Raw genomic sequence first — 72,089 nt, 5'->3', positions numbered from 1 at the left:
AACAGAGAATTGACTTTAGCATTAAAGTATAATCACATGTACTCTTACTGAGAACTCAAAGACCGAGAAATCAAGATAAATCAAAGACTGAGAAGTTGTAGACTCATACCGAGAAGCTGAGAAATCCAATATGAAAGCCAAGTAACCGAAGACCAAAAATGATACGTATATAGAGGGGAACCGAAGACGAGAAATGATACATATATGAAGGATTTCGTCCCATGCAAGAACATAAGGCTTTTTTTATTTCAACATATACACTACAAGAAAATCATTAAATGGAAACTAAATTTAGATACCAAAATAATTAGTTACTATTTGAGTAAATTAGATACCATTTTATAAACTAAAAAAGTTATTGGTATCTAAACTAGTTTCTACTAATAAAAATTTATAAAATAGTTTCTAAATTGTTATCTAACCCTTAACTACGAAGGTTTTAGTTACTTACTACTTTATATTCTAAATTAGTCTCTATTAATCTTTTAGAGACCAATTTAGAATCTAAAATATTAGTAATTAAAAATCTAGGTAACTAATTTAGATACCAATTTAGAAACTATCTTATAAATTTATATTAATAATAAAAACCACTTTAGATACTAATAAGTTTGTAGTCTCTAAATTAGTATCTAATTTAATTAATATAGTGACTAATTATTTTTGGTTTCTAAATTTGATTATTATTTATTGATTTTTTCTATATATTAATTATGAGGAATGGGTAGTAAGAGTGGATAGCCTTTGGATGATTTGAAGTGTGACAAAGGTGTGTTGAAATACATATTTAATCTTTGATTATACTTTATTTATGTTAAGAACATTAGTACAAAATGAACCAACTGAAAAGACCTTTGTACTATATGGAAAATATTGAACTCAGATGAAGGCATGTGACAAATTAATTAGATACAAAATTTTAAATTGATTGTAACTCAAAATATTGAACTCAGATGAAGCCATGTGACAAATTAATTAGATACAAAATTTTAAATTGATTGTAACTCAATTAAAGTCAATTGATTCCTTAAAAGTATGTTTTTATTTTTCATTTCTCACAAATTTTAATTATTTTTCACTACAAGAAAATCATGAAATAGAAACCAATTTCTAGAAACCAAAATAATTAGTTGCAATAATAACTAAATTAGAGACCATTTTAGAAACTAAAAAAAAATTTGGTTTCTAAATTAGTTTCTATTATTTTCTATTATTGTTAAATAGTTTCTAAATTGGTATCTAATTAGCAACCAAGGTTGTAGAGACCAAATTTAGAAACTAAATAATTGGTATCTAAAACTTTAGTTGCTAATTAGATACCAATTTAGAAACTATTTAACAATAATAGAAAATAATATAAACTAATTTAGAAACCAATTCTTTTTTAGTTTCTAAAATATCTCTATTTTAGTTCCTATTGTAACTAATTATTTTGGTATCTAAAAATTGGTTTCTATTTCATGATTTTCTTGTAGTGTTTTTTTAATGAATTATACATTGTAATTAAAAATTTATAGCAAAAAAATCTTAAATACATTCAAGTATTCTGTATTGAATTATATAGAAAACTAGAAAACAAACAGGAAAAGATTCTTTGAAAAAAATTGATTTTGGTTGGAAATATAATTTATCTCAATTTAAACGCTAAAAAATAAAAATATGTTTAAGTTCATAGGTTATGATTTATGATATTTAATATAATATAATTATATTTAATGCATAAAAATTATTATATTTATGTAAGTTTATATATGATTGTGATGATTTCATTAAAAAATAGTGAGTGACACTTAATCGGTTATAGTAATTTTCTTTTTCATTATTGCATGTTGTATGTTTATCATGTCAGCCATGTCAGCCATGAATGTTTAAGTATATTACTTTATTACATACGGTTAATAATATTAATATTATTAATAATATTAATATTAATAATATTAATATTATTAATAATATTAATATTATTAATATTAATAATATTAATATTAATATAATTTGTATTGCTCAGACACCATACGACCGAGTCAAATAACATTCCTGATATAATAAATGCGTGATGAAAGCAGGGGTAACTGACGTTGAATGAGTCAAAGACATACTTCGAAGTACATTCCCGTGATATTAGGAAGCCACTACGTACATGTCCTAAGGACCATTACACACGTCTTGGTGAACTGATTATCTGGCCCACACAAGTGGAGGCCCAAATCAACCTATAAATAAGACTTCTGAAGGGGGGAAGGTACATTTTTCATATCCTAAGAGAACAAACAAAACACTAGCACTGACTTGAGAGTTAGAATGCAATCGCAGGTACCCCGACCGGCGTAGCACACACAACGAAAGGCAGGACTTCGAAGCATTAGGAGATCATCGACACGACAACGAATTGTATACCAATGGATAAACATTATCTAAGACTTGTCATCCATACAAGTACATAATTTATATTACTAATGTTATTCATAATATAACTATTATTAATATCATTTATATTATTAATATTATTCATAATATAAATATTATTGATCATATTTTATATTATTAAATTATTAATTTTATAAATATTATTAATATAATTTATATTATTAATAATATTTATATTATTAATATTATTCATAATATAACTATTATTGATATTATTTATATTATAAATATTATTAATATTATTAAAATATTATTAATATTATTAAAATATTGTTAATATTATTATTATTTAATATAGTTAATAAATTTATTTATATTTAACACAATAATATTTTCTATTATATTTTTTAATTTTTTTATTGTTTAGACATGTTAATCATGGGTATTGTTAAAGTAATATTTCAGTAACTTAACACATTATTAAATAAATGTGATGAATTTATATATTAATGTTTTTCCATGTGTTTCATAACTATTTATTATTTAAATTTAATTTATACTCATTTATAATAAATTACAAGCAAGAATATGTTAGTAATTCATTATATAACACAGTTAATTTTAAATTTTTTACTCATATCAATTACATCTATTACAAAAATCTTTGCATATAGTAATTTTCGTGGATTTGAGGTAATGGAAAGAAAGAGAAAATAAAACATATACAAATTTTCCCTCCCATATTACTACTTGAATGAAAGCATTGTAAAAAATTGTATTGCTCACTGTATATTCTATCTTGATGTTTTTTTTTTATGAGTTATGAGATAAAAGAAACATAGTTTATATTTAGTTTGAATTTAAATAAAAATAATAAGATAAAAGTTTAATATAATAAAAATATGTGACACATACAAATATTTTATATAAATAAGTGCGCGCGCGCGCGCACACATATATATATATATATTAAAATAATGGTTTTCAATCTTATTTGAAACTGAAACAAACTAATTAATATAAAATAAATTTAAATTTATATAGAAGAATAAAATTCTATTAAATATTTAATTATTTTTTAAATTCATGTAATTTTATGAAGTATTATTAACAAAATAAGTTTAAATATTATTTTAAATTTTATAAATTAATTACTTTATAAAGAATATTTTACATTTTAATTCATGTTTATTGTTATTAAAATTAAATCAAAGATGTTATTGTAATTTATTGTTTTACTTAATTAGTTTTTTATCACATCAATCTAACTTACTATGTTTTTTTTCCAATTCAAATAACCTTATCTTTTATTCTATTTGTTTCCTTTCCTTCCTTTCCTACTTCAACTCAGAATAGCAAAACTATTCTTTTTAGTGATGTAGCTCCAAAAATAAAGCTATCAAAGTCATCAATTTAGGTTTTCAAAATTTATTTATTTATTTAGTAAATAATTTTGCACTGTTAAAATATACTAAGATAAACTTCCAGTAAAAATATAATCTCTTTGATACAATATTATTAATTCTAAAAATATCTCATTTTAATTTTGTTTCAGGCCTAAAACTAGGGTACTTTGTTAGAGAGTTTACATTTATTGATTTTTATGTCTTTAACTATTTCTATTTGTATTTATATCTGCGGAGAGATTCTCTCCGAGATTTGAACATTCCTAAATTTGGGAACTCTTTTTTTTATATAATTATTTATAATTTAAATAATTTTTTTAACCACATAAGAAGATGGTGTTTGACTAAGCAAATAAATGAGGCAACTACTTCATAATTTCTATCTTTAGTTTATGACAATTATTGTCTATTTTGTTTCCATATCATTAAGGAAAACTAAAAAGTATTTTATCCATATTAATAATAGTCCAGTTTTTCTTTTATTCCAAAAATGGTTTTCTTAAATTTTTAAGTTATTTTTCCAACGGTAACCTCTACAAATAATTAAAATCATAACCTCTACAAATAATTAAAAGTAAATAATTGAATAATCATTAGTGTATGAATGACATTTTACACCGGTTCTATGAGGGATTTTACACCAGTCTTGCCACCGATGTTAATGTGGACATTGTAAAATGTGAATTACATATAACACTGGTTGCTCAACCGGTGTTATATGTGGCCATTTATTACATCGGTTACTCGAGCCAACCAGTGTAATATAAGAGCTTAAATGTGTAACATAAGTTTTACTGACCCATTTATAAAATGAGCAAAATAAATCCAATTTTATGTTTGAATTCATCTTTGGATGTAAGGTTGACAATCAAGTTTTTTATTTCCCGACTTTTGGATGGATTGGGGCTCAAGGAAACTATAATTATCAAAAATTTTCCATGTTGATAATTATTTCATTTATATACCTACATGTTAATATAAATATGAGTGACATGATTCATGAAACATCATTCGAATAAATAGCATGTAATTATTAAGGGTATTTACTGTAAAAAATTATGTAAATTAATTTCTATAATGTGACTCACATGATATCGAGTTTGGGCTTTGGGCCTGAATGTGATTTAATAATAATAACAGAATTAAAGGTACATTGGTTAACGTAAGAAATATATATCTGATGATACCCAATGAAAAACCTACATGTGATGGAGATTGAGAACTAAAAGCAATAAGGTTCTGTCTTTGCAAATAAATGATGTTGTCTCACTATTAGCCATCAAGAAAGAGTGTGACAATAGCGTGATTGCAAAAAGATAGATTGAGATAAAGGAGGGAAAGAAACTGCTCACGTAGGATATCTCTTGGATCAAGGTAAGTGCCTATTCCTTCCTGATTGTATGAATGTGTATGAGAATCATGATATGAAAAGATCTGTATATGAACATGAATGTATGAGTTCATTATCATGTTTAATTTACATGTGGTATCACAGCCTCGTTGCTCATTTTTTGTGATTTTCCTATAATGTTTTTCCAAAATCAAAGAACCCTAATTTTAAATTGTACCGGTACTGGGCGAGGCCGGGACCCACCTGCCTGCCCGATGCCTAGTCAAACCTGACCGAGAGACCGAGAAGTCAAGATCTTCAGAAACCTGACTGAACGGCCGGCAGACCTAGACCTTTGTATATTTGGCCGACGGACGAGTGGGTGAGACCTTTGTATACTTGGCCGACAGACGAGACCTTTGTATACTTGGCCGACAGACGAGACCTTTGTGTACTTGGCCGACAGACGAGACCTTTGTGTACTTGGTCGACAGACGAGTGGCCGAGACCTTCGGAGACTTAACTGAGACGGTCGAAGACCACATTTATTTGGCTGATGGCCTACCCCCACCGTGAGAATTTGGCCGATGGCCGAACCCCATTACAATTAACGCTCAAACCGAGATCAGTAAAGCTAATCCATCATCAAGAATTAGGTAATGCAACCCTAAGCGGTATCCACCTCGATAAACGGGCCCAACAAGGTAGGCCCATTAGAATAATATAAATAGCACGCATTCCAAGGAGTAAGGTATGTCATTATTACTGTTCACCTACCTGAGAGCTAACCACCCGCTTTACTGACTTGAGCGTCGGAGTGCCTTCGCAGGTACCCCACCATCCGGTGTTCACCCGACGACCGAGTCCCGAGTGCCGAAGGATAAGCAGGAGGACGAGAAGAATCCCAGTTCATCACCTAGTCACCTTCCCGACCGAAGGAAGACGAAGAAGACTTCAATAGTTCTCTAGGTCCCATCTCCCTAGCAGGAACATAAATTATTCCCAATTTAAAAACCCTAGTTTTAAAATTAGGATTTATAGATGAAGGTTTCTATTCCCAAATAACAGAACCCTAATTGTCCTAAACCCAAAGCCACTAACAGTGTTAACACCCACTGAACCCATTAGCGGAACTGCAAGCCACCGCCGCGTTTTCCCCGTCGCCGCTCGTCCATCTCCGTCGCTGGTAATTCCTGCGTCATCTCCGTCGGTGGTTGGTCACGACCTGGTTCGACATCAAGGATTAAGATCGAAACCCAAGCGTGGCGGTTCGTGGTTGGAGCGGTGGTTAATGTGCCCTTTGGCAGTGTGACGACGTCGGCGTTATAGCCTGGTTCGACACAAACCACCAGCGTTGTTGGGCGGCGCGGTGGTTCACGCAGCGGCGTCGCGCGGTGGCATTGGGGTTGGAGAGGAAGAGCGACAGCATCGCGCGGTGGTTCATGCAAGCATTCGCGTAATGGCCGGCGGCGCGCGGTGGTCCGTGGCTGACAGCTGTCGCATGATGCGTGGTGGCCGTGGTGGCTGTGATTGATTTTTAGGGTTTTAGCAAGAGTGGAAGAGAAACTGTGATTGTGTTTCTGCACATTGAATTTCATTTAATTTAATTTACATTAAATTATAATATAATTTTTTAATTCAATATTCAAATAATGAAATCATATGGTTGATTCTGCGTGCCTTACTTAAAACAATTCCTACACCTTACGTTATTGTTATTATTATTATAATGTTAAATTAAAGTTTTAATGAAATTTTATTATGTTTTAATGTAATTTAATTTTATTATAGTAAAGTTTAATTAATTGATTGAAAGTGAGGGATGGAAAATTATTTTTTCCGCTTTATGTATTAATTTTTTAAAAATTAAAATTTTGGAATTATTTATGATAGATTTGTAATCACCTAAGTGATCAAATCTTTATGTTTTATTTAATTAAAAATTATTGATGAATTTTATTTCAATTAATGATATTATTTTTGGAATTATTTCTATGATAGATTTGTTAATCAACAAAGTGGTCAAATCTTTAAGTTTTATTTAATTCCAGATTACTGGTGAATTTTATTTCACTTACCTATAAAATGGATGCTAAATTATTTAAATATGGGTAAATGAAAATTCATTATAATAAGACACTTGTGGATCACCCAAAGGTTGATTAGTTGTCCTTATAATTAATGGATATGATTGTTGGTAGTGAGTATGTGTTATTAGTTTTGCTTGTATATCCAAAGATAACAAGTGTTTCTAGTTAATGCATATATCTTGTCAAATAATGTTATTATTATTAGCATCATTATGTTTTGTGTATTAATGTATCACCCAAAGGAGAACATTAGTATGCATGTTTTTGTTATCTGAATTTGTATTGTATGTTTAGTTTATAACTCAAAGTATTAATATTAAGTATGTGTGATTGCAGTATCTGTTCCTGTATCTTTACATTCGCATGCTACGTCTGTTCCAGTCTTTAATGGCTTAAATTTTTCTGACTTGAGTGAACAAGTCCAATTTCACTTAGGTGTATTGGATCTTTTTGGCTTTTCGAAGTGAGAAACCTGCTGCTATTATTGATTAAAGTAGCAAAGAGGAGAAAACTCATTATCGAGCCTGGGAAAAGTCAAACATACTTAGTCTGATGTTTATGCGAATGAGCATAGCCAATAATATTAAGTCCGCTCTTCCCAAACTGATAGTGCAAAAGAATTCATGGAATTTGTGGAAAAGTGCTCCTAAACTGCTGATAAGTCTCTTGCTGGGACATTAATGAGTACCTTAACCACCAGGAAGTTTGATGGTTCTAGTACTATGCATGAACATGTCATTGAAATGACTAATATTGCAGCAAGACTTAAGTCTCTGGGAATGGTAGTGGATGAGAATTTTCTCGTGCAGTTCGTCTTGAACTCATTACCGTTTGAGTATGGTCCTTTCCATATGAACTATAATACCGTGAAAGATAAATGGAATATGCATGAATTGCATAGCATGTTAGTTCAGGAAGAGACCAGACTTAAGAATCAAGGAAACCATTCCATTCATTATGTGAAGAATCAGGGAGCTGAAAAGAAAGTTTTCAAGAAACATGGAAAGGGTAAATGACCACTGAAGATAAATGAGTCATTTACTAAGCTTCACAAGAAAAATGACAAATGTCATTTCTGCAAGAAATCTGGACATTTCCAAAAGGATTGTTTGAAACGTCAAGCTTGGTTCGAAAAGAAAGGTAAGCATAATGCTTATTACGTATGTTTTGAATCAAACTTAACTGAAGTTCCACGTAATTCTTGGTGGATTGATTCTGGATGCACAACTCATGTTTCTAATATGATGCAAGGATTCCTTTCAACCCGAACCATAAAGCCAAATGAAAAGTTTGTCTTTATGGAAAATAGAGAGAAGGTTCCAGTGGAAGCGGTCGGAACTTATCGTTTAAACCACGACACTGGATTTTATTTAGACTTTATGGATACTTTTTTATGTACCTAATATATCTAGGAATTTAGTTTCATTGTCTAAACCTGATGTTGCCGGATACTCTTTTAAATTTGGGAATGGTTGTTTCAGTTTATATTAGTGTACCTGTTTGATTGGATCTGGTACTCTTTATGATGGATTATATAAATTGAATCTCGATAATCTATATGCTGAAACTCTTATGACCTTGCATCATAATGTTGACACTAAACGTAGTTTAGTGAATGAATGTTCTGCTTTCTTGTGGCACAAACGTTTGGGACATATTTCCAAAGAAAGGATTGAAAGATTAGTAAAGAATGAAATATTTCCAAGTTTGGATTTTACTGATTTGAATGTATGTAAGGATTGTATTAAAGGAAAACAAACAAAACACACAAAGAAGGGAGCCATAAGAAGTACTCAGCTTCTTGAAATTATACACACTGATATATGTGGACCTTTTGATGTAAATTCTTTCAATAAAGAAAGGTATTTTATCATCTTTATTGATGATTTTTCACGTTATGGTTATGTCTATTTATTGCCTGAAAAATATCAAAAAGTGAATGCCTTGGAAGTTTATGTAAATGAAGTGGAAAGACAATTAGACAGAAAGGTGAAAATTGTCAGGTCAGATAGAGGTGGTGAATATTATGGAAAGTATGATGAAAGTGGACAACACCCTGGTCCATTTGTTAAGTTCCTTGAGAAACGTGGTATTTGTGCTCAAACACAATGTCAGGTACACCACAACAAAATGGTGTTTCAGAAAGGCGTAATCGAACCTTAATGGATATGGTTATGAGCATGTTAAGTAATTCATCTGTACTCGTATCATTGTGGATGTATGCTTTAAAAACTATCATGTATCTGTTGAACATGGTTCCTAGTAAGGCAGTTCAAAAGACACTTTTTGAATTGTGGACAGAAAGGAAACCCAGTTGAGACACCTACATGTTTGGGGATGTCAGGAAGAAATTAGAATATACAATCCATAAGAAAAGAAATTGGATGCAAGAACAATCAGTGGATATTTCATTAGTTTTCCAGCAAAGTCAAAAGGGTATATGTTTTACTGTCCTACCCATAGCACAAGAATTGTTGAAACTGGTAATGCACGGTTCATTGAAAATGGTGAAACCAATGGGAGTGATGCTTCACGAAATGTGGAGATTAAGGAAGTTAGAGTACAAGTTCCTTTAATTAGTACCTCTACTTCAAGTATTGTTGTTCTTAATGTAGTTGAACCACTCAACGATGAAGAAGAACAATAAATTAATGATCATGAAGTTAACAATGGATTTGTAGTAGAACAACCACAAGAAATAGTATTAAGAAGATCTCAAAGAGAAAGAAAGTCTGCTATTTCGAATGATTATGTGGTTTATCTACAAGAGTCAGAAAATGACTTAGATATTGATTATGATCCAGTTTCATTTTCAGAAGCCATCAATGATGATAATTTTGATAAGTGGTTAGATGTCATGAAAGATGAGCTTAAATCAATGGCACAAAATGATGTATGAGACCTTATGGAATTTCCAGAAGGATGCAAGAGAGTTGGGTGTAAATGGGTCTTTAAGACTAAACGTGACTCTCATGGCAATATCGAACGTTATAAGGTCTGAATTGTTGCCAAAGGTTTTACTCAAAAGGATGACATTGATTATAAGGAAACTTTTTCACCTGTTTCTAAGAAAGATTCCTTTAGAATTATCATGGCATTAGTAGCTCATTATGATCTTGAGTTGCATCATATGGATGTTAAAACTTCCTTTTTGAATGGGAATTTAGAAGAGGATGTTTATATGGACCAACCTGATGAGAATCAAATAAAGGAGGTTTTTATTAATGGAGGAAGAGGACATCCACCCTCACATTTGAAGTTCTTCCTTCTAGTCTTCTCAAAATTAAAAGAAGACATAAAATAAAAATGAGGCCCAAGCCCAAGGCCAAGAAGGCCAAAGGCCAAAGAGCCCAAGTCCATCCCATGAGGGGCAAGGCCAAGCTTTGAAATATTCTTGTATAGTTTTAGGAGGTGTGGTTATTAAATAAAGGAGTGTGAAAATGTAAAATAAAGTCACATTGTCCATGTGACTTAGGAGAGTGGTGTAGGTGTTGTTTTTAGGAGGTGTCATAGTAGAAAAAGGTCACACCTCCCATGTGACTTGTTTTTTGTGGGAATTTCAAATGAGTTTTATTTGAAATTTCCCACCTATTTTTCAGCACCTCTAGGCTATAAATAAAGGTGCTTAGCTTGTACAATTTAGATTTGAATTTTGATTAGAGAAACTTTACTCAATTTTTTAGAGAGCAATTGGAGAGCTTTGTGCCTTCCTCACTTAGTCTTATCTTGAGAGTTCTATGGTTACCTCAAGTGGCAGCTTGAACACTCATCTTGGAGTCACCATCCTCTAAGTGGCGTGATCATCCAACCATTTCTCCATCTTCATGAGCTTTCTCTTCTCCTTCCTTTCTTCTCTTTTTACGTTCATGTCTTAGTTTGCTTCTTTTGATTTTCAGTTCGGCATTTTCAGTTCTTATGAGTTTTGCTTCGGTTCTTTTGCTTCTTTGTTGTTCTTCATTGTTTCTTCTTCATTCCTAGTCTTTTGTTCGGTGCAATTCTGTTTTTGTGCTATTTGTTCGGTGCCTTTGCCTTTTCTTCCATTTTGTTCGGTTCAATTTGACAACACATGGAACTTCCATATGAGTTTGGGTTTTGGTACTAGTTTTGGTGAGTTCTTGATTATAGAACATTGATCCAATTCTATCTTAAAGTGCCTATCTCATATCCAACTCAAGATGATTCCTAAGAATGTCAAGAATCATTCATATTGTGCTATTGGAATCATATCACAACCAGTGGGGTTCATTGAAGAAGGAAAGGAACAAATGGCGTGTAAACTTAAGAAGTCAATATACGGGCTTAAACAGGCTTCAAGACAATGGTATCTTAAGTTCAATGATACAATTGTGTCCTTTGGATTTAAGGAAAACATCGTTGATCGGTGTATATATCCGAAGGTCAGTGGGAGCAAGTTTATATTTTTGATTCGGTATGTTGATGAAATCTTGCTTGCAACTAATGATCTTGGTCTATTAAGTGAGATTAAGAACTTTCTCTCTAATAACTTTGACATGAAAGATATGGGTGAGGCATACTATGTGATAGGAATTGAAATATGTTGAACCAAGTGGTGTTCAAGCTTTGAAGAATCCAAATCCTTTGAAGGATGTTGAAGCCTCTGCTGTGCTTGATGTTGCTGTGCTGGTTTAGCTTAGTTCTAGGGTAGTTTGGATGTTGTAATCCACCCTTTGATTAAATCTAAAGCATAGGCATTCTCAATCTTTGTGAAAGTAAAATGTTTTCAAACTAAGTTAAAACAACCGATTGTTTTATCGAAACAACCAATTGTTTATACTTAGGTGTTTTGAGAAAAAGATTGAAAACTTTTTTTAAGATGGTTAAACTATTAAGAACCAAAACAATGGATTGATTCGAGGAAACAACCGATTGTTTGTTTTGGGACCATAACAGAAAAACTGTTTTATCTTTGACTGAGCTTTAAATGATTTAACTGCTTACGCTCCAGTCATTAAATGCTTTGACCAATCTTTAAATGCAATTTAAGAGTTTGTTAAGATTTGATAACAAACTACATCTTTGAATATATTCAGAAAAACAGTTTTTGACAATTAAATCTTTGACAAGTTTTTGCTAAGAGTTTTTTAGTTTTTCAAAGAGCTGAGATTGCTAAGAGTTTGTGATTGATCAAAGTGTATGGAATAGGATTCAGCTTGTATTGATTTCAAATTATCTTCTGTAACAAGTGTAATCCTTGTACTTTGTTAAACAAGTTTCGTTTCTGTGTTTGCTAAATATTGGTTGTGTGTTCTTGAGGGGATCAAGATCAGCAATCTTAGTGTTGGTGTGTTGGCCAAGAAGAGTGTGTGTCTTGAGGTGTTCAAGGTCATTCTCTTGGTTATTGTGTAAATGATCAAGGTGTGATTGCTTAGTGGATTTCCTCAGGGTTTCTGAGAAGACTGGATGTAGCTCTGGGTTTGGAGTGAACTAGTATAAACAACTGTGTACAATCTCTCTATCCCTATCTCTTTAAATTCAGTTTTGTTATTTGATAACTGGTATAAACAACCGATTGTTTCGGTAAAACAACCGATTGTTTTTCCAGTATTGTGCTTTTGCTTTATGTTTTGGAAAAACTGATTTCTTAATCAAGGTTTTCTTGAAGTATTTTCATTCTAAGCTTAAAAGATTCTGAAAATCTTTCTTAAACAATTCACCCCCCTCTCGTTTAAGGCCTTATATTCTAACAAAATATTTTGTGATAGATCACAAGGACTGTTAGGTTTGTCTCAGAAAGCATATATTAATAAAGTTTTAAAGAGATTCAAAATGGATAAATGTTCAACATCTCCTGTTCCTATACAGAAAGGAGACAAATTTAGTCTCATGCAATGTCCAAAGAATGATTTGGAACGGAAACAGATGGAGAATATTCCTTATGCATCGCTAAACCCTAAACCCTAAACCCTAAACCCTAAGGGAGTTTAATGTATGCTCAAACATGTACAATACCAGATATTAGCTTTGTAGTTAGTATGCTTGGTAGATATCAGAGTAATCCAGGATTGTATCATTGGAAAGCTGCAAAGAAAGTCTTAAAATACTTACAAGGAACGAAGGATCACATGCTTACTTATAAGAGATTTGATCATCTTGAGGTGATTGGATATACAAATTCATATTTTGTTGGCTATGTGGATACACGATAGTCTACATTTGGTTATGTGTATTGTACCGATCAGGTCATCGGGCGTGATGACGTGGACAAGAGAAAGGTGGGTGGTCAAGAAGTCAACATAGTCACCGTTTGTGGAAGTGGCGTTCTGCAGTGTACATGGTCGCCGTTTGTGGAAGTGGCGTTCTGCAGTGTACATGGTCGTCGTTTGTGGAAGTGGCGTTCTGTAATGTACATGGTCGCCGTTTTTGGAAGTGGCGTTTTGCAGTGTACATGGTCGCCGTTTGTGGAAGTGGCATTCTGCAGTGTACATAGTCGCCGTTTGTGGAAGTGGCATTTTGCAGTGTACATAGTCGATTGTCGCCAGGTTGGTGTTGTCGCCGTGTTAGATAGCGGAAGATCAGGTGGTCTGACATCGCTGCAGAAGCACATCGCTGGATTTCCCAGTAAACTCAGTTGAAGTTGTTGGGGGTTCAGGCGAGGAAGTTCAAGTGTGTAAGTTCAGTAAAGATGATTGTTATGTCAGCATGAGGCGTGAAGGTTAAATGAGTTGGAGTAAACAGCTTGCTCCTTGACGACGGGATTCCCATAGTGGACATTCGTCGATGGCGAGTTCCTCTCAGTTAGAACATGCATGGCGTGGCAGAGAGGAAGGTGGCACCTGCGACAAGCGATATCACAGAGATGGTGTACTTTGTTGCATCCGATACTCGCCTTGTCAGGTGGCGTTCCAGAGCGTGTTACGTGCTAGGTTGCACCTTGAATAGGAGACTTGGTTGCGTAACTGCATGCTACATAGAAATGGCCCTCAAGTTACCCCAACCCAGATGACGACACGTGTAGGGTTGGATGCTACCTGTTACCCCAACCCAGATGATGACACGTGTAGGGTTGGACGCTACATAGAAATGACGCTCAAGTTATCCTAGCTCAGATGATGACATGTGTAGGGCTGGGTACTACCTGCTACCCCAGCCCAGATGATGACACGTGCAGGGTTGGATGCGAGCCACACGTCCAAAGTGTAACTGCCTGGAGAGAGAAAAAACCTAGCTATAAAGGTAAACTTAACAGAATTTGCAGAGGTACGTTTTGATTACGGCTCGTTGTTTTGGGTTGAGTGCATTTTAGTACGGCTCTACAAAAGAATAGTTTTCTCTTAGTTTTGGGGTGTTCTTGTTACTGACTTGAGCGTCGGAGCGCCACCAACCGCAGAGGCGCCATCTTGTGTTTTCAGGTTCTCAGAGAGACTATCCGTGGTGTGGACTTGAAGCGCTCGTGGTGTTAAAGCTGGTGAAGGAAGATCGTGACGAGGCAACGTTCTTGCGTTTGGTCAACCGGCAGGAACATCTAGCGCCCACCGTGGGGCCGTATAAAAGGTGATTCCCAACCACAGTTTGAGTTTGTTGAAGCTTTGGTGTTTTCTGTTCGACTGCTTGTTTTCGTAGTCGATTTCCTAGAGTTTTCACCGTTCGTTTGGAGTTTCTTTGAGTTGCTGAGTTTGCTGAGAAAGGATGAGGACGACGCGATCCAGTTCAGTCGCGTCGTCAACCGAAGAGGACGCTGTGTCTATGACGCAGGTGATGGACATGGTGAGGACGCTGCAAGAGAACGTGGCTGCGTCGCGTTCTGAACAAAAAAGGATGCACGAGGCACTAGTGGCCTCACAAGCTAGGAATGAAGAGCTAAACAGAGTCAATGAAGAGTTGCGCAAAGCCCTTCAGGGGCAAGGGGAGCGCGCAACTGGGGGTAGACCCGCACCCCCGTCCCCACCGCGTAGCTTTCCCATGTCGTTTTCCCAGGAGATCATGGACATGGTGGTCCCTGCAAATGCGGTAGCGGTGAAAGCATCTTTTACCGGGGTGGAAGACCCAGAGGCTCATCTCATGGCGTTTCACACTCAGATGATGCTCTCAGGAGAGTCAGACGCGGTCTACTGCAAGGTGTTCATGAGCACTCTCATTGGAACAGCACTGGACTGGTTCGTCAGTTTACCTACTGGCCACATTACCACGTTCCAGTAGTTTTCCAAGATGTTCGTTGAGCAGTACATAGTGAACAAGGCACCGTCGTTGGTGTCTTACGACCTGTTCAACGTGAGGCAGTATCAAGGGGAGTCTCTGAAGGATTTTCTGAACAGATTCGAAAAAGTGTGAAGCAGTCAGTCATTGTTGCATCCACCATGGAGGCTGAATTTGTGGCATGCTTTGAGGCCACAATTCAGGCTAATTGATTGCGGAATTTTATATCAGGACTTGGAATTGTTGACAATATTTCCAAGCCGCTGAAAATTTATTGTGATAACTCCGCAACTGTCTTCTTTTCTAAAAACGACAAGTATTCCAAAGGTGTTAAACATATGGAATTGAAATACTTTTTTGTTAAAGAAGAAACTCATAAACATAAAGTGTCAATAGAACATATTAGCACTGATCTTATGATTGTTGACCCTTTAACAAAAGGGTTACCGCCCATGTTTATTGGTCATGTTGAAAATATGAGCATTATGTCTACTAGTGAATGATGAATGTTGTTATTAATTCTTATTTGACACTTTGAGCTCATTGATAAATAAAAGTTTTTGAAATTTTGTTTTCTACTTTATGTATATGCATGCATTATGTTGTGGAAAACAAATTATGTTGTTGTTGATGAAAATGACATTATGTTTGAACCCATTATGGATTTCTCATTATAAAGTCAGATTAAGGAGAAAGGATGATATAGTAGTACATGAAAGGAAATGTGTTGAATAGAATGACATGTAACCACCATGACTCTTATTATTTCTGTATCCTTGATTTTGATTTATGATAGAACCAATTTATGTAAGACCTTTTAAATGTGCATTATGGTTTATGTAATTATTAAATCATGAAAGTATTATAACTCATATGAGTCAAGTGGGAGAATGTAAGAAATTATGTAAACTAATTTCTATAATGTGACTCACATGCCATTAAGTTTGGGCTTTAGGCCAGAATGTGATTTAATAATAATAATAGAATTAAAGGTCCATTGGTTAACGTGAGAAATATATATCTGATGATACCTAATGAAAAACCTACATCTGATGGAGATTATGAACTAAAAGCAATAGGGTTCTGTCTCTGCAAATAAACGTTGTCTCACTATTAGCCATCAAGAAAGAGTGTGACAATAATGTGATTGCAAAGAGATAGATTGAGATAAAGGAGGGAAAGAAACTGCTCATGTAGGATCTCTCATGGATCAAGGTAAGTGCCTATTCCTTCCTGATTGTATAAATGTGTGTGAGAATCATGATATGAAAAGATCTGTATGTGAACATGAATGTATGTGTTTGTTATCATGTTTAATTTACATTTACATCATCCATAGTTGAATAACTGCGATGTTCAACAATTGATTATCCCGAATGATTTCAAAGAAATCTTGCATGGTTATGTACAATGGTATACCACTATTATCAACTCCAAATATTGTGGCATCCGAAGGAATCACACAAGAATCTTGAAACATTTGACTTGAAACCCTGACCAACAGTTGGATTGGGTTCACATTTGTTTGGACTTGTGGTTGGACTTGTGGTTAGACTTGAGGGCTTAAAGGAACACCAATTGGTGCATTCTATATCGTAGCAGAGTTTTGCAAAACATAATAACAAATATAAAGTATAAATCTAAAAACCACTTTAACACTAATATCCCTTAATGAAATATACCTGATAATTTTTTGAAACGGTCTTTATCATATGTGAAGGCCATACATTAAATGTTCCAAGTCTCTCTCCCACTGTATTAACCTCTGATGTGGGCATTAGAACTATAGCAGATGAATATCTAACATTTTCAACCACCACTCTAGAAAAATCACTCTGAATGAGCACAGTGTGGATAGTTGAACCTCTTGGATACACTCTATCAATGGCCACTACACGAGGAGGATTTCCATCAACAAATACCTTGCACTGATAGGATGATTCGATGTCATCGTCTTTAAAGTCCTCCACATCACAGCTACCTTTGGTGCTAGCTCGACCACGAGCATAAATTACATCCACTGGTTCAATTGGATTATATCTTTGCTAGAATTCAACTCTTAACTCTTGAGTAACCTGTTCTTTTATGCTCTTAGTCAGTTGTCCAATCAACCTCTTTGTCAATTGTGCAACTAATTGATCCAAAATATTGTCTAACACCAACACAAAAACCAGTCGTTCGAACATGCCCAGGGTGTTCTTCAGTGCCAATGGCCACGATCAAGATGTCATCTCGACCTTTGGGAACAAAACTTCCCTAGAAGCTTTGCTCTACTAGCTCATCCTATAAAAAATAATACAATGTGTTAATATAAGAATATGTAATGATAAGTTTGTAAGACTAAATATATGACATGTAATTATGAATTTACAATACGCTGAGAAATCTCTAATGATTTCTCATATGTCATCTAACCCCCTGGTTTAGTTCTAGCCAACTTCCATTTCTCATGTCGACTAGGAGGGGATGAAGGAGAGATAAGTTCAGCAGAACCAGATTCTTCCTGTTGTCTCTTTAATTTTTCTTCTACTATTCTTCTCTCTAGCAATCATAACCTCCCTGAGACAGTCTGTGGGGGGTATTTTTGTGCAATCATCTGAGCTTTCTTCCTCTTTCCCTGTAAGTACATCATACACATATAAATTATGAACTTCATGATAAGATAAAATAACATATACAATAAAATGTTCACCAACCTTCCATTTTGGATTCGTTCGACTCTAAACAAATTGAGACTATATCTTTTTATCTATAGAATATTTTCCACAAATAGACTTGTCCTTGTATTTACCATAGATGTAAGGGGTTATCATATTTGTCTTGAATTTGCCTACATTTTGTAGTTACTGGAGACATTATTTTGCTCTGAACCAAATTCAAAGTCTCAAACTCAAAATTTGTCTACAAATTATAATAAAAAAATCATTAAAATGTAAATTCAATTGACAAATTATTTAAAAACATTTAAATAAATAACTTACACTAATCCTCCCAGATGAGATTTCTACTTCTGATACGTGGTCCTAGTCAGGGGTTAAGATAAAGACCTTAGATCGAGCTAAGACTTCCAAATAACTTACAAATTGCGCCTGATTAGGGTCTGATTAGGCTCGTCTGAAGGTCTATTTGAACTGGAACCTTATGACTACCCATACGCCTACCACAAGATTTCTCAGTCGTTTAGGGTCTCGGGTCTTCCTTGATGACTCAGCCATGTGATCGACTAACAAAGAACAAAAACATGTTTAAGATATATATTTAATGGAATCATCTTTCAATGAATCACACATATGTGCTTGTTGGAAACTATCTTCTCCAATATCACAAATCATGTCCTCCATGCGATCTTCAAAATGTATATTAGAGTATTGACCGTCAGATAGAGGTATTACGTCTACAAACTCCTCATGCCATATCCACTTTGTATAATTCTTCAAGAAACCATCACAAAGAACATGTTCTCTAATCAACCTAATTTCTAATCGTCTCCCATTCATATAATTAACACATCGACAAAAGTATCTTCCATTTACAGCTTGTACATCCCATTGAGCAAATTGTAGAAATTCTTCGACGCCATTTTCATACACATCACTAATACGATTCTTATTTATCCAACTATGATCCATGACTAGTACTATGTCATAGAAAAACTAATCTATCAATATCAATTAATTTTTAGTTGATGTAAACAAAATACAAATTGTCAAGGGTCGATCACCCCCAGACACAATATCAAAGTGTTCAACATATAAAAATTAAAGCAACACTATATTCCAAACATAATTATAAAACATATTACAAATTATCGATGGTCGATCACCCCCGAACCCAATACCAAGACGTTCATCATAATACAATATATTTCAAATACAAATAAAATTAATCATCTATATAAATAATTGTGAACTAAATTAATAATTAAATTTAAAATTAGCATGTTTGGAAAAAAAAAACTAACTGGAGTGTGAACTAATAAGTTGTGGCGGCGGTAGTGAAACCAAGCAGCAAACAAAATAATCTATAAAAATAATTAAAACTATATTAATAATTAAAATTAAAACTAAAATTAAAACTAAAACTAAAATTAAATTTAAATTTAAAATTAAAATTACAAAATTTGAAAATAAAAAACTCAGCTTGGAGTGTGAACGGAGGAGTTGTGGTCGCGGAACAAGGGCAATGTGGCGAGACAATGGAGCGACAGAAGGATTGTTGGACACGAACAAATTGAACGGTGGCACCAAAGAGGAAGAACAATGGCAAACTGAAGAGCAAGAATGGTGGCCGCGAAGGACGAAGAAATTTTTGAAAAGCAAAAGTGGTGACGGAGAGGAGGTGAACGCAGTAAGGCGCAATGGTGGAGGAATGAGAGCACGAGAATGAGAGCACAAAGAAGCAAAATGAGATCGCGGGAATAAAAAAGAAGGCAAAGAACCAGAATGAGAGCGCGAGGAGCAGCAGCGGTGGAAGACGAAGGAGCAGAATGGAACAGAAGAGTAGTAGCATGAATGAGCAGTGATGCGCGAGTTTGAAAATAGGGTAAAAAATAATATATTACACTGGTTATCAATAACAACCGGTGTAATATATTATTTTTTTTACTCAGAATGGCACATATTACACCAATCGATGTAATATATGCTGCCTAGAGTTAAATTTTTGAATTTTTTTCTCCTTGCTCAAGGAACCATACATTACACCAGTTAGATAACTTAATCGATGTAATATACCGCACTCACAACAAAAAAAAGGTTAAAAAAATACTTAAGTGAGAGTTTGGTATATTACACCGGTTAAGTCATCCAACTAGTGTAATATACCACACTCTCACTTAAATTTTTTGAAGCCTTTTTTTAGTGCGATATATTACATCGGTTAAGTCATCTAACCGGTGTAATATACTGTGTTAACACAAAAAAGAATCAACTTTTAAAAAAAATTTAAGTCTTACAGTAGTATATTACACCAGTTAGATGGCTTAACCAGTATATGTTTACAAAAATGTCACTACATTTTTGTTTACACCGGATCATGTTTGGCGTGCGTAGAAATTCCTTGTAGTATATCATTTATACACTAATAAATATTTATTTCTATATTAAAAAGAAACACAAAAGTAATTATTTTTTTAACTAGAATTAATTAATTTAATATTTTTTAATTTGTGCATCACAATTTTAAAATACCAATATTATGAAATAGAATAAGTAATAGAAATTGATGGAAGAAAGGTTTTTTTAGGGACAAATGTTAAATGCTAGTGATTGATATGATAGTTTTTGTTACTAAAAGATTCATAACCTACCCCTTATTCCCTAATACTTTTACCACAAAATCAACCTTAAATCCCAAGTTTTGAGTGAAGATAACTATAGTCCAATGACTAGTTTTACGTAATTAAAATTAAATAATATTTTAATCATAATAATTCTTTGAATCATATAAACCTAAACATTAATTTAAGGGTTAAGTATATATATTTTCATTTAAAATTGTTTTTTCGTGATTAGTCCAAACTTTAGAATATAGTTAGAAAATTATTGAAATGAGTCATTGTCAGTTTTTTTTTTAATTTTCAATGTGAACTAGGATGTTAAAATATTTCACGTTAACTCATCGCTAACATAGATGTTATAATATTATAATATACTTCATGCTGAAAAAATTTGTTTCTTACCAAAAAAAGAACGGTCCTTACTACAATTGTCTATAAAGTCTAAAATTTGAACTAAGAACAAAAATTAATTACAGATGTGATATTTAATCCTTAATTTAAAAATCAAATCTTCATATGCTAATTTGTTTTTTATTCTTTGATGTGATATTTTTTTGTTTTTTTTTATTTTATTTTTGGTAATAAGGAATATGAGAAGAAAATTCTCGTAAAATGAGGTTGTGGGAGAATTGATCCAACGTTCCTAATGTTTACCACTTTATTCTGAAAATCAATGTAAGTTCCCCAATTCCATCATTTATAATCAAAGTTAGGCATAAACCTAACAACTGATGAGCAAACAAATAATTCTCCTTTAGCTTTAATCTTATTCTTTTCTATCACCAAATTCCCCACCCTTCTTTTCTTTTCTGATTCTTTAAAAATTCTATTCGGTATCTGATTTTATGCATTCTTTTATATTATAACTTCATAAGCCCAATCGGCTTTTCTTTGTTTTTTAAAACTTGATCCTACAACAAATGGAGAATAAGTTCATATACCTACGTGGGACCATCATCCTTAATATTTAAGATGCTCAAAAATTTATTAAGGTACAGAGGATCAGTTGAAAAAAATAAATAAGAAACGTGTTTCAGCAAAATTTTAACTTTTAAGATTAAGTACAAAATTATAATAATTAATTTCGGTATTAGCCACTTATTTGAATAATATAGTTGAGGGATAACCATGTAGTCACAAAAAATGTATTGAAATAAATATTTTAAAAAACACTATAAAAAATATTAAATAATAATTAATTATATTGAATAAGTTATATACTATTTTATAAACTAAAAAATATTAATCTCTCAAATAAATTTTATTATTAATAAAATTTTATAAATTAATTTCTAAATTATATCTAACATAATTATTGACTACTTTAGATTAATTTAAAATTTTAAATAATTAACAGTTAAAACTTGATAATTAATATTAAATATTAATTTATAAATTTTTTATTGATAATAAAAAATATTTAGATATTAATATTTCTTTAATTTATAAAATAATATCTAATTTAATTAATATGGTAACTAATTATTTTTTATTTTTAAAATTTAATTTTTATTTAATAGTTTTGTTGTAGTAATATTAATTTTTGAAATATATAATATCGTTAACTTTTAAATTTTAATCTGTATAACCCGTGACAGCAAAACTCTTTTTAAAGAAAATTTACTTATTTATCACTTCACCTTATTTATTGATATAATGTTAGGATATGTTATTAAATATATAAGTAAAAAAAATTAACATTATACTCTCATTGTTTGCGCTTCTTGCAATATCTTAATTTATAAAGATAAGTTCATATATTTAATATTATAATAATTATTGAAACTTATATTTTCAATTTTATTATATAATAAATATGGATATATACATGCGTACACGAACTTATTTTTAGTTGGAGTATCCTAATAAATTATATTGTAGGTATATTTTAGAATAAAATGTAGAATGTTTCAAATCCTATTATTATGAGTTTTTAATAAATCTATCAATTTCTTGTTTAATTTGTTTATATAAATGTGCTAGTAGATTGTATATAAATACCTAAAATATATAGATAAATAATTTCTAATATCAAATATATTAAAAAATTATATTCATATATTTTATAGAAAATAATATCTTTATAAATATATTCACATTTGTATACAATTTAAACACATACACAATCATAATTAGTAAGTGGTTTTAATATAATATTATACAATATCAGATAATGATTTTTAATCAAGTGTTAGATTACACTTGTACTGAATGAGAAATACTCATTTTATATGAGATCATGATTTCATAAAGTATTGGCTATTAGTTTCAATGATAAACAATTCATTGATTTTTCATCATATAAGAAACATGTTAACTGCAATATTTAAATTATAAATTTAAAAAATTGTATTAAATATACATTACAAAAAATCATTAAATTAAAAATATTTTTAAAAATAAAAAATAAAATAGTTTGAGTGATATAAAATAGTTTCTAAATTTATAAACTAATTTTTAAATCAATATATAATTAATTAACAAAGTTTTAATTACCAACTATTTTAGTATTACTGAAATATTTATTTATATAAACTAATGTATAGAACATTAATATTTGCCCTATAAATCTTGAAATTGCTTAAGCGACAAGGTTAATACTCATTCGATGCAGAGAGAACTAAATTTGCACTATAAGCTTTAAACGTTGATATTGGTGCTTGAGTGATGAAACTTTTTACTCATATGTATAATTTCAACCTCAAGTCGCAAACTTCTATCCTTTAATCAAAATCTCATTCGTTCGGTGAATATTTTTCTACTAAAAGAATTTAATTGATTAAATTTTCAATTTACTTTATATTAAAATTTATTGATTGAAATCTCAATATTCTTAAATAATTATAAAATTGAATTACTTGAAATATATATTAAGTATATAAGATTTATTTAAATAAATAATGTTTGATCATCTTTACATGTAAATTTTATATAATGACGTTTCATACTAAAGATTATTACTTTTTATTTTTTTATCATATTAAAATTTGTTTTTAAGTTATTTTAGATTTAAAATTAAAGTTTTTAAAAAGTACTGATCTTAAAATCAATATCAATCGATTTAAAAATATTCAAATTATTTTCTAAATTCCAATATTCAAAATTTACATCTATAAAAATTAACATTAATTTAATTTCAATCCAAATGGTTATCAAACAAAGTCTCTATTATTCATATAGTTAACGGAACTCGTTTTGGAGGAATATAATTAAATTAATATTTTTCATTTTAAAGAGATTGAAAATAATAATAATAATAATAATAATAATTTTTATTTTTTTTTCATTGTAAAATTATTGAATATTTAAATCAGGGTATTGAATGGTTCTATTAATTAATGTAACAATGATTGTTAATACAATTTTGCAAGTAGACTATTACACGGATGTTGCATTACTGATATCAGACATCAAAAGTAATGGTGTTCTCTTTTTTTCCTTTCTTTCCTACATTATCTAATTACTTGGAAACCATTTTTAATAACATTGTTTTTTTTTTAATTTTTACTTTGTTAGGTTTTTTCCTCAAATGGTACACTGAAGAGTGTTCTATCTAACTTGAAAATTTGGATCCAATAAATCTTTAACCATGAGTAAATTCATATCAAAGAGATCTAATTTTACCTTGAACTTCAAATATTAAGGAATTAGATTTATTCTCTGCTTTTCCTACTTTTTTATGTTCCGAGATTATTATAATTTTAACCTTTTAAAAAAATTAAATTGATTGATATATGTTTAACTTTCAATAAAATATTTTTATTCTTAATTTATTCTCAAATTGATTAATTTGTCTGAATAAAAATGTATTATTTGAAAGAGTGAATTTATTTAAATAAAATTACTTTGAAATACATTATTTTTATTTTTAATTTATGTAAAAGAACATTAAATTTCAGTAGTATATAAGATATCCATTACAGAAACCAGCAATATTTGATATGATTGAATGACATACTAAATTTTGTTACCTGAATTTGAATATATATGAAGTGTTTTAGGGTTTTTAATTCATGATCTTTGGCACCGACTAGTGTTGAAAGCAATGTATTACAGAACAGAAAGCCCTAGACAAGAAGTCCTTTTTGGTGAGTTGATGGATCATAGTCTGTCTTTTAAAAGAAGAGGCTAATATGGAAAGACATAATACGTACATGTGTGAAGGATGTTGATGATACGAGGAAGAAGTATCTTTGTTCAGACTAGTATTTTGTCTTTGGATTTTCTATTGGAACAATCACAAACCCTTGCTTAGCTTCTTGTATATACACATACGTGTGCTGGAGGAAGCATTCCGTTTATCGTGGAGCTTGTGATTCTTTGTGACATGAGATTAAAGAAGCAATATCATGTTTTTATAATTTACTTGTTTTGTCACTGAGGAGATGTTCTCCGAATAACTTTATCACAAACAAAATAAAATGCCCAAAATCCAAAAAAAGTAATAACGTGAAGCTGACATATCAAGAAACAATCGGAAATTTTTGGATATATATATACAGGGAATCAAATTTATGCATGTGAGGCTGGCACTTGTGGGTAGAAATCGTTTTGATGCATGCCACCTCATTGTTTACATCATAACCCTTGATGAAGTTTCGTTTACGTGAGTATTTAATACAAGTACTTTGGTTGTTCACTTCACCAACATAAACTTCTAGAGAAGAATCTTATGCCAGACAAATTCCAGAATAATTTGAGTGAAACTTTGAAGTTACCGAGCTTTCAGGGAAGGAACTACTATCACACCTTAATTACTATCTGGTGTCTATGAGTTGTTTGTGATGAAAAATTTGTATATTATTGAATCTGTGGAAGAGTGAATACAATTACGAAGTGAATGAATTGACGGGAGATATATACCAGCTAAGAGCGTCAACGGTGGTCCAATGGTATTCAAAAGGAATTCGAGAGAAAATGACAGAAAGAAAAACCCTAGCAAAATCACTGTCATGAGAAAGAATGAAGAACTTTGGTCTATGTATAGTGTGTATGTGTCTGCATCGTAGGACCGTGTGGCTCAAGGAGGGGTAGCAAATTGAAGCAAAGTCAAGACCATGGTTTTGGGTTGGGTTAATGAGAGCATGCATGCCCTAAAGGAGTACTACAACTTTGATTTTGGTTTGGGTCAGAATGGATTCCATCACTGTGCTATTGGCTCATTGGTTTGTGTATGTTATCATGATAATTTGTTGTCACTTTGTAAGTCATTGTAGTTTTAATAATGCATGAAGTTTTCTATAATAATAAGTTAGCCTTTGGGTTAGACTTTTACCTATCAGTTTGAACTGTAATATATATTAAGTAGAAATGGGATTGACACAAACCTGAAGGAAATTTTGAGTATGCAAAATGCAGTAATTTGAGTAATAATTGGTGTATGAGTTTGCAGACCGAGTTCTGAGTTTTGTGCAAACAGATGTTAGGAATCTATCGATTTTATCTAAATTTGGTAGCAAGGATAATTATAGATATCCAAAGTTGGTTTACACAGACAGAGCTTAAAGTGATATTTAAAATTCAAACATAGGAACTTGGGTTTGAAGGTAAACAAAAGTTTGTTATTATCATAGTAATATAAATTGAAGGGTGTGGATGTGCATCGTCAAAACTAGTTAGGCAAGCAAAACTTTTTACCGAAAGTATAAATTAGCATAATAGTTAGGCAACAAAAACAGAAAAGAAATGCTTGGAAAACTTCCCCCTGCACTAGTGTCTCCTAAGGAAATTCAACAATGTCATTTCCCCACCAACGACCTCAAGTAATTGAAATCAATTCCTTTCATATTCTGGTCCCCACACCCACTATCTGCACTTCTTCATCCTTCCCCACAAACCATATGAACACTTTGGGAAAAAGTATACACTATTCATTGAAAGCCTATTTGGGCATCCTCTTTCTACTTTAAGAAACTTATTCCATAACCATTCAACTCCAAATTATACACTCGCCCCCCCTTCCTCTCCCATAGTTTTCTTCACCACTTTATCATACAATTTGATTGAAATGTCCCCACTACTCCTTCACCAATTAAGGACCTTCATTTCCTATATATGCCACTTTTTCATTCCCTCCTTATCCAACAAATCTTTTCTACAAACCCTATAACTATAACTCTAACTCTAACTCTAACTCACTCTTCTATTCTATACTCTGTATTATCATTATTGCACTCACTTCTCATTCTCATGTTATTTTATTTCAAGTTTTAGTTTGTTCTAGAAGAACTCATTCCCTCACCCAAACAAAACATAGATTCTCTAGGCGTGGGGTTACAACACTTAGACTACGCAAATGGAAAAGTGAATCAGGATTCCCCCAATCCGATTATGATAATTGATTAAATGAATAACCTAGGCCCCCACCCTTTCCCCAAACACCCTGTCCCCAAAATACACCTTTAGCTTAGGACTCTTCTTCTCTGGGTCCCACCTTAGCTGTATTCACATCCAAACACCACCTCTATATATACTATATCTCTCTCTCTTCCATTCTCCCCCATCTCTAATACGTACCCTTCATCTGGTTGGCTGCTCTCTATATATAACAAATAAAATAATTCCATCGTCAAACTTTCTCATCCTCACACCTTAATTATTTCGCCTATATATACACACACATTACAACCATATTCTCCCCCAACAAAGCTCCAAAAGATACAACATACACTCACACACTTGAAGATATCATCATCATCTTCATCTTCATCTTCATATTGTTGTTTTGAAATTACTTAGAATGTCTGGGGTTTGGGTTTTCAAGAACGGTGTGGTGAGGCTGGTGGAGAACCCTGGGGGTGAGGCCGTGGAGGGAAGCCGCGGTGGAAGAAGGAAGATGCTTGTTCATTTAGCAAGCAATGAGGTTATCACCTCTTATTCGGTTCTAGAGAGAAAATTGTATTCACTTGGGTGGGAGCGTTACTACGATGACCCTGATCTTCTTCAGTTCCACAAACGCTCCACCGTCCACCTTATTTCCCTCCCTAGAGATTTCAACAAGTTCAAGTCCATGCACATGTATGACATAGTGGTGAAGAACAAGAACGCTTTTGAAGTTAGGGACATGTAGGGTAGGGAGGGACAAGACAACATAAGCATAAGCGAACACACATATATTATATATAGTGACCAAACAAATCACAACCCTGCAAGGCCTTCGGGCAGGGTACCCTGCTACTGTTGAAGTGTCAGTGTTTGTGTACTTACTTACTACTACTCCTTCAACTCTTGGCGGGGTAGTTTCCTTTAATTCTCCATTTTCATTGAGTTAGGTGTTTGAGTGTTTGATTTTGGACTTGTGGCCATGGAGGGTGAGGTCTATGTCCAATTCATTGTCACATTAACTTTGGGTGTTTCGATTGGTGAGTTTATTATTATTATTATTATTATTGTTATATATGTTATGATAATTATTTCATGTTTATGTACACGTAGGTAGGGTCTGATTCCTGATTTGTGAGGACTGGGTGCCATTAATTATCTCTGTGTGTTCTGCTGTAAATTTTTACTCATTTTCCAATCAAATTTGAGTTTTCTATATTCCACTGCTAAATATTCACATTGCCTGCATTTCTATTTTTCATCATAATTGGATAATATACCTCATAACAAGTTTATTTTATTCATTTGGATATCTTCTATCATGTTATTTGACACATACAAAAACGTATAATTGTATAATAAATTATTGAATACAGTAAAAAGACAAAGAAATGTAAATTGGTTGTGGTGTTCAAATTTATTACGTAAATATGTATTATTTAACACATTTAGCTTGTAACATGATGACTCTGGTTCATGCATGGTGGATCAGAAACGATGATGAGTAAAATTGAAGGATATAGAGGGAATTTTTATGCTCCTGAGATAGAGTGAAATACAAGATGTTTTCCGTCTCTATCTTAACCAATATCTAATACAACTATTTTTTTTTTAAATGTTAAGGGAAAGCATAATGTTTCATTAGATAGATGGTAGAGGGAGAAGAAATGAAAAAGAGAAAGAAAATTATTTTATGGACACTCTGGTTAATATTAAAAAAAGTGTAAAATATGATAAGTGATAGGATATCCATAAGGAGAGAAAACAATTAAACTAATGTATATACTGTTGAAGTGTCCCTATAATAAGGCTAAATATATACTTAACTAATGTGATGCAGTACAGAAAAATAAAATAGAATAGAAAAATAGATGTATAAATATATCTTGAAAAAATATATGTTAAATTAGGAAATATATTATCCATTCAGAATTAGTTGAGTTATTTTCTAACAATTTGTTTACATGATTTTTAAAGACAAACTTGTAGTCTTACATATTTGGAACTCTCGCTAGGTTGTTCAATAAGAATTGTTTTTTAAATCTTTGAGACACTTTAAAAATTTTCTTCGACAATAATTTTGAACATATCAATCTCAAATAAGTTGGAATTTAATTCAAAAGATAAAAAAAGAATAATCTTCTTCTAAATATGTTAAAGTAATAATATGATATCGAAATAAACATAATAAAATAAAACTATGTTTTAGTTGTCTAAACTGATTTTTTTAAAATCTCTCTAATAATCAGACATTTTATCCTACTAAATAAAATCACTTTTGGAGTATATCCTTAAATTAACAATTCTATCAACACATTTATTTTCTTTTCTAAAAATATATAACAAAACTTTGTTTATAGTAACATGGTAATTTCATCTATCTCTAATGGGTCACAACACAATAAGTGTTCTTAAAAACAACAAACAGAATAGATTAGACTTATTTGTCCTATCCATGTGTTTGGATTGATCTCCATGATTTAATATTTTTTTTTCTTTTTTAATGCATTTTTCAATGTGACATTACATTGTTGATGAAATTTTAATGTGTAAACCTAATTGAAATGCAAAGGTTTTATTTTGATATTCTGTGGTATAAGACTCTTATATAACAAACAAGTGATTTGGCATCTTAATATTTTTTTTAATGATACATAAATTCTTAAAAAAAGGTGAAGGGAAAGGAGTATTACTCTTTTGGTCATATTGTTGTATGAAGCTACATTACTTTTAAATAATTGAAATATATTAATATTAAAAAAAAATAAAAAATGATACAAAGTTATGTTAAGTGTTAACCACTTAAAAATTAATTTAATAAAACATAAAAGGGTAAATCAATTAAGGTGGAATGTGGAATGTGTAATGCATATTTTATAGTCTAGTTTAGTTTTGAGTTATAGGAAGAAGTTGGATTAGACAGAAAAATATTAAATAAAAGATAAATTTTCTAGTTTTAATATTTTTAAAAAATATAAATAATCTTAAATATAAAGATAAATTTTCTAGTTTTAATATTTTTTTTAAATTAAATAAATAGAATATGATCTTTTATTTTTAAAACCCTAAATATAGATTATTTGTTTTAATTTTGTATTTTATTTTTTACACTTTATTAGATTTTTTTTCTGAATTTTGTTGGTTCTAAGAAAATGAAAAAAAAATGAGTAAATAAAAACATTGTAACCTAAAACTAACACAAAATTTATCATCAGTTATTACCAACAATAACTATCACTTAAAAATAAATAAAAAGATATCATACTCTTCATATATTCAAAAAGGTATTGTTAAAATTAAAATATAATATATATATATATATAAATATAAATATAAATGGAGAAAGAAGATATGGAGGTTTATGAAGAATTTTACAAATAAAAAAATTATAAATTGTCCCTGTGATAGCTTGGAAGGAGGAGCAATGGTGGCTGGATGGACGACAAGATATAGAGATGGGCAAGAAAATGAGATCACGTGTGAATAGATGCCATTCTTCACAGTTTCACTTTTATTTTTCTTCAAGTGGAAACACTAACTTTTTATTGCTATTATTATGTATAGTTAGATATAAAAGTTTCAAAATTAAATTAAACATTCATCTTAGTCACTTAATATTAGATTGAAATTTTGTGTATAATATTTAAATTGATGGCACATTGTAAAACTTAAGAAAAAGGAAAACTACTAATGTAGCCTTTCAATAGGTATATGAATATTTGAAATTTGAAAAAGTGATACTTTTTGAGATATTCTTTTTGTTCTTGGGGTTTACGATTGGGTAAGTGGTGTCCAACCTAACTCGCACGCTAGTATTAGGATACCTCTCCACTGCATATCTAACCATTTTTCCTCGTTCCTCACAAAACTATTTCATCATTTCTCTTTTTTTTTATCTTATTTTATATTATATTATATTTTCAACACAGTTTATTACAATTAGTTTTAAACTGCATAACACAAATTCGTATAAGCATCCGATTTTATTTTTTTTTCACAAAATGACTCTGTCTTTTTTTTTCATTTTTTTACAATTAACTATGTCGGCAGACAAGGGATAAATGTTTAGATCATCTTCGTAATTATACACCTTAAATAATTTAAAATTATTCATCTTAAACCTGAATAAAAAAACTTACCTCAGTTTCTAGACATATAAAAAGTCAAATAAAGATAAATTTAAAGTTAAACTGATATATGTATATATAAGTATATGTATGTGCGTAGATGTGTATGTATGAAATTTTACAAGATTTGTGAGATAATGAATACTTTGATTTGGTTTGAATTTATTTTTATAAAGAAATTGAAATAGTTTATAATGAAATATATTATTTGAGCAAGAAATTAAAAAAAAAATGAAATCTTGTGTTTTATGATTATTAAAATTAAATAATTTTAAATTTTATTTTTAAAAGTAAAATTATTTATATTATTATATTTATATTTGTATAATTTTTTATATTTATCAGATGTTATAGAATTGATAAAATTCGATAAGTTGTTGGTTTGGCCAAGATCAAGGTATCACAATCTACATTTTATTTTAATAAAAATCAACGAATTTTTCTTTTATACTAAAATGAATCGTATTATATTTTTTTTACGTCATCAAGGTTACTTTATTGTTGGTGTAAATCAAAATTATTTTCTAACCATCATTAATCAAAGTTTTCTAAGTCAACATAAATTATGTTTTTTCAAATGATATCAAACATGTTTACTTTTCAATTTATGTTAAGTTAGATTAATTATAACTAATAAAGATCGTAATTATTTTTATCCAATATCATTAGAAACTTTTTTCTTGACAATAGGTTAAAGTTGTTTCTTATTTAATATTATTGAGGATTTTCCTAATCGATTTAGTTTATGTTAATTAGTTTTTTTTATTAATGTTAATAAGAGTTATTTTTATTTATTTTACTAGAATTATTTTTTTATTATTATTGTAGACCACTATTATCTCTTACTTTACATTAATTAGAGTTTTATCGATTAACTCTTCTTTTGACGTGTTTATCGTGATAAGTTTTTATCAATATGTACTGATCATTATTTTTTTTAATCAGATTTATAATTTTTTTTCTTTTTCTAAAGTTAAAACTTGAAAAACATTCAATTAATACTACTAACTAGGTTGCTTTTTACCGTTGAAAAAAAAATTGAGTCAATACTAAAAAGAGATAGAAAAAGAAAGTTGGAGAAATCTCTTTTATTCAAAAGGCGTGTTAACTTATTCAGAAAGAATGGAACACATTTTCTGTGTCTTCTCTGCTGTTTTTTCTTTTCTCAGCTCTCCATAGATCCACCCCTTTATTTCAATGTTCCTATAATTTAAATTTCACTTTTCTCTTATTCTTTGTTTAAGAGTTTTTTTTTTTTTAAATCGTTCTTATTTTTCTCCATTAAACTTAGATTCCAAATTCCAATTAGCAAACCTAATATGATTTGCATCCAATATTGTTGAAGACAGGAGAAGAAAATAATTAGATAAAATAAGAATCCAAGAGAAACTTGTTTTAAAGTAAGTGTTGAAATTTCTAGAATTAAACTGTGATTACTATTAGGTGAAACTAGAGAAACTTGTCACCCATACCTTAGTTGTTAGGTTTTGTCTTAAATCTTAATGTCTATATTATGTACTCAATATTTAAAATGATTATTAAATAAATAAATAAAATGATAAAAACAGCATATTTTTCCAATAGTTAGTTAATATATAACAGTGGCAACTTATACTGCGAAAACTATAAAGATTACATTTTGTTTGTTGAAGAACTAACATCTAATCCACTTGGGGCAGACAATATTAAAGTTTATGGTTTTACAAACTTATTTATAAATATTACAGAAAAACACAACTATTTTATGTGTTAAAATTAATTTATACAAAAGTTGTTTTTTTAAAATCTCCAATACAATTCTTTCAATTTTTATTTTAATTTAGTGAAGGGCCTTATTTAATTTTATTTTCTTCTTGTTTTTCTAGAAATTCTTCCATATATACGCTTAACTAAGTTTGTTTGATAAAATATACGGTATAAAACAAGCACATATCTGGTAAACTAGTTATTAGATATAAAATATTTGGTTTTTCTTTCGCATTACGAAATTCATCCAAATATACACTTACTAATTTAAAGTTTATCAAATAATACTATCTCAGAAACAAACCTATAATAATCCAACTTCTAAATTTAAGTTATTAATTAATAAACTAGTTATTAAATATAAAATCATATAAAAAGACATAATTATATAAATAAAGTTTTGCTTCTAAATCCTAAACAAAACATATATAATTCCAATTATAATATTTTTTTTTATTTCTTATTTTAAATTATACTTATATTCAGTTTTATTGTAAAAAAAAACTAAGATGAACAAACGGCAAAAAATATAAAAAAGAATATTCATTCTATTTTCTTATCCTTCCTTGAATCCAATAGAGAGTCTAAATATACAAGAAATATACTCATTATAAAATATAAAATAAAGAGTCAATAAAAATTAAAATAAAACAAACAAGATAAAGGTCAAATATATGTAAGGAACAACTAACAATTAGAATAGAAAAAATTAACAGTCTTGTATTCATATTTTTGTTAAGTTTTTTTTTTTAATTTTGTTATATATAACTTTCACATAATATCATATAATTAAATATTAGTAACATTAAATCCTTTTTAATTTAAACTACATAAAAATAAAAAGTAATCCAACAAATATTAAAAATAATACAATAATGCATATAAATATTCATATCTCTAATTGAAAATTTGGAAATAATTAAATAAATTAAAAATAATAGAGATAAATTAAAATAGAAAAAATTAAATAAATTACAAAAAACACTTGTAACACATTTTAATTGTGAAACTAGTTATAAACTAATCAAATAACTACTTGATTGATCTTACCAAATTCAATCTAAATCTTCTTAAGCTCACCATCATCAATTCATATTACCAAGAAATTTGTCAGAATTTGCATACATACATGCTATATAAAGAGGAACAATTTTCTATATTTAAAGTAAAGAAGAAAAGAGAAACAAATTAAGAGTGTAAACAGTCCAGCATATGATACATCACAGACACACCCAGTCTCCTCTCTAAGAATTTCCAAGAATATCGTGATCATTATGAACCTACAAAGAAGGTAGGAAACTTTTTTCTTCAATTGCCAAACTCCCCCTTCTAAGCAGACTTTTGCTAAAACTTCAAAGAAAATGCTCTTTAAACATCACTTAAATACCTATCCGTAAACTTCCATTTCTTGCTAATTTGCACAGTTGAATCCATGGCAGACAGAAAGCCAGATAACCAGGACCAAAAGCAACAAAATTCCAAGAACAACCAATTTAATTTTCATGTTCTGATACCACATCTTCCGATGGACTTGAGTTCCCTTCTTTCTGAACTCCTGGGCCTGAAAATCGGAATGTTATGAGTTTTCAAGTTTTGGTTTTTCATTCCTGGAAATTTAATTCATGGGACTGTTATGATTGGAAAACTATTCGTAGGCATGTCTAAAAATAAGTTTGTTTAGTTTTTAATATTCCTGAAATACTCCCTAAATTCTAAATTAATTAAAATTAAAAAAAATGGAAGTCATAATAGAGGTTACAAAGTAACTTCCTCATTCCCATGAGAATATAACTAGACCCCTTAGCAGGAGAGTAAAAATTGTACAGGTTTGAGTATGTAACTTTCCTGGGAATAAAACATATCCAGAGATACATTCTCACTTTCATATTCCCAGGAATGCAAAAAGATTCTGTGAAACAAACTCCTCCAAAGATGTCAAACCTCGTTCAACTTACTTGTGAGTGCAATGTCTCAGACTTGTCGGCAAGAATAGTTAGATTTTCTCCTCTATCAATGGCCTGAAAGCACATGTAGCAAAAACAAAGTTGGCAATGTATTACACCGTCTTGTTTAATATTTTGTAATCAATGCATCCAGCAAAGGCAAGTCAGTATACTGATGTTAATACAACCAGGACAACATAGAGGAAAAAGTCCATGTGATATAGAATTTAACAAGTTATGATTTAGCTACTGAAAATCTTAAAGGTAAATCCAAATTTAAGTATTGTCAAATTGTGATAGCAAGTTGTCACCAACAATGGTGACAGGGAGGAAAGGGGCAAGGATAGAAGCACATTGCTTCTCCAAAGTTTTTTATTGTGCTCTAAAATTTCAATTCTTGAAATTTTCCAAAAGAAATATAAGGAGGTTTACCTAACCTTAGTGATTTTTTTCCAAACCACCCGCAAAAGTTGCAATAAAACAAGCAAATGACTAATAGAGCAATCTTCAAAACCATATTTCCCCCCCTCCATTTATCTCAATAACGGTAACATACATAACAATGGATTGAAGGCTAGTAGACCAGGATGCACGAGACAACTGCACAGGGAAATTACTGAAAATATCCCAAAAATCTCACGTCTCACTCTTAAGCTTAAACATACCTTATCAATGTTCTCTAACATGATACTCTTAACTTCTGAAACTTGAGCCTTCACTTTTATTAGCTTTTCAATCTCTTCAGCATGGTCTATGATATACTTCATGTGCTCTTTCATTACTGGTCTGCAAATGTGCATCTGTATTATTTAACACTTTTATACAAAAAAATTCTATTCAAGCATTGAATTATATAAGTAAACATCATCAAGAATGACTTGGAAAGAAATAAGCATACCCAAACTCCTTGTTGAGACTTTTGGCGACAGCTGTGTCAGCCTTTCCACCACCATATCTTTTCCTAAAGTCCGCTTTGACACGTTCTAGGAAAGCAATAGAGATTTGTTTGCTGACAGATTCCTTGGCAACAACACAGTAAGCTGCAATTTACATAGATCCCAAATGGAAAACATTAATAGTGTGTTGAATTGGCTTCATGGTGAGAAAAATCAATTTATTTTTCATGGTGAAGATAAAGCAACGATAGTTGCTTTTAACTTTTCATGGTATCACCGTGATTATGTGGGAGAGAATTGATTATTGGGTGTTGTCCAAACTGGACCAAACACACTATAAGAAGATAAAATCCACATGGGTGCAACTCAATGTTTCAGTAACCCTGAGTCACAACAAAGATGAGAATAAACAGAAAATTGCACAAAGCTAAAGAAGAACGCGCACAAATTTATGTAACTCGGCCGATGTGACCCATACTCAAATTCGATTGAGAGTTTCTTAATTTTTTCAAAGAACAGATAAAGAGTCTCAAAATGAGTGATAAAGTAAGTGAACATCTTAATTTTTTATCCTAACTCACCACCACTTAGAATTTGGAATGTAACTCATGAGGTGAGACTCACGTTCCACTTATATACACTATAATCGACGTATGCCTAGTCAACGTGAAATTTCAAAAATAAACCATTAAAAGGAAATACACAAAAACAGGTCTAGTAACCTCACTTTTTTGTCGTTTTAAAAATTTTGTGCTTCAAAATATCGGGTAAGATTACAATTGGATACAGCTCATTAATAAAATGGTTGGAAGAAGACGGTTTGATTCATAAACCAAGAGAAGGGGAACATAGCCTTGTTTCTATGGCAGCCTAAGTCCAACCCAAGAAAAATTCATAACTTCACAGCCACAAGATAAGTCCTGGTCCCAGAATAAAGACTTGGTTCTAATTCTCATCAATAAACCACCTTAAATGAACCCGGAGAACCGAAATTCCTTTTTTCACCATCCATTTGTTTGAAATGAAAAAATAACAAAACTTGGGCATGAACCCCAAAAAGTAAAGAAACCCAGCATGGAAAATCCACAAAAAAAATAAATATATATGTGCCAGTTTGATGCGACAGAGTAGATCCAGCAGTTAAAGTGTGAATTAAAGTGGTATAAGGTCCAGCTAAAGAGGAAGATGCAGCAAAGAGAAAAGGCAAGAGATCGGAGGAGAAAAGCAGTACCGTAACCATCTTCGACGAGAAAATTGAAGGTGTGGTGGTCACAATTGTAGGTGAACTTGTTATTGGAAGAGGGTAGTTTCTGGAGACACTGAGCTGCAATTGCAGGGAAGTTCCCGGTGAACTCGGTGTACTCGGCTAACACCACCGTCCCCCGAGCCACGAAACTGTATATAAACGATTCCTGACTCATTGCTCTCTCTGCAACTCGCAACTCAAAAGCAGAGAGAGTGAGAATGAGAGAGAGAGAGAGAGGAAAGAGAACTTGGTCTACTTAGTTATTGCGCTTTATTTGGAACTTGAAGGCCGCGTTTGGTTTCTTCTTTTTCTTCGTCTGAAAGAAAGAAATAAATTGTGGGAGACACTACAACGGCAGGCTGAAAAGCGTGTCTCATCCGAAAATTTACTAATGCACCACTAATTATTTATTATTAATAAATTAATAATAATAATAATAAATTGCGTTATGTTACGTTACGTCCATTTTCTCTTGTATTTTTTTACCTGGAATTGTTGACTGGCTTTGACTGAGTTTGAAAAGAGATTAATCAATAATCATTATTAAAGTGTTTAATAAAAGAGAAATGTATTATGATAACTAAGTAAAATCAGTAGGGAAGTGGAGGAGGGTTTGCTTTATTACTTTTTGCCCCGGTTTTCTCGATTTCATTGGATTTGTTCCTTACTTAAACTACACTTCCTCATAATAATGCCACAAATTCTACTTTTTTATTTAAATATAAGAAGAAAAAACTATTTAATATTATCATTTCAATTCGCTGGTAAACATGAGTAGAGATAGTTTAAAAAGTATTATTTTATGAAATCAATAAAAGTAAATAAACTTACTTATGTAATTTTTTTATTTATTTAGGTCTAAGTCAAACAGTAACTTGAATGTAAGAATTGAGAGTACTATTTTTCTTTATTCAATAATAAAATTCAATAGTATAATAAATGCAATAATGAATGTCCTTGTAGTGTATACTGAATGAGTATAACCTTGCTACGTTACATTTAATAGGATGGTACAATAAAATTACACTGTACTTTCTAAAGGTGATTTCATTGAAATTGAAAGCCAGAATTTTGTTCAGCTGAGTTAATTAAATTCTCGGGTGGCTTCACCTAAATATAATTCAATTTTTATATTATTTTTTATTAATATTTCTATTTTATAATACACCTAACTATCACAAGTGATATTATAAACATATTCACAATAAAAATATTGTTTTTTACATATTGATGAACTTCTTTACCACTATTCATCGAAATTTTATTTTACATGTTTTAACGATAAAAATAATAATTTATTGACTATATTCTAATGAAATATGCACATAAGAAAGTATTTAAAGTAAAATGTTTTTTAAATAACAAATGGAAAAAGAGAAAAACAATTTTCTATCACTTCTTGATAAGAAATATGTATGAAAATTTAATTTATAAACAGTAAAAAGATATTTTATTTTGTTGACATTTTTTTAATATATGTCGAATAATGTGTGCATTCGTAATTTTATAAACATATCAATTATTTGGTTTTAAAGCATTATTATTACGGGCCTTTGTATGAAATAATTAATATTACTATAATATTACATGTATATATATAAGAAGAGTTGTGGCTTGACTCCAATTAAGTATTTAGAAAATTAAATCATGTTATATTTATTAAAATTTCTACAGTATTAAGTGTGGGTATCGAAAATTGTTTTAAGACTACAGTCATAACTTTGAATGATTTTTTTTTCGTAAAATTATTGGAAGAATAAATTATATAATAACTTTTTTATTAATAGTGAAATAAAAAAAGTTGTTAGATTATATAAGTGATTACAATAGTGTAATCACCGAGTTAATTTGTTTAAAAGTAAAAATTTAAATGATAATAAGTATAATATTTTACTTTTTTAAGTTAAAAAATTTATAAATAAGAAAAATTAACAATTCAAACTTCATTTCATAAAAAAAATTATTATCTATTCATTTCATAAAAAATATTATCTATGTAACATTTGTGTTTTTTTCTTATTTTTAGATTTCTAAAATAGTTGTTTATCTTTTTTTTTATATATAATATTTTTGTGAGTTTGAGTAAGTTTTCTTTATCATTTACTTGTTTGAACTTTGATATGAATAGTGCATGTGTTTGTGAAATTTTAGATATTTGTATTAATAGTTAATATTTCCTTACAGACATATAATGTCCAACCACGCTCCATCATGATAAGAACATGAGATATGTTACATGTTTAATTGCTAAAGAAGTTGAATATTGCAATTCACTCAAATTACTTTAATATGATATATTTACAAACAAATTAGTCCATTTTATGAGTATAAGTGAAGTAGAATTGTGTTAATCAATTTGGACCAACTTGTAAGAGAAGTCTAAATCATCCAACAAAACTTAATTAATTGAAAATTTGAAACATTTAATTGTTTAACTACCACTTTATTCACCTAGCAAATTCAATTAATTGAAAATTCAAAAAGTTTTGATCATTGGACTAAATTCATGTAAGGAAATTTTGAGAGTTTTTATTCGTTGGACAAGTTTGCTTTAGTGGTTGAGTGAATAGAATGGTGAGAGTATTTTCTAAATTTTAAATGACATGTTTTTAGATGTATGTAAATGCTAAAGTTTTTCATTTCATTCAATTATTATATTTTATCAATATATTATGGTTGCATGTAATTATAAGGGCGTGAATGAAATATTGCAATTTATTAGTTTTTAAGTTGAGTTAGGACGCATATGAATCTATATGTGATTTTTGTAAACATAGTTATTTCTATAAAGGGAATATTATGTCAAGAGTTTATAATGCGCATTAAATTTGAGATTTTAAAGATGACCTTGACTCGCATAGAAAAAAGTATATTAGTTGGTGAGAGTTAAAGAAGGTTTCTATGACGTAGTTTGTAATTTGAAAAAAAAACTATTTTTTAAATATATGAATTTATCCTGTCACACGAGTATATACATGTTTAGCTTTATTGTATGAGACAACTTAGTGAAAATAGTGCGACAAATACAAATTTCATAATTTATTGTCTGTCGAAAATAGAGTCAAATATTTATAATATTGATGACATTAATTTATCATATGAAAGGTAACTAACAAACTTAAGGTTGTTATAGTTTGATTATGATATTTAATGAATTGTGTATATGAATGAATAGTTTAAAATGTGAAAAAAAAAATGTGTATGAATTTGATATATGCATTTATAAAAGCTTTTGAAACACTAATGTGTTGTTTTTTCAAAAACTATAATGATAATGTGTTATAAAAAAAATATGATATTGCAGGAGAGTTTAATGAAGACTAAGAAAAAAAAAATATATTAGTATTGATATTTAAATAGCATTTAATTAGTATATGGAATTGATAAATATTATTAGACAAAAGTGATAGTTGTAATTAAGAGTGATATAATAGGATTTGGATCTTAAATACGTGAGTAAGCTTGAGATTTTAAATTCTTGAAGCGGTGTTGTTAATTCTGGTATGTGTTTGGATTGATTTATCATAGATATTATTTATTTGTAATTGTGTTGATCTGTTCTGTTTTTAGTGAATGCGTTAGGGGAGGTGAAAGGGTCATGGGAATTGGTTGAGAGAGAGATAAAAGAAGAGGCGTGATTTGATTAGGGTTTCCATCAGAATTACATGAATTGAGAGAGAGGAATGGGGGTGTTGAAAGGAAGCGTATGGGGATTGTTAATGATAGTGTGGGTGTGGAAATTGGCGGCAGGGGAAGAGGAAAAATGCGAGAACCGATGGATCCACATAAGGAGGCTACCGTCGAGGTTCAACCTGGATCTGCTGGCAAACTGTTCGGAGTATCCATTGTTGGAGGACCTATGCCCCTTCCTCGGAAACCACGGTCTGGGACAAAAAACCCATAACCGCTCCCACAGTTGGTACCGAACAGACTCTTCCATGCTGGAACTCATCTTCCACCGTCGGATGCTGGAGTACCCGTGCCTCACGCCAGATCCCTTCCTCGCAAAGGCAATCTATCTCCCCTACTACGCCGGCCTCGACGCCCGCCGCTACCTTTACGGTCCAGAATCAAACTTCAGCGCCTTACATGGCCTCCACCTCTTCCACTTCCTACAACAAGACAACCCCCAAATCTGGGCCCGCCACATGGCCCACGACCACTTCCTCGTCATGGCCCGCCCCGCCTGGGACTTCTCCCAACCCCTCACCAACGACCCTCGCATCTGGGGCACCTCCTTCCTCGAGCTGTCCCAATTTTTTAACCTCACCGCCCTCACGCTCGAGGCCCGCGCGTGGCCCTGGCAGGAACATGCCGTTCCATATCCCACCTCCTTCCACCCTCCCAGCCTCGGACTCCTCGAATCCTGGCTCACCCGCGTCCGCCGCTCCAAGCGTTCCATCCTCGCGCTCTTCGCAGGCGGAGGCGGCGGCGGCGGAGGCGGATCCTCCACGCCCAACGTCCGTCGGAGCATACACAGCGAGTGCGAGAACGCCACCTCGGACCCCTCGTACGAGAAGTTGTGCGAGATCGTGGACTGCTCCAACGGGGTTTGCGAGCACGATCCTATTCGGTTCATGCGGCCCATGCTACAGGCGAGTTTCTGCTTGCAGCCTCCCGGGGACACCCCCACGCGCCGGTCCACGTTCGACGCGATACTCGCTGGGTGCATACCGGTTTTCTTTGAGGAGCTTTCGGCCAAGTCGCAGTATGGGTGGCATCTGCCTGAGAATGAGTATGAGGATTTCTCTGTGTTGATTCCGAAGGAGGAGGTTGTGTTCAGGGGATTGAGGATTTTGAACGTTTTGCAACGGATACCTAGGGCTAAGGTTAGGAGCTTGCGGCAGAGGGTTTTGACGTTGATACCAAATGTCTTGTACAGGAAGCATGATAGTTCTCCCGGTCTCGAGGATAAGAAGGATGCATTTGATTTGGCCATTGATGGTACATTGGATAAGATTCGATCCAGGGTCGAGAAACTTGATTCTGTTATCTAAATCTAATCGTGATTTTCTTTTTGTTTCTTTCCTTATAGGCTCTTAGTTACTCGTTTAAGGTGTACCTTTTTTGGCCAATAATCAATAGAATTACGCAAGAAGATTAGTTGCTGGCACCTGTTCACGGAATTGTGATAGCGCATCTACAAATTATTTGTATCACCAGCATTTGGTTGTCTTTGGAAGTTTCTGTTTCAAGTTCAGAACAGGGAAATGTTGGACTAGTGATAAGGAATAGGTTTTTTTTGCAGTCTTGTCGAGTAGCTTATATGGATCAGCTAGAATTGATGATCCACAAGGGTTCTATTCCGATTCTGTATTTGTACAGTACATGTTATAATGTATGGATACAGCTTATATTGGAGTTTCATATTATAACATGTACTGTACAAATTTGTTGTAGCTTATATTGGAGTTTCATATTACCTTTTTCTTTTGTGGTATAGAAAAAATTGAAGTTGACCTTGACTAGAACCAGTGCTGGGATCATACTTTATAAGCAATGCACTTCTTTACAAATAGATAGTTGAATTATATTTTCCATTCACTACAGCTTTTGCAACTGGACCATCTGCACAGTGTTATATTCTATTCTATCGATCTGCTGTGTTGTTTCTTTTGCAATGAAATTTACTTTGAAAAGGTCTGAGGTGCTGATTGCTGACATTCAACCCTTTCCTTTATTTTACTGTAAGTTTCTTTATCTACTGCATGCAAAATGGCAAGTTGCATTTCGTGTTCAGGGAACAAAAAAATTACTGGAATTACCTTTCAGTTTATGTCCTATTCTTTTGTGCTACAACTCATGAACTCTGTTTGGTGCCTCTGTTTTGAAGCCTTTTCAGTCCACATCAACGCCCTCATTCTATCAGAATATTTTGGTCCAGAATGAATCCATCGCGATGAAAGCACAATGCATGCAAGGCTACTTTTAAACAGTTGTGATAGAGTATCGCTAAATAGACCTTTTTTTTAATCGTTTAAACTCGTCTTTTCATGATTTTACCTTCTCATGCGCAGCTCCTTGTGCAGCCTTTTTGTGTTGTGGTCCATTAGATTGTATTTTCTCCAACTTGTAATTTCATTACAATTTACTGTTGTAAGGGTCTGAACTCTGAAGGCAATTAGCAGCCAGGGTATTAATGTTTAACTCGTTTCCAATTTTGAATATTTGGGTATCCTTGAATAATTGTTGTATTTTAGCTAATTTTACAGATTGTGTAATTGGTAGTTCATCACACCGGAATGTTAGAGCAGAAAGAAAACTGTAACAAACCTGAGTTCGATGCTTTAGGTAAATGCCATCAGCCATCTCATGGTGTAAGGTGTTAGTATACTGTTGAAACATGATAATTTATTATACTGATGGATCCTCTGAAGTATAAAAATAAACTGCTCCCGGTGCAGTTGAATCCAAGGATTCTCCTCGTAGTGTTCCATTATATAATATAGATTAAATATTTTAAGGGCAGGATGCGTGCAGTTTAATATTCCGTGCCACTTTCTTAATCGTGCAGATTAGCACAACAGTTTAAGACAGTCTTTATCTGGGTTGGGGGAATCCATTCTATGCAGATTTGGCAACATGGATGGAAGATTCTCTTATGTTACTTAAAAGTGGGCCATGAAAGGAGAAAAAACAAAAAGGCTTATGCATACTTATAATTTGCTTTTTGTTGCTGTTATCTAAAGATATTTTCGTTACTATTTCATTCTAATCAATATCCTTGAATTTTGTAGTCTAATAATAATAATTTTGAATATGATGATGATGATGCGATGATGCTTTAAAAAGTGAAAATGAATGCATGGTCATTCTTACAATTTTTTAGAATTCTAGAGTCAATGAAGATAAACTAAACATGTTAACACCCCCTCAAGTTGGAGAGTAGATATTCGTCAGACTCAGCTTGGATTTGAGAGTAGAGAATTGTGCGGAAAAGGGGACTTGGTGAATATGTCAGCAACTTGCATGACAAAAGTAATGGGCAGCACTTTGAGGAGACTAGGGTTAAGTTTTCACGAACTAGGTGACAATCAATTTCGATGTGCTTGGTGTACCGTCCCGTCCCCGGGCGTTGACCAAACGTCAAAGTCAACACATGGTGGGACCCCTCCAGGGACCCATGGAAGAAGGTCAACAGGTTGACCGCTCGAGTCATCGCCTTGTTGAGGCATCGCCTAAGTAAGGCGTCGCCCAAGAGAGGCATCGCCAAGCAAGTGTACCGCCAAGTTAAAGCATTGCCAAGCTAGGACATCGCAAGGAGGCTTCGGGCCTCGACAATTCAGAACAGTGACAAAAGGAAAAGAAAGGTGGCTTCGAGGCCATAAGTTCTAGTACCAGTAGGGGGTAAACTTGACTCGTGAAGTACCCACGCCACTGCTGGGAGACCCTAGGACAGATACGACCCATGAAAGGGTCACGATCAGGGGAGAACCACGTGCATGGTACGAGAGAAAGGTAGATACACTCCCAGGGCGAGTGACTAGTAATTGGGACACATGAGTTGGCACCCAAAAAGTCAACCCACGTGACAGAAGCACTTCGCAGAAAAGAAGGCTCACACGATGGAAAAACCCTAAGTTGGGTGGCGCTGTGGGACCCTCTGCACAGAATAAACGATCAAGTCAAAAGGGTATGTGGCAATACCCACGTGCTCATAAAAAGTTTCAGGGAAAGTTTGCCAAGGTACGCGTTAATTCAGTTAAGATTCGAATGTTCCAAGGAATGTTTTGATACGCCTTCAATGCGCTTTAACGCGCTTTAAAGATGAGAGGTGTATAAAAAGGGACCTTGGGGCATTGGAAAAGGGACAGAGTTTTAACCTAATACACATAGAGAGAGATACAGAGAGAAAACCCTAGTTGTCTTCGCGGCACACTCACAGTGAGCACAAGGCAATTAGGGCAACACAATTCTAGTTACACCGTTTCAGTCATTCAGTGCAGTTTTTTGATGTTTCTCGCTAGCTGACTTGATCGTCGGAGTGCAAACGATCGCGAGGGTGCCCCTTTGTTCACTTCTCTTTTCAAGTGTCTTTGACGGAGCAAACGATGGTGCCCTAGCTCGCAAGGACAAGCCACGCACAAAGACGGTCTCGGTCAACCGGCCGGAACACTTGGTGTGTTCATGAAAGACTTGATTGGACGCTATTTGAAGGACATATTTATTGTCACAGTACAGGGTTGCAGGCTGGGAGAGAGGAAGATGTAAATCCTCAAGGAGGTAAGACAACCATTGTAGCTCACATGTGGTGGTGGCAAGGGCTCTATACTCGGCTTCGGAGGAGCTGCGAAAGATAGTTGGCTGCTTCTTTGATTTCCATGATATTAGGGAGTCTCCTAAGTAGATAGAATATCCAGTCAGAGTCACTAAAACCACATAGGTAAAGTATGAGAAAAATATAGCCCTTCACCAGGAGTGTCCATGAGGTAACGCAAAAGACGTGAGACAGCTTGTTGACGATGAGTTGTGGGTGTAGATATGAATTGGCTTAAATTGTGGACAGCGAAGGCGATGTTTGGTCGCGTATTGGTTAAGTAGATTAGACGTCCAAGGAGTCTTCTGTATTGGGAAGTTGTTGTTGAACCAAGTGTGTTCAAGCTTTGAAAAATCCAAACCCTTTGAAGGTTGATGAAAGACTGGATGTGCTTGTTGTTGCTGAGTTGTCTTTAGATAGGATCTGAGGTAAATAAATTGTATATATCCACTCTTGATTGAATCCAAAGCATAAGCATTCTCAAACCTTTTAATTGAAAAGTGTTTTTCAAACTAAGTGAAAAACAACCTGTTGTTTTGTCGAAACAACCGATTGTTTTATACTTAGGTGTTTTTAGAAAGGTTTTTGAAAACTGTTTTTGATGGTTGACTTGTTGTCAAAACCAAAACAACCTATTGATTTGTGGAAACATCCGATTGTTTGTTTTGCGACCACAACAAAAAACTGTTTTGTGCTTTGACTGAGCATAAATGATTTTCTAACTGTTTACGCTCCAGTTTTTAATGCTTTGACCAATATTTAAATCCAATTAATAGTTTCTAAGATTATGCAACAAACAACTTTGTTTTAATACAGAAAAACAGATTTGAGTTTTTCACTGATTTGAGATTTTGAAAAGTTGAGAATTGCTTAAAGATTGCATTGATCAAAGAGTGTGAGATAGGATTTTCATCTTGTATTGATTTCAGATTTGTTCTGTAACAAGTGTAATCCTTTATATTTTCGAAAGAAACTCTATGTGTATTGCTGAGAAATGTTGTGTGTTCTTGAGGGGATCAAGATCAACATTCTTAGTGGTGTTGTGCTGGACCAAAGGAAGTGTGTGTCTTGAGGGGATCAAGGTCACTTCTTTGGTTGTGTTGTAAGTAATCTAGGGTTGATTGCTTAGTGGATTCCCCAGTGGTTTCTAGGAAGACTGGATGTAGCTCTAGGTTTAGAGTGAACCAGTATAAACCTATGTGTGCATTTTCTCTATCTTTAATTTCTTTAAATTCAGTTTTATATTTGAAAACTGGTATAAAGAACCGATTGTTTCTGCGAAACAACCGATTGTTTTTCTAGTTTTGTGCTTATTTGCTTTGTGTTTTGGGAAACTGATTTCTTAATCAAGTTATTCTCAAAGTAATTTCATTCTAGGATTAAAAGTTTGCGAAAACCCTCTAGTTTAAAGCCATACATTCTAACAATTGGCATCAAGAGCTTGGTTCTTGAAAGTTATTCAAGTTTGATCCGAAAATCTTTTTTTATGGCTGGAAAACGATCTTTTGAAGAAGGTGCTTCAATCTACAAACCACCTTTATTTTGTGGATTGAATTACAAGTATTGGGAGGCCAAAATGAAAATCTTTGTGGAGTCTATTGATAAAGGAATTTGGGATTCAATCGAGAATGGTCCTTTCATTCCAAAGTTTTAAAAGAATGGTTCTTTGATTGCAAAACAATGGTCCCAATAGACCAATGAAGAATGTAAAATGGCCAAGCTTGATTGTACTGCTCAAAACATAATAGCTTCTGCACTTGATACTAATGAGTTTTTCAGGATATCAAAATGCAAAAATGCTAAAGAGATGTGGGACACTCTCAAGGCTACTCATGGAAACATCAATGAATCAAAAGAAGCAAGGTCAAGAAGTCAAGCAAGAAGGAAAAGAAGGCAAAACAAGAAAAGCCTCAACCTCTGCTTCATGGTCAGAAAGGAAGATGACTCAAGTAGTGTAAGTTCATCTAACTCCTCAAACTCTGAAAATTATGGTCAATTGCTTCAAGCCTTTCAAGAAACACATGAAGAAGCCAACCGATTGGCCCTCTTGAACAACCGGTTAAAGGGAATGAATAGCTGGCTTGAAAACAGAGTCAAAACACTGGAAGAGGAATTGGAAAATTCAAAAACAGATTTTGAAAACCTTGTAATTGTTTACAAGAGCTCCTCTTGCAAGTGTGATACTCTTGTTTGTGAAAATTGCGAAAATCTTGAAAAGAAGGTCCACTATCTTATTAAAACTGTGGATAAGCTTTCTAAAGGTCAATCCAACTTTGAGAATGTCTTGGCATCTCAAAACTGTGTTTTTGGAAAAGCTGGATTGGGTTTTAACCCACAAAACAAGCAAGATAGATTTTCAAAGTCATTTTCGAAAATGCCAGAAAAACAACCGATTGGATCATCGAAACAACTGGTTGTTACATGCTTCTACTGCATGAAAAGAGACCATTTTGTGAGGTTCTGTAAAATCAGAAAATATGTTGTTCCTAGAGGCTTTATGATGTGGATTCCTAAGTGCAGTAAAGGTTCAATTGATGAATGTAAACCAAATGGACCCACATTCATAAGGGGACCAAATCTTTGTACTTGAAAATCTTATTTGTAGAAAAACTTGGAGGAGATAATGCAACACTGATACTTGGACAGTGGATGCTCCAAGCACATGACTAGGGACAAATCAAAGTTCTTGAGCATCTCCTTTAAGCAAGAAGGGCATGTTACCTTTGGGGACAACAAGGGAAGGATTCTAGGGAGAGGAACCATAGGAGACAAAGATATCATGGTCATCCATGATGTGCTCTATGTAGAAGGATTAAAGCACAATCTGCTGAGCATCAGTCAATTGTGTGACAAGGGATATCAAGTGATGTTCAAGACAAACACATGTGAAATTTGTCTCCCCAACACTAAAGAGGTAATGTTGGTAGGTAAGAGAATCAATAATGTTTATCTTCTAGATATCTCTTCACCATGTTCAATTGGTTGTCTTCTATCCAAGCAAGATGAGTCTTGGCTTTGGCATAAAAGAATTGCTCATATTCACATGAATCACTTGAACAAGTTAATTTCAAGGGATCTTGTGATTGGGCTACCAAAGGTCAAGTTTGAGAAGGATCATATTTGTGATATTTGTGAAGCTTGCCAAAAGGGGAAACAAGTGAAAAGCTCTTTTAAAATAAAAAATGTTGTTTCTTCTTTAAAACCTCTTGAGCTACTTCACATGGATCTTTTTGGACCTTCAAGAACCATGAGCCTTGGTGGAAATTACTATGCTCTTGTTATTGTGGATGATTTTTCTAGGTTCACTTGGACTCTCTTCTTGGAATCAAAAAGTGATGCCTTTTCTACATTTAAGAAGCTTGCAAGAAGGTTGCAAAACACAAAGAACAACAACATAGGCTCAATAAGAAGTGATCATGGAGGAGAATTCCAAAATGAAAAGTTCAGCAAGTTCTGTGAAAAGATGGGGATTCTGCATAATTTCTCTGCTCCAAGAACTCCACAACAGAATGATGTGGTGGTAGAAAGGAAGAACAAGTCCCTTGAAGAGCTAGCTAGAACAATGCTTAGTGAATCTTCTCTTCCTAAGTATTTTTGGGCTAATGCAGTTAGCACTTCTTGTTATGTGATGAATAGAGTGCTAATTTGGCCAATTCTGAAGAAGACTCCTTATGAACTCTTCAATGGAAGGAAGCCTAACATCAATCATCTCAGAATTTTCGATTGCAACTGTTTTGTTCTCAACAATGGAAAGGAAAACCTAGGGAAGTTTGATGAAAAAGCTGATCTTGGCATCTTCGTAGGTTATTCTCTCACAAGTCATGCATGCAGAATCTACAACAAGAGGCTAATGATTGTAGAAGAGTCTGTTCATGTTGTCTTTGACGAGGTAGATCGCAAAAGCATCCAAATCCCGAAGACCAGTGCTGAAGAGGATGAGCAGAACATCAGTTTGGAGAGGCTGGACATCAGTGCAGAAAAACAACTAGTTGATTCGCATAAACAACCGATTGAAATTCTTCAACAGAGTGAGTTGCCCAAATAATGGAGGATTCCTAGAGACCTGTCAGTGGAAAACATCATAGGGCAGATAAAGGAAGGTGTCTCTACACATAGCTCCATCTCAAACTTCTGTAGGCACACAACTTTTGTCTCTCAAATTGAACCAAAGTCAATTGATGAAGCTCTTAAGGATGAAAAGTGGGTTGAAGCTATGCATGAAGAGTTGAATCAGTTTGCAAGGAATGAGGTATGGTTTCTTGTCCCTAAAACAGTTGAGATGAACATCATAGGCTCGAAGTGGGTGTTCAGAAACAAATTGGATGAAGATGGTGTGATCACAAGGAACAAAGCAAGGCTAGTTGCCAAAGGCTACAATCAAGAGGAGGGCATTGATTATGGTGAAACCTTTGCTCCTGTTGCAAGGTTGGAGGTTATGAGGTTGCTGCTAGATTTTGCATGTATGAGTGGTTTTAAACTCTTCCAAATGGATGTCAAGAGTACTTTCTTGAATAGCTACATCAATGAGGAAGTGTATGTGGATCAACCACCGGGCTTTGAAGATCATCAACATCCCAATCATGTCTTCAAGTTGAAAAAGGCTTTGTATGGACTGAAGCAAGCTCCAAGGTAGTGGTATGAGAGGCTTAGCAACTTTCTGCCATCTCATGGCTATGAAAGAGGAATGATAGACAAGACTCTCTTTATCAAAAAGTCATAATCAGAAATTATCCTTGTGCAAATCTATGTTGATGACATCATCTTTGGTGTTACACAAGATAGTTTGTGTGAAGAATTTGTGGTTACTATGAAAGGTGAGTTTGAAATGTCTATGATGGGAGAATTGTCTTTCTTTCTTGGATTGCAGGTTAAGCAAACAAAGGATGGGATCTTTCTATGCCAATCAAAGTATTGCAAGGAGATTCTCAAGAAATTTGAAATGGAGTTGCAAAGAAGCAAACACTCTTATGCCATCAAGCTGCTACATGGATGCAGATGTTGTTGGAAAAGGAGTAGATCAAACCAAATACAGAGGATTGATTGGCTCTTTGCTATATCTAACAACGAGTAGACCAGACATTATGTTTGCGGTGTGTCTTTGTGCAAGATATCAAGCAAATCCTAAAGAGTCACACTTCAAAGCTGCAAAAAGAATTCTGAAATATCTCAAAGGAACATCAACTGTTGGGTTATGGTATCCTTCTCACTCTCCCATTCATTTAATTGGTTATTCAGATTCTGACTTTGCAGTATGCAAGCTAGATAGGAAGAGCACAAGTGGCACTTGCCATCTTCTTGGTTCAAGCCTTATCTCATGGCATAGCAAGAAGCAAACATATGTTGCTCTCTCTACTGCTGAGGCTGAGTACATAGCTGCTAGAAGTTGTTGTGCACAGATTCTATGGATCAAACAACAACTTGCAGACTTTGGATTGCAAATCAGCAAAGTCCCTTTAGTGTGTGACAACACAAGTGGCATCAATCTTACCAAAAATCAGATTCAGCACTCAAGGACCAAGCATATTGAGATACACCATCATTTCATTAGGGATCATGTAAGCAATGGGGACTGTGAAGTGAAGTTTGTAGAGACAAAACTGCAGTTAGCTGATATCTTCACTAAACCATTATCAAAAGAGAGGTTCTTCTTTCTAAGAAATGAGTTAGGTATCCTTGATCTCAATAACTTCTCCTAAATTTGTTTTAATACATGTTAGAGTTTATTTGTGAAGAGAAATAGGAGGAGAATTGATTGGTTCTTATGTATCTTTCTCTGAAACTGTTTAAATCTGCTGATATCTATGATATTAAAATTGTTTTTGTTGCTGCTGATAGAAACAACGATTGTTTCGGGTAAACAACCGATTGTTTATCTGAAAATGTGTGAAAATCTAACCTACTACTATAAGAAGCATTGGACTGTATATATGCTATTTTTGCAGGTACTGCTTCAGATTCAATCAGATCTAACACAAGCACCAGGAATTTGTCTTCATCAAATAGGGGGAGATTGTTGAACCAAGTGTGTTCAAGCTTTGAAGAATCCAAACCCTTTGAAGGTTGATGAAAGGCTGGATGTGCTTGTTGTTGCTGAGCTGTCTTTAGATAGGATCTGGGGTAGATAAATTGTATATATCCACTCTTGATTGAATCCAAAGTATAAGCATTCTCAAACCTTTTAATTGAAAAGTGTTTTTCAAACTAAGTGAAAAACAACTTGTTGTTTTGTCGAAACAACCGATTGTTTTATACTTAGGTGTTTTTAGAAAGGTTGAAAACTGTTTTTGATGGTTGACTTGCTGTCAAACCAAAACAACCAATTGATTCGTGGAAACATCCGGTTGTTTGTTTTGGGACCACAACAAAAAACTGTTTTGTGCTTTGACTGAGCATTAAATGATTTTCTAACGGTTTACGCTCCAGTTTTTAATGCTTTGACCAATCTTTAAATGCAATTAATAGTTTGCTAAGATTATGCAACAAACAACTTTGTTTTAATACAGAAAAACATATTTGAGTTTTTCACTGATTTGAGATTTTGAAAAGTTGAGAATTTCTTAGAGATTGCATGAATCAAAGAGTGTGAGATAGGATTTTCATCTTGTATTGATTTCAGATTTGTTCTGTAACAAGTGTAATCCTTTGTATTTTTGAAAGAAACTCTGAGTGTATTGCTGAGAAGTGTTGTGTGTTCTTGAAGGGATCAAGATCAACATTCTTAGTGGTGTTGTGCTGGACCAAAGGAAGTGTGTGTCTTGAGGGGATCAAGGTCACTTCTTTGGTTGTGTTGTAAGTAATCTAGGGTTGATTGCTTAGTGGATTCCCCAGTGGTTTCTGGGATGACTGGATGTAGCTCTAGGTTAAGAGTGAACCAGTATAAACCTCTGTTGCATTTTCTCTATCTTTAATCTCTTTAAATTCAATTTTATATTTGAAAACTGGTATAAAGAACCGATTGTTTCTGCGAAACAACCGATTGTTTTTCTAGTTCTGTACTTATTTGCTTTGTGTTTTGGGAAACTGATTTCTTAATCAAGTTATTCTCGAAGTAATTTCATTCTAGGATTAAAAGTTTGCGAAAACCCTTTTTAAACCATTCCCCCCCCCCCTTTAGTTTAAAGCCATACATTCTAACAGTTGCATCAGCATCAAGAGGGGAGAGCCTTGGTCGGGAGAGAGACAGGAGGTGTGAGTCATAGGAGTGGCCACATGTGCAGAGTCAAGCATGTCAATTTCGTGAAGAAGATCAAGAGTATACTTGCGTTGACTTAAATGAAGACCAGAACTGTTGCGAGCAATTTCCAGTCCCAAAAAGTAAGTGAGATGACCTAATTTTTTTTATCTTAAAGTGATGGTGAAGGGATGCAGTAATTGTATTGATTTCCTCTGTGTCATCATCACTTAAGACCAAATCATCAACATAAACAAGAATAACAATGAGTTTATCGTTATTGTATTTAAGAAAAAGAAAGTGATCAATAGCAGAAATAGAGTAATTATTTGATAAAAGAAAAGTAGAAAGCTTGGCGTACCATTGGCGACCAGCTTAACGAAGGCCATACAAAGACCGTTGAAGCTTTCAGACATGCTGGGGAGAAGGAAGAGAGAGGCCAAGTGGGGGGGGGGGATTCATGTATACCTCTTCATGGAGATCACCATGAAGAAATGCATTATTGACATCAAATTGTTTTAAAATCCAATTTTTGGTAGTGGCAATAGCAAGGAGAAGGCGGAGGGTAGTGAGTTTAGCAACAAGTGCAAAAGTGTCTAAGAAATCAAGTCCTTCAAGTTGGGTGAACCCTTTGGCAATAACTCTAGCTTTGTGGCGCTCAATAGTGCCATCAAAATGGTATTTGATTTTATATACCCATTTACAACCAATAGTTTTCTTTCCTAGAGGGTGAGGGGTAAGTTTCCAAGTATTGTTAGCAGCAAGAGCTTCAAGCTCATCTTGCATGGCAGATTGCCAAGAAGCATGTTTGGAGGCTCGTTATAGGTCCGAGGTTCAGGATGAGAATTAATAGAGGAAATAATATTTCCAAAATTGGAAGATAAGGATTGTAAGAAAAGTAATTATGAATAGGATATCTACTACTTACAGTGTTAGTTGCGGTGTGGAAATCCACAAGATAGGTAGGTTGTCGGTGAGGACAAGCTTATCTTCTTGGAAATTGGGGTGAGGTGCTTCCTGGAGGTGCAGGCGGTGATAATTCTGGTGGAGGTGCAATGTTGGATGTAGGAGCAAAGGCACTATTTGCTAGAAGATCAGAGGATAATGAGGCTGGTGGAGGGACAATATTGGGTGCAGGAGTAGCGGCACATGGCTCGGCGGGAGGTGTAGTATCAGAAAAAAATCAAAAACAGAATTATATGCGTTAGAAATAGGGAGAGATAAAATGTTAGGGTCCCTAGGCAAGCTAGTGTCCAATTTATATGGAAAGTGGTTTTCATGAAACATTACATGTCTTGATATCTTTATGCTATGAAACTTTATATTTAAGATAATATAACATTTTGTATTTTGCGGGAAGCCAAGAAAAATACTTTTGATAGATCTATCATCTAATTTTTTTTCCTATGTGCGGTAATGGTACTAACATAACTAAGACAACCAAACACTTTTAAAAAGGAAATGTCATACGTTTTTTCAAACAACTTTTCATGAGGAGTGATGTTATTAAGTAATGGAGTAGGAATAACATTTATTAAGAAAGCAACATGATTTACAGCAAATTCCCAAAAAATAGGAGGAAGATTTGCTTGAAAAAGTAAAGCCTGGGTTACATTTAGTATGTGTTGATGTTTACGTTCTATAATGCCATTTTGTTGTGGTGTTTCAACACAAGATTTTTTATGTATAATTCCCTTTGAAGCATAAAAATTTGACATAGCAAACTCAACACCATTGTCAGTGCGAATCGTTTTGATATTAATTTTGAACGAAAATAGTGAAGTTAATATGTGCTGACGCTCTTCAGACTTGTTATGCAACAAAATAACCCAAGTATAACGCGAGTAATCATCAACAATTGTCAAGAAATAACAAAAACCTTGCACAGAAATTATGGAACATAGTCCCCAAATATCAAAGTGTACAAGATAAAAAATAGCAGAGGTAACATTATTACTTAAAGTGAAAGGAAGTTTTCTCTGTTTTGCACGACTACAAGTGTCACATACATGATGAGTATCAACAATAATAAAAGAGTATTGTTTGCTTAAGACATGTAATCTTTCAAGTGAAGGGTGTCCTAGTCTATAACGCCACAATGTTTTGTCGGTGATATTACAATTAATAAAAGGAGCAAAACAATGCGGTTTAGAACGACTAGAAGCAGGCAAGGTAGTGACAAGATACAAGCCAACAGTGGCTTTAACTGTACCAATCCTCTCTTGGGTGAAATTGCCCTATATAATGCAGTGGGTTGAAGTGAAAGTTAAAGTGCATTTAAGTTGGTGTGTGAGTTTAGAAACAAATATTAAGTTTAATTGAAAATGAGGCACATATAACACATCAGACAAATAAAACTTATCAGAAAAACGTACTAAACCAAAATATGTGGCATAAACAGTTTGGCCATTTGGAAGACTAATTAAGACAGGTTTAATTTTAGTCTAAGTAGTAAAACCGTTCAAATTGTGTTAAACATGAACCGTGGCACCAGAATCAATAATCCAAGATTCTTTTATAGCAGATAGTGAAGAGAGAAACTTACCTGTTGAAGATTGCTCAGTATTGGGGATTTCATTCGCAGAGAAGGTGCCGACTTGATTAATTTGAGTGTGAGGGGCAGGATCCTCAAGGTTTTGCTGACGCAAAATGTTGGTCAGGAATTGGCACTGCTGTGATGTAAGTTGAATCCCCTTTACATCCCGTTTTTTAGGAAAAAGCTCAGAAAAAAATGTCAATAGTAATCATATTATTGGCTTGGGATGTCCAATTTGTGAATTTGTACCCATGCTTTTTATAACAGGTGTCGATAGTCTGGCCAAAACGATTACAAAAAGTGCAGACTTTTATAGTAAAAGAAAACTTTGAGGTTTTAACATTACCAAAAGGAAAACCCACTTTGCGAAAACAAACAGTCTCAGTATGACCGTATTTGCCACAAAAATTTCATGTAATAGTGTGACTACTATTAAGACTATGAAGAATAGGGTTTTCATTAGACATTGCCTAAGAGATTTTGAAACCCAATTAAGATTTTGAAAGAGAACAGAAAAGATAACCAAGGACAACAAAGGGGGAAATAAAGATAAGAGATAAGCACAATAGAGCTCTTCATTCGAAGAGCTCCAATAACATATTAGAGTCAATGAAGATGAATATTCCTTATCTGATGTGGTGCATCAAATGTAGCGCACGTAATCATAATAGAGAAAGGGAGGTTCTGATGAAACCTAATTGCAAATGAAAAAGAGACAATGACTTAAGCATTAAAGAGAAAAAAGCAGAGAAAAGAAAATACAAAATAAATTCTTATTTACTTGTTTATTAGAAAGTAAAATACATGGTGTATATTTAAGAAAAAGACTAAAACCTAGATGAAACAGAAAAGAAAAGTTGGGCCAAACAAACAAAACCCAATAACTTAAAACAAAAAAAACTAAATATGTTAACAAATTCATTAACACTTTCTTTGGAAGAGGGTGGAAGTAGAAAATGAAGGAAAGGAGGAGAAAGAGAGTATAGAGTTAGTTATTTGGATGAGTGAAAAGTGAGTAGATTTGAGTAAAAATATTGGAGATATGATCGAAATGTAAAAAAAAAATGTGTTATTTATTAGTTGATCAAAATAACCTTGTTATGAATGTGGGAAGGATTTGAATTAATTAAAAATAATATATATATATATATATATATATATATTCGTGTAATTATTATTGTTTAAAATTTGTAATCAAAGAATAATTGTAACATTTAACTATTTTTATTGTATATTATTATTAATTACTCAACTATGTACTTATCATCAAAACTTCACCTTAATTTGTAATTAAAAATTATGTTTACTCACGAATACATGGCAAAAAGAAGGAGAAACATATACAAGTTATGAATAAATTATTACAATAATTACTAAATGCCTTCAATTATTAGGTATGTACCAATAACAAGTTTTTCACATTTTTTTAAGTGATCGAAAAGCTAAGATATAATTGATAGAAAATCGGATAGGGCTTTATGTAATGGAGCATGTATGAATGAATGAGATTATTGTAATTATCGGATTTTTGTTAAAAATTGTTCTAACCACTCCCCTATTCTTGCTAGTAATTGTTTATGGAAGGTTAACAATTTTCGTTTTTTTTCTATGGGGCTTCAGGATAGTTCCTATATAAAGCTTATTCTTGATTCTTGGGCTAATATGGTTGTTGGTTGTCCTATGTCTATTTTGCAACATAAGTTAAAAAGGTTGAAAATTGAGCTCTAAGGCTGGAATAAAAATTCTTTTGGTAATGTTCATAACATAGTGCTTCTTAAGCAGGCTTCGCTCCTTGGTATTCAACAAAACTTAGAGACTATTAGTTTGTCTAATATTGATGGGCTTATCTATCACGAAAGGATTGTTAAGGAGGAGCTTGATCATCATTGTCAATATTTGTTTTTGAAAGAGAGGGCCAAGATGCTCTAGTTTAAAGATGGGGATAGAAATACTATTTTTTTTCATGTTGTGGCAAAGAAGCGAAATAATTCTAGTGGGATCCACAGACTAAGGATTGAGAATGAGGCTATTGAGGATCCTAAACTCATTGAGGATCATATCTTGGATTTTAATAAACATCTTTATGTTGAGTCTATTTCTAATGATCATGCTACATGATGAGAATCAAATAAAGGAGGCTTTTATTAATGGAGGAAGAGGACATCCACCCTCACATTTGAAGTTTTTCCTTCTAGTCTTCTCAAAATTAAAAGAAGACATAAAATAAAGATGAGGCCCAAGCCCAAAGCCCAAGCCCAAGCCCAAGCCCAAGAAGGCCAAAGCCCAAAGAGCCCAAGTCCATCCCATGAGGGGCAATGCCAAGCTTTGAAATACTCTTGTATAGTTTTAGGAGGTGTGGTTATTAAATAAAGGAGTGTGAAAATGTAAAATAAAGTCACATTACCCATGTGACTTAGGAGAGTGGTGTAGGTGTAGTTTTTGGGAGGTGTCATAGTAGAAAAAGGCCACACCTCCCATGTGACTTGTTTTTTGTGGGAATTTCAAATGAGTTTATTTGAAATTTCCCACCTATTTTTCAGCACCTTAGGCTATAAATAGAGGTGCTTCCTTTGTAAAATTCAGATTGGAATTAATTTAAGAAAACTCTACTCAAATTTTGAGTGAACTTTGGAGAGCTTTTGGAGCCTTCTTCTCTAGTCTTATCTTGATGGATCAATGGAGTCCTCAAGTGGCGGCATCACTCTTATCTAGGAGCATTCCACACTTCTAGTGGCGAGATCTTCCAACATCCTTCCATCTTCATGAGCACTCTCTTCTCCTTCCTTCCTTCTCTTTCAATTGTTCATGTTGTCTTGTGTTCTTGAGTTGTTTGGTTCGGTTTTTCTATTTTTTCCAGCACCTATGTTCTGTTCTTGTCTTTTAAATACACTTTTGTTCGGTTCACATGTTTGCTAATTCAATTCTGTTCGGTCCTTTCAATTTTACCTCTCTTTGTTGATTCAATTTGACAATATGTGGAGCATCCAAATGAGTTTGGGATTTGGTACTAGTTTTTGGTGAGTTCTTGTCTTAGAACAATGATCCAACTCTAAGAAAAGTGCCTCTATAATGTCTAGCTCAAGGTGATTCCTAAGAATGTCAAGAATCATTCTCTATATGGCTAGTGGAATCACATCACTACATGTATTAAGGAAGAGTTTATTGGTACTTATATTCCTGAAATGGTTTCCTCTGAAGAGAATATTATGTTAATTTAATGCTCAAATTATTTGGAGATTAAAAATGTTGTTTTTAATCTTAATGGTAATAGTGCTCCTGGTCCAGACAGTTTTGGTGGTGTTTTCTTTCATTCTTGTTAGGACATTATTGGGTCGGATGTTTGTAAAGTTGTTCAACAATTTTTTAAGCAAAACTGGGTTCTTCCTAGAATGAACAACAATGTGGTCTCTCTTATTTCTAAGATTCAGGGTATTGATTTCATTAAAGATTACAGGCCAATTATTGTCACTAATTTTGAATTTAAGATTAAATCCAAAATATTTGTGGATATGCTTGTAATTGTGGCTGCTAGAATCATTTCTCCTAATCAGTATGGGTTTGTGCAGGGTAGACAAATTCAGGATTGTATTGGTGTTGCTTATGAAGCTATTAACATGCTTTCTAAAAAGGTTAGGGGGGGTAATGTGGCTTACAAAGTTGATATTCATAAAGCTTTTGACACTCTGAGTTGGAAGTTTTTATTGTTATTTTTGACACGCTTTGGTTGTCATCCATCATTTGTCGAATGGATTAGTATAATTCTTCGTTCAACTATGCTTTCTATCAGGATAAATGGTAGTTTGGTGGGTTTTTTCCCTTGTAGTAAAGGTGTGAGACAAGGTGATCCTTTATCTCCTTTACTTTTATTGCAGAGGAGGTTCTAAGTGGAGGTATTTCTAAGCTTGTGAATGATAAGTGGAGGTATTTCTATCTTTGTTGGTGCTCTAAAGTATTGATTTATGCAACCTTTGGCTGATAAAGTCAAATTGAAACTAGCATCTTGGAAATGAAAATATCTTAGCATGATGGGTCAGATTCACTTGGTTAATACGATTATTACTAAATTTCTAGCTTATAGTTTTAATATGTATAAATGGCTTGTTTCAATTCTTAAGCGAGTCGAGTAGTGGCGTAGAAATTTTATTTGGACGAGTGATATTCTGGAAAAAAAAAGGCATAGCTACAGTTAATTGGACGAAGATTTGTTCTCCTCTTGAGAATGGAGGTTTGAAGATTATTAATCTCCATCATGAAAGTAATGCATATCTTCTTAAGCTTGCTTGGAATTTTGCTTATAGTAATAAGCCTTGGTCTCTTCTTCTGAAAGCCAAAGTTCTTAAATCAAAATATAAGCTTGGAATGGTTTATAGAATTGCTAACATATGAAAAGTGAAAATTTCTTAATCAATAATAAGTGGCAATCAAATTTTGTTCTCCTCAACCTATATAGAATTACATAGGAATAATGCATATAACATGATGTAATTATCCAATAATGTAAAACATGTGTCCATAAGTCTCATAATCAATTAGGCTTGCGTGTATAACTAGTTGTGGTTAGACTTTTAATTAATTAAGGTACACAACCTAATCAATTACGGGAAATATGCAAATCCAACGAGTGAGTATAGGGGAATTTGATATGAGAAATCAACTACCACAATGACAACGCATCATTCGTTTAACCAAATCATGCATATAACAAAACATCATTCCTCCAACCAAGTAGACATTTACAAGTTATGTACACATTCAACAATAATTCATATATAAAAAAAAACAAGGGGATGCAAGTGTAAGAGAATGCTTACTTGGATGACCACGCTGTTGGAAACCAAAGTGTATTCTTTGAGAGCAAAGTTATTTTGTAACGTGTGTAGATTGAAGCTTGAGTGCACCTTGGGTTCATGTATAAGAAATAATTGTTTAAGGGAAGACTTTAATGCATGCAGTCACAAACAACTTTGGTTCTCATACTCACGGGCACTTACTCAACTGAATAGTGTAGGAAATGTTGGCTCGAATATTGGACAATGACCTCGTGGTTCTACGTGAATGAAGTGGTGAAACGTGTGATCAAACTTCTAGTAATTTTGAATGACATCCTTGTTCCTTTTTTGCAGAATGCATGTGGGTTTGAAGGGCATTGTGTAGTCACGTGAAAAGATTATCCTTATTCATTTCATGAATTGATTAAAAATTTGACCATGCTACGTACAAATGCATCAAGAAGAGGGTGTTTGAATCCAATTGTAATCGATTAAGGAATCAATTGTAATTGATTATACCCCCTTGTTTCTCACTTTACCTATTCCTGCAACATGTCTTTTTTCACCGTGGTTAAAGTTGTGGCCTATGCAAACATAATGTGTATAATATACATATGTTGTGGTAGGTTAACTACAATATATTTGTCCGCCCATGCATTTTGAGTTCTTTTAATATTTTCTAAGCCATAAATGACCTTTATGATAACCAATTTGTTCTTACAAAAGGGACCGAGAACACTCAAACAAGTTGACAATAGACTTCTCCCACTGATCTTTCGATTGTTGGGCTTTCGGCTTCTCTCCTGGTTGAGCTTTAGGCTTATCTCCTAGTTGGGCTTTTAGCTTCTCTCCAGATTGGACTTTCAGCTTCTCTCTAGATTGGACTTTCGGCTTCTCTCCTAGTTGGGTTTTCGGCTTCTCTCCTCACGGATGGGTGTGTGTACCTGCAAGGCGCTCCGATGTCAAAGTCAGAAACAATTTTTACATTTATCAGATAAAATTCACTCTACCTTACCTTTTGGGTTGATCCTCTATTTATAGGGTTTTCTTGTTGGGCTTATACTTTGTTTGGGCCTTTCTTTCTGCACCTCTTTATTAATTTATGCACACCCATTAATTTGGACCTTTATTAACTTGGGACTTGATGACTTTTTACGGCAAGTGCACCGCGTTTGTCAAAAGTAATAATTGTCCCTAAGGACGGATATCGATCCCACAAGGACTAGTGAATTATCGAATACAATATTCGCTAAATATAACAACAAAACAATAAAAAGAGTTTGAAGTGATTACATTGACACTGATCAATAAGAAAACAAACAAAGAATTAGTTGCTTCAATTGGAAAAATAGGGATTAGGTTTCATCTCTTCCACTCTCATGCATGTATTTTGATTAACATGTTAATATTAAGTTCTATGATTGAAGTTGATGCCCGTAGAAAATTCATTTATATCGATCTCTCGCATATAAAATTCTTAAGAATGTTTCCCTAATATCGATCTTTCGCATACTTATAAAAACAACTTAGAAATCATAATCAGACGTTAATGGTAATTAACATTTCAAGTCTATCTCGAGCATTCAAATATGCTAAGTATTGATGTTTAGGTCCGAACCCTAAAAATACCTCTCGGTCAGATTTAAGATTCTTAATTTGTCACGGAAAGTTAAAAGTAAAACAACAATACCAATAATCAATCAAGAACTTAAAATTAATATATAAAATATCACCTCAATACATAAGAGTTTGAACAAATTACTCTCAATCCCAAAGGATAGAATTAGCCACGCATACTTCTAGCACTTTCCATTCTCCCAATTGGGTTATAATTCACTCTATGGTGTTTTCCTCTCAATCTGGCACACTAGGGTTGAGCCTCTAGACCCCTATTTATCCTAGTTTTCTAGGGTTAAGTTGCTTTTTGTGTCGCGTTAATGGGCTAAGTGATAAAACATAAAAAAATGCCCAATATTTCTTTGCATCTTTTTCCATTTTGGGACCTTCCAACTTTCTCTTTTTAGCTCAAATTATTCTCATTTACTCCAAATCTTCAATCGTCCTTAAAAATATGTAATTAACACCAAATTTGAGAATAAAATACTCTTATTCAAATAAAGATCATAAAAAATGTAAAAAGGTATAAATTCATAAATTAGGGATTATTTTATATGTAAATTATCAATAAATCGTCATAAGTGTCTATATTTTAATATGAAATATTATTGAAATTAGACACTTATCAGGCCTTAATACAGTGTTTATTTTATCTCTTTTTTATATATGCAATTCTCGGTATGACCTTTCGGTCACATCTCTCGGTCCTGGTAGTACACTAGCCCCCTAGACGTTATGCCTAATATTACGAAACGTGTCAGGAAATCTTTTTTGAAATTATTTTGATTTTGCATTAATTGTGTTGTTTTGTGTGTTTTCTTGATCAGAACAAATGATTTGATGTGAAAGACTCACTCAACCGTTAGATGCACAATATTTGAATGGTTTGAGATGTTATGTTGTTTCAATTCTTAGGGTTTTACCTCCAATATAAATACTTTGCTTGATTTGCTATTTTGAGTGCTATTTTATTTTGTTCTTTTCCGAGAGATCCAACAAATTGTTTCAAAGGTATAATGTCTATTTCGAGTTCTATTTCTGATGAGTTTTCGGGTTTTTCGAGCGTGGGTGGTGAATCTACTGGTCGAGTGGTGCGGACTAAGGAAAATCCAGAATCAAAGTCTTCATCTGCTACTCTTTCATGTATGAAAGATTTGAATGAAGCCACTACTACTGTTGTACCCCCACAGAGCCGAAGGAATTGCACCTCAAAGAACTCTTTGTCCTGGTTACAACTGGGTTAATTCTAAAGTCTGAGAATTTTTCTCTCAGTATCGTTCTTCTTATGAGCTTTATGATTTTCTTTCTAACACCCAAATTTATTTTTCTAATGTTGATGAAGATATAATTTCCTTTCGGCGCGTCGGGAATGTTGATAATGTGTGTCATGGTCGTGAAGATGACAAGAGTGAATTTTTTATTTATTTTTATGCTTGTTTTTTCAGTGATCCTCACATTCAATTTCCATTGAATGATTTTCAAATGGGTGTTCTTAATTTTCTCAATATTGCTCCCACCCAACTCTATCTGAATGGTTGGGCTTCTATACAAGCTTTTAGCTTCTTGTGTAAACTATTATCACTTTCTCCTAGTTCAAAATCTTTTTTGTATTATTATAGCTCTCGGCCTGGTAAACAACCAAATTGGTTATCTTTAATTAGTAAATCTAGAATTTGTTTTCTCAAGCCTTTTACTTCTTCATATAAGGACTTTAAAGGGGTTTTTTTCAAGGTCTTAATAGAGGAAGATGGAAGAAAATATTTCTTTAACGATGATACCCCTAAGTTTCCTTTCTATTGGACTAACGAACCTCTAAAGTTCAACTCTTGGTCGTACCACTCTATGGATGCTGATACGGTTATACACCCGCGCTTTGTTACAATTATACACTTCAAAAACGCCACAAAAAGATTTCATTGGTATGTATTTGTTCACACTTTTGCTAGATAGCCAAAGATTCTTAACTTTGCTAAATGTTTTATTGATTTTCACATTTAATGGCGGCTACCAATCTGAGAGCACGGTCTTATTTTTCGAAACTTTTGAATAAGGCGGGTGATGTAACTCCTCGTCCTGAACCGATTGCTGATCATGCGGAAGGAGTTGAAATGGTTGAACCTATCTCCCGGGTGGAAGCCATTGAACCTATAAATGATGATCATATCGCTGGCCCTTCAAAGAAAAACAAGAAAAGGGCTCGAAGTGGCAAGAGATCTCATTCGTCCTCTCGGCGTCATCGTCATGCTGAAGGAGTTTCAACACAATTTCTCCCATAATCAATCTTTGCTGCTAGTACTAAATTTTCAAAGTTCATTCAAACTTCTGTGAATGAATCCTCGTATAACATGTTGAAAGCTTCTGATGTCGCTCCCTTAACTGAATCTATTATTGAACTTTCAAGTCGAACCCTTCTGATTGGAAAAATGATGAAGGAAAAAAGTGAAATTAGTATCTCTTCTGCTGAATTTGACAAAATGAAGACCAAACTTGTTGAGGCATATGAAAAGATCAAGTCTTTAACTCTTCAAGTGGAAGAAATGAATGTGTTAAACGCTCAACGTGAGTCTGAAAAGGAAAATCTTAAAAGTAAGATTACAGAGCTGAATTTCGAAAGGTTGAAGAGTGATGAAGAAAGAAAGCAGCTTCAAATTGATAATTATCAACTGAAGGAAAAGATGTTGGAGTTCTCTAGTGCTAAAGAGATTGACAATAACACTATCAAACTCATGGAGAAAGAAATAGGTCAACTGAAAACAAGCGTGGCTGAAGCCGAGAGTTTTGTTATGGAGCAACATAAATTAGGTTTTGATAAAGCTCTTCAACAAGCCAAATATTTTTACAAGATTCCTATCGACGACGAAAATTTTGATATGAAGAAAGACTTTTATAAAGGTGAACTGGTTCCTATCAATGAGATTCTGGAGGAGAAGGATTATGCAGCAGATATCAACATCATGAAATAAACAAGTTACTAGATCAGTTTTTTGTCATAGATCCCATTTAGTTATCGGAAATTAAACCATTTTGAGTGTCATTATGGCCATACTAATGCATTACCTGCAACTTTAATATAGAACTTTTCGGTTTCTATTGTCTATTTGTTATTGCTTGTTGTTATTATAAGCGGCGTGATCAAATTGAATGACTTGGTTTTTATTATTTCCCGGCTAATACAAACTTTAGGGACGTATTTTTTTTATAATCCTTTATTTTGTTGATAATTTTCTTAATCAATGTGATTATAAACACGAGTTTCAAACTTATCATAAATGTTATCGGTTAAACCTCTCGGTTAATTTAATTAAGTTGAAGGGTTGTTTCATTACGTATAGGAACCTTTCGGTTTAAAAACATTTTTCAATTTATGAATTTTAGTTCTTAACTTACCTTTAGTTGTTCTCGGTGACACCTCTCGGTTAATATGATTAAGTTGAAGGGTTGTTTCATTAGCTGTGAATGCATTCGAAATTGAAAAGCGTTGACGATATGTATTAGGAGGGTTTCACCTGTAATGAAATCATCCAAGACCAATAGATTTTCTGAATGTTTTATTTTGGCAGGGTTTCATTTGTATTGAAATCGTCCATGACCAAAACCGGTATCTCCCTCGACAGGGTTTCACCTGGAGTGAAATCATCCAAGACTAAGACTTGCAAGCTGAATTTTATTGAGACTAATTTTTCTGCTTGCACAAAATCTTCATTATGTAGTAAGTTTATACACAAAGTTCTTTACATCATCTTTCAACTGAAATAAAACTTTTAATGACTCGCATTCCATGTTCTCCAACCTTTAAATAAAACTTTTCTTCTAATGTTTCCAACCTGTACGCTCCATTTTTCAAGTTTTCTAAAACTCTAAAAGGACCTTCCCAATTTCATGCTAACTTTCCTTGCTGTAGATCCTTTTGAGCATCAGTCCGCATTCTCCAGACCAAATCACCTTCATTAAAACTCCTAGGCTTTACTTTTGCATTAAACCTCTTAGATGCTCTTCTCTTTACTGCTTCTTCTTTTATTTTCGCTCTTTCTCTAAGTTCTTTAATGAGATCCAAATCCGTTGTTAGACATTCATTATTGATGTTCCAATCTTCTATTTGTCTTCGCAATGTTGGCTCATTAATCTCTATAGGTAACATGGCATCAGTACCATATGTAAGATTGAATGGTGTTTCACGAGTTGAAGTTTGCGGAGTACACCTATATGCCCATAAAATCTGTGGTAATTTCTCTGCCCATAAACCTTTTGCACTTCCTAATCTTCTTTTGAGTTTCCCAAGAATAACTTTGTTTGCTGCTTCCGCTTGTCCATTTGTTTGCGGATGCTTAACTGAAGTTGTTGTGGACTTAATCCCCAAATCTGCATAGAATTCCATAAGCTTTTTATCAGTGAATTGTCAGCCATTGTCAGTTATGATGGTGTGTGGGATTCCAAATCTACATATTATGTTTTTCCATACAAAAGTTTGAACTTGTTATGCAGTTATTTTAGTCAAAGCCTCTGCTTTTATCCATTTAGTGAAGTAATCCACAGCAACAATCATGAATTTAGTTTGTCCACGTCCAAGTGGAAATAGACCAAGTATGTCCATTCCCCACTTAGCAAATGGCCATGGGGAAATGATTCCTTGCAACTCTTGTGCTGGTATATGATTAAGGCTTCCAAATTCTTGACACTTCTTGCATGCCTTGACATACTGGTTGCAATCTTCTTGGATCGTTGGCCAGTAATATCCTGCCCTGCAAATCTTCGTTGCCATTGTTTGGGCTCCACAGTGTAGTCCACAAATTCCTTCATGAAGTTCTTTGGTCACATATTCAGCTTGTTCCTGTGAAAGACATTTTAACAAAGGCGTTGAAAACCCTCTTTTGTATAACTCATCATCTATTAAAACAAAATTGGCTACTTTTTTTATCATCTTAGGATCTACTTCAATGCCTTGTTCCTGATTTTTTATCACTTCTACATATGCTTTGATCCAGTCATCTTTTGCAGTTGTAATATTGAAACATTATTTTAAACTAATCGTAGGTTGGTTAAGAGTTTGTTGTATGAATGAATTATATTGAACCTATCATTGTTGGCTTGTCAGCTTGGATGACGAGTCTGCCTTTGAATTCAATTCTCTCGGTATATATTTTATCTCGGCCTTAACAAAGTATAGCATAATTTTTAGCACTTTAGTATAATATTTCATTAACAATGGATCTCTTACCTGATATTCTCCTTGTATATGTCCTACTGTAAGCTGAGAATCGCTTTTGCATATGACATTATAAACTCCCATGTCTCTGGCTAAGAATAATCCTGCAATTAGAGCTTCATATTCGGCTTGATTGTTGGATGTTTTGAAGTCAAGTCTTAATGCCATCTCTATTTGGAAATTTTCTGGTCCTTCAAGTACTATCCCGACACTGCTTTCTTTTTTATTCGATGAACCATCCACATGTAACATCCACTCCTTCAGTTGTGTTGTTGTTGGTAATTCAATAATAAAATCTGCAAGTGATTGCGCCTTGATTGCTCTTCTCGGTTCGTATCTGATTCCGAATTTTGAAAGTTCCACTGACCATGCAACCATTCTACCTGCAAGTTCTGGTTTTCTTAATATTTTAGATATTGGATAATCAGTTCTCCCAATTACCTGATGATTCTGAAAGTATGGTCGAAGTCGTCTTTGTTAGAATATATGGCCTTAAACGAGAGGGGAGTGAATTGTTTAAGGGAGGTTTTTGAAATCTTTTTGAAGTTTAACAATTTTTTTTGTATGAATCCAAAACAAAAATCAGGTTAGCCAAGAACAAAAGCAATAAAACAGCAAAGCAACAGAAAAATAATCGATTGTTTCTGCGAAACAATCGGTTGTTTATACCAGTAAAACTTAAAACAAAATTTAAATGAGTTTAGGGGTAAGAGAAAGATACACCAACAATTTATACTGGTTCACTCTTAAACCAAGAGCTACATCCAGTCCCCAAAAAACCACTAGGTAAATCACTAAGTAATCAAACCAGATTACAACACATAATCCACCAAAGTAGTGTGACCTTGAACCCTTAAAGAAACACACTCACTTTGGCAAATCACACACCAAGAGTATTAATCATGACCACCTCAAGAGCACATAACACTCCTTGGCTACACAACACCATAAATACATAATGTTGAGAAGAGAATACATTTGTTTACAAAACAATCTAAAATCAATACAAATGCAATCCTATTCCACTCTCTTAGAAAACCCAAAGTTTTGATGTGAATGTTCAAATCTTGAATCAACTCTTTCACAACTGAAAAACTCAAATATGTTTCTCTTGCTTGTTTGAAAACATAAACAAACTATTTATATTTTCCAAAGATTGGTCAAAGCATTTAATAAAGGAGCGCATTCAGTTGGAAATCATTTAAAGCACATTCAACCACCAAAACAAAATTCTGTTAGGATTTTCAAAGAAACAATTGGTTGAAACCACGAAACAACCGATTGCTTGGTTTGGCAGTTAAGTCAACCAAACTTTAAACAGTTTTTCAACCTTTTCAAAAACTCCTAAGAGTAAAACAACTGGTTGATTTGACAAAACAACATGGTGTTTTTCACTTAGTTGGAAAAACACTTTATATCAAAAAGGATTTAAAACACATTAGTTTTAGATTCTACAAAGGAGTGACTTACAAATAAAACTACCCAGATCCCTCCCAAAAGACAACAACAACACAGCCTTGCATCAAACACATAGGATTTGGATTTTTCAAAGCACTTGATCACTCTTGATCAACAGTCTTGTTGTGTAAACAAGTGTTAAAGCTATTTTTTCAACCAAGGGGTATCTGGTTTCGGCATTTTGTTGGGATCTACTTACAAAATATATTGATTTTTGTTTTGGATTTCTTGTATTAAGGTTGCTCCTATAGCTTCATGTGAAGTTGCCAAGTAGACTATGAGCGGTTGGGCTGGTATGGGTCTAACTAGAATGGGTGGTTTGGCTATCATGCTCTTTAACTGGGAAAATGCTCGCTCACATTGCTCAATCCACTCAAAAGTGTCAACTTTTTTCAACAATTTTACTATTGGTTTTGTTTTTTGATGTGATTCCGATAACATGATAGAGATATGATATGAACATGTTATGGATTCAACAAGAGTTGGAATATGATTAGGCACTTTTTAAGAATTGGATCAATGTTCTTAACATTCAAGAACTCACCAAAACACAAGTAACCAAGCCAAACTCAAATAGAAACCCATAATATGGCATATGAACCGATTAAAACAAGAAAGAACACAAATGAACCGATTAAAACTCAAGGAAACCCAATTAAAATCACAAGAACAGCAAACTAAAAGAAACTACCGAATATAAACACAAGACAAACAAGTTCTACCGGTTGAAATGATAAGAAACAATAAAGACATGTTTTAGAGTTTGTTTTGGAATGGAAATGGAAGAAGGAGATGAAAAGAACAAGGAAACTTATGTAGTTGGAGCTCTTGGAGATGTGCACGCCACTTGAAGGATGAAAGACTTCAAGATGAGTGTAGGTGCCGCCACTTGAGAGTCCAAGATTGCACTCAAGATAAGACTAGAAGAGAAGAAGACACAAGTCTCTCTCAATTCACTCACCAATTTGGGAGAGGTTCTTTACTCACAAAATCAATTCTTTTATTTCAAAGACCCAAGCCCTCCTTTTATAGGGAGAAGGACCGGTCACCTATTACAAAAGAAGCTTACAAGAGAAGCTTTACAAGGTAACCTTCTAACTCTTCCAATTCTAGCGCCTAAATGGAGAGTGAAGAGGCACCTTCTAGATTTTTCCTAAAACTAATGCCTATAGGTGCTATACAAAAGAGGTGTCTTTAAGGTTTCCCTCTTTAGCACATCCTAAAGCTATTCTATATTATTTACAAATTTATACAAAAGAAACTATAAAGAGAGATATTAATTAGAACCCATTCTTGAATGCTTGTAGTCTTCTTTTGGCTTTAGGCTTGGTCCTCTCTTTATTTCATTCTTCTTTAATTTTTTAGAAGACTAGAAGAAAGAACTTTAAATGTTTGGGTGGATGGCCTCTTCCTCCATTAGTAAAATCCTCTCTTACTTGATCTCTATCATTTTTTCAGCTAGGATTGGTAAAACCCTTGCCAGGGCGTTCAACTTTCCAAGTAGTCTCTATACCTTCTTCAAAATTGTTGGACTTCTCATCTTCATTATTGCTCCACATTTATTAGGGTTTGCCTCAATGCCTCTGTTGGTTAACATAAAACCTAAAAACTTTCCCCCCTCACATTGAAAACACACTTTTCAGGATTCAAACGTATGTTGTATTTTCTTATTCGTGCAAATACTTCTTCAAGATCTTCCACATGTCGTTGCACTTCACATGATTTAACAATCATATCATCAACATAAACTTCCATATTCTTTCCAGTTTGTTCTTTAAACACCTTGTCCATCAACCTTGGATATGTTGCTCCAGCGTTTTTTAAACCGAAAGACATAACTTTATAACAATAATTAGTTGTATCGGTGGTGAAAACTGTCTTAGGAATATTTGGTCTATACATTTGTATTTGATTATAATTCGAATAAGCATTAAGAAAACTCTTCATCTCCTGGCCAGATGCTCCATCAACCAATCGGTCAATACTTGGTAGTGGATATGAATCTTTTGAACATGCTTTATTCAAATCAGTGTAATCAGTACACATTCTCCATTTCCCATTTGGTTTCTTGACAAGAACCACATTAGATAACCATGTTGTATACTGGGCTTCCTGAATGAAACCAGCTTGCATTAACTTTTCGGTCTCTTCAATTGTTGCTTTTCGTCTTTCTTCTCCCAACTTTCTTTTTTTTCTGTGCTACCGAATTTGATCCTTGACAAACATATAACTTATGAGAAATTACCTCGGGATCTATTCCCGGAATATCAGTTGCTTTCCATGCAAACAAATCCTTGTTTCTATGCAATACAACAATCATCTTATTCAACAAATCTTCAGACATACTTCCGCCAATGTATTACATTGTTTTTCATCTTCTCCAAGCACAATAGATGTTGTTTCTTCTTTTGATTCCAACCTCTCATCATTCATTCTTGGGTATAAATCTACCATGGCCTCCATATTCCTACCATCTTCTCTTTCTGTCTTTAAAGTCATCTTTAACCCCGCTGCATAACACCCTCAGGCATCTCTTTGATTAACATAAATAGTTGCTATTTCACCCTTCTCGGTTGGGAATTTCATGGCTAGATGCGGCGTTGATACTATTGCTCCCAACTTGTTTAAAGAAGACTTCCCCAACAAAGCATTGTATGGCGTACAACCATCCACTACCAAATATCTTATTTTAATTTTCCTTGTTGCATTCCTCCTTCTGAACGTTGTCACTAAATCAATATACCCCTTTGTACTTACCCTTTCACCCGAAAAAGCCAATAATTTGCTCTCGGAAAGGCACCGCATCTGATGGCATTGAGCTCTTCTCTTTTGTGATTTTTGGGTGGCGGCGGAAGCTTGGACGGATTGGTGGTGGATCAAAGCCCTCCTAGGAGGTGTGGTGGCCTTGTAGGTGCAGGAATAGTAGGGATGTGAGGGAGGTTCGGCCAGCCCTTTTTGGTGGGTGAATGGGTTGAAGATCAATAACCTAAATCTAGAGAGATTGTAGGCAAAGGGAGTATGTATGGCTCAAGTTTGGCAGCATAACAATACTCAAATTAATCTTAGCATTACATGAGGTAGGCTCCTCTTTAAATAGCCTAAGGAGGACCGTAAATGGTAAAGCAAATGAAGAGCAAATGTAAGCTAAATTACATGCAAATGTGAGCACATGGAGCACATGGCACATGGGAGCACATGGGACACCTTGCCTTCACATGGCCGGCCTAGATTAGTGTGGTAGGTTCTAGAAACCGTAACTAATCTAGGCAATCCTAATTTAATCCTAATTTGCAAATTAAACAAGGTTCACAATGCTATGCTATTTGCACCACAAATAAAGCTATGCTACGCTTGATGGGCTTCTTGGAACATGTATAGATATGTTTCCCTTCCATCCGTAGCCTTGTCCCAATCTTCATCCACTCTCTTGGTCATGGACCTTGTGGTTGGTCCTAGACGCTCTTGTGGTTTGCCTTTCATGGAAGGTGGTGCTTGGCCCTCTTCCATCATCCCTACTATTCCTGCACCTACAAGGCCACCACACCTCCTAGGAGGGCCTTAATCCACCCCAATCCGTCCAAGCTTCCGCCGCCACCCAAAAATCACAAAAGAGAAGAGCTCAATGCCATCATTTGGTATCTAGAGCTATGGTCTTCAAGAGATAAGTATCTCTTTTCATTTTTCTGCTTGAGTTCTTCTTATCTTCATGTTGTTCATCTTTTGTTCAATTTGTCTTACTGTTTTACGTTTTTAATTTGATTTGGATGCTATTCTAAGCATTTCAATCGGTAGAATTGTTCAATTTGTGCTTGAGCATCTTATTTGCAATTTTCTGTAGGATTCTATGGTGAATTGTGTTGCTGTTTTTATTTTAGGATATTTGAGTCTTGCTTGAATTTCTATTTGGTTCATATGATGTGTTTGAGTCATTTTATTTTCTGAATCTATAAGTTTTGTCTAGTCATGTGATTCCAAATTTCTCAACAAATCTTAGTAGTACTTTTCTTGATTCATTTGTTTCTTGTTTTGATTTGAGTGCTTAATCTGAATTCTGTTTTGATTTGATCCTTTGGTGCATTTTTCCTTTTAGTTTGAGTTCATAATTTGTGTGCTAGATCCACACAAATTCCATCACATTCATTCCATTGTGTTTTTGAAGTATCTCTTTCTGTTT

General features: G+C 33.3%; 3 protein-coding genes across 4 annotated transcripts; 2 read left to right on the top strand and 1 right to left on the bottom strand.

Annotated features, from left to right (window-relative positions):
• The first annotated feature begins 27,115 nt into the window (after positions 1-27,115).
• On the top strand, positions 27,116-28,162 carry LOC137806892 (flowering-promoting factor 1-like protein 3). The gene has a single exon (XM_068607258.2). The coding sequence runs from the start codon at positions 27,365-27,367 to the stop codon at positions 27,692-27,694; it is 330 nt and encodes a 109-aa protein (XP_068463359.1). The 5' UTR covers positions 27,116-27,364; the 3' UTR covers positions 27,695-28,162.
• Positions 28,163-33,956: 5,794 nt separating this feature from the next.
• On the bottom strand, positions 33,957-37,283 carry VAMP724 (vesicle-associated membrane protein 724). Of its 2 annotated transcripts, XM_068607257.1 has the most exons (6): positions 36,890-37,283; positions 35,661-35,802; positions 35,428-35,548; positions 34,775-34,837; positions 34,207-34,380; positions 33,957-34,099 (listed from the first exon to the last, which is right to left on the bottom strand). In XM_068607257.1, exons 1-5 carry the CDS (start codon positions 37,077-37,079, stop codon positions 34,231-34,233), a joined length of 666 nt encoding a protein of 221 aa, XP_068463358.1. In that variant the 5' UTR covers positions 37,080-37,283; the 3' UTR covers positions 33,957-34,099; positions 34,207-34,230. The 2 variants fall into 2 exon arrangements, with proteins under 2 accessions (XP_068463358.1, XP_068463357.1); XM_068607256.1 differs by having other exon boundaries at positions 33,957-34,380.
• A 3,060-nt stretch (positions 37,284-40,343) lies between these two features.
• Positions 40,344-42,448, top strand: LOC137806890 (Exostosin family protein). Its single transcript, XM_068607255.2, has 2 exons — positions 40,344-40,405; positions 40,475-42,448. The coding sequence occupies exon 2, from the start codon at positions 40,588-40,590 to the stop codon at positions 41,899-41,901; it is 1,314 nt and encodes a 437-aa protein (XP_068463356.1). The 5' UTR covers positions 40,344-40,405; positions 40,475-40,587; the 3' UTR covers positions 41,902-42,448.
• Positions 42,449-72,089: the final 29,641 nt, after the last annotated feature.

The sequence above is a fragment of the Phaseolus vulgaris genome, chromosome 3 (genome assembly GCF_051622355.1).
Source record: "Phaseolus vulgaris cultivar YP4 chromosome 3, ASM5162235v1, whole genome shotgun sequence".
NCBI lineage: Eukaryota > Viridiplantae > Streptophyta > Magnoliopsida > Fabales > Fabaceae > Phaseolus > Phaseolus vulgaris.
The sequence above is the reverse complement of the archived record's forward strand: the minus strand, read 5'-3'. Positions and strand labels throughout refer to the sequence as shown.

Coding starts and splice junctions, on each gene's coding strand:
- LOC137806892 (XM_068607258.2), top strand. CDS start 27,365: ATGTCTGGGGTTTGGGTTTTCAAGAACGGTGTGGTGAGGCTGGTGGAG.
- VAMP724 (XM_068607256.1), bottom strand. CDS start 37,079: ATGAGTCAGGAATCGTTTATATACAGTTTCGTGGCTCGGGGGACGGTG. Junction 34,838..35,427: donor TGTTAGAGAACATTGATAAG/GTATGTTTAAGC, acceptor ATGTGCTTTCAG/GCCATTGATAGAGGAGAAAA. Junction 34,381..34,774: donor CTGAGACATTGCACTCACAA/GTAAGTTGAACG, acceptor TCCGATTTTCAG/GCCCAGGAGTTCAGAAAGAA.
- LOC137806890 (XM_068607255.2), top strand. CDS start 40,588: ATGGGGGTGTTGAAAGGAAGCGTATGGGGATTGTTAATGATAGTGTGG.